Source organism: Nomascus leucogenys, chromosome 8 (genome assembly GCF_006542625.1).
Source record: "Nomascus leucogenys isolate Asia chromosome 8, Asia_NLE_v1, whole genome shotgun sequence".
Classification (NCBI taxonomy): domain Eukaryota; kingdom Metazoa; phylum Chordata; class Mammalia; order Primates; family Hylobatidae; genus Nomascus; species Nomascus leucogenys.
Window position 1 is genome coordinate 98,588,399 of NC_044388.1, and position 72,089 is coordinate 98,660,487.

Consider the following 72,089-nt stretch of genomic DNA (forward strand, 5'->3'; position numbering starts at 1 on the left):
TTACCTACGTAACAAACCTGCACATGTATCCTGGAACTTATGTGCACATCTTGCACAAGTATCCTGGAACTTAAAATAAGACAAAATTAAGAAAAGAAAAGTCACTAATCAAAGAAACAACTACTACCCACAATAAGCAGCAATAATAAACCCTGGAAATGGAGGAGAATTTGATTTCTAGAGTTAGCACATTATAATATGAAAAATACTCAATTTTAAACAAAAATTATGAGGTGTGCAAAAAAAGTTCTCAAATAAGAAACTATGGCTCACTCATGGGAAAAAAATCAATAGGAATTGTCCTGAAAGAAGCCCAGATACTGGACTTACTAGTGAAAGATTTTAAATCAACTTTAAAAAATATGGGCAAAGAACTAAGGAAATCATCGACAAAGAACTGGAGGAAACTAGGAGAACAATGTATTACTAAACAGAATACTAATAAAGGGATGGGAATTAGAAAAAGACACCAAATAGAAATTTTATATTATAGGTAAATGGTACATTTTTTGTTCTCGACTTATTAGTCTAATGCAACTTCTAACATCTACCCCTTTAAAAAGAATTGTAAAATCACAAAATACTCTATTAAACCCTCTCCTATAATTTGTTTTGTTGTTTTCATACATTTTTAATTTTACTTATACTTAAGACTGCACAATACATAACTATAATTGTGCAGTCAGCATTCATTTTTTGCTATCTTTAATATTTTTGTTTTTCTTCATATTTTTTTAGATCTCCTTGTTTCTGCTGGGACATTTTCCCCTTTGTCTGATGAAATTTCTTTAATATTTGTTTTAGGATAGATGTGTTGAATAGATGTCTTCATTTGTCTTTGTTTGGAAGGATATTTTCAGTGCTTTTAGTGTCCACAATTTGTAGTTATAGTTTTTATTCTCTTAAAATGTTATTCCCTTGTCTTTTGGATTCATGTTGAAACGTGTCAGTTGTCAGGAATGAATGTTTGAAAGCAATTTGTTTTTCTTTTAAATACTTTAATGATTTTTCTTTGTCTTTGGTTTTTACTAGTTGAATTGTGGTGTGCTAAAGTCTAGTTTTCTGTATATTTATTTTGATAGGTTCAAAAAGTTTTTTATGGGGTGTATTAGTTCTCACAGTGCTAATAAGACATACCTAAGACTGGGTAATTTATAAAGAAAAAGAGGTTTGATGGACTCAGAGTTCCACATGGCTGGGGAGGCTTTACAATCGTGGTGGAAGGCAAAGGAGAAGCAAAGGCATGTCGTACATGGCAGCAGGCAAGAGAGCATGTGCAGGGGAATTGCCCATTGTAAAACCACCAGATCTCATGAGACTTATTCACTATCCCGAGAACCACTGGGTCCCACCCATGACATGTAGGAATTATGGGAGCTACAATTCAAAATGAGATTTGGGTGGGTACACAGCCAAACCATATCATGGGGGGTGTTGCTTTTGTCAGTTTTTGGAAAACTGTCAGCCATTGTCTCATGAAATGTTACTCCTAAACTGTTTTTTTTCTTTTCTCTTTCTGAACTTCAATTACATATATTTTCTATCTTTTGATTTCTTTAAGTTGGACTGCATCTTTCTCTGGTGCCTCGCTGATTGGCTTAATATTTGATCTTCTGAATTCTTTTTCTGGCACTTCAGAGATTTCATCTTGGTTTGGATCCATTGCTGATGAGCTAGTGTGATCTTTTGGGGGTGTTAAAGAACCTTGTTTTGTTATATTGCCAGGACTGTTTTTCTGGTTCCTTCTCATTTGGGTGGACTATGTCAGAGGGAAGTTTGGAACTCAAGGGCTGCTGTTCAGATTCCTTTGTCCCACAAGGGTGCTCCCTTGATGTGGTGCTCTCTCCTTTCCCCCTGAGATAGAGCCTCCTGAGAGCCAAACTGCAGTGACTTGTTTCTCTTCTCAATCTAGCCACCCAGTGGAGCTACTGGGCTCTGGGCTGGTACGGAGGTGTGTCTGCAAAGAGTCCTGTGATGTGATGCCTCTTCAGGTCTCTCAGCCATGGATACCAGCACCTGCTCCAATGGAGGTGGCAGGGGAGTGAAGTGGACTCTGTGAGGGTCGTTTCTTGTATTTTTGTTAAGCGTGCTGGTTTTGTGTTAGCACTTCAGCTATATCAGCACATCAGCACATCAGTATAGGGAAGATTAGGCAGTGGGTGGGGCCATAGGGCTCTCAAGGGATTATGTCCTTTGTCTTTGACTACCAGGTCAGCTAGAGAAAGACCATCAGGTAGGGGCAGGGTTAGGCATGTCTGAGCTCAGGCTCTCCTTTGGTGAGGCTTGCTGTGGCTGCTGTGGGGGCTGGGAGTATGGTTCCCAGGCCAATGGAGTTATGTTCCCAGGGAGATTATGGTTGCTCCTGCTGTGTCACACAGGTCGCTAGGGAAGTGGGGGAAAGCTGGCAGTCACAGGTCTCACCCAGATCCCATGCAGCCCACAGCCTGAAAGGCTGGTCTCACTCCCAAGGTGGTCCCCCGCCCCCACCACCTGCCAGCAGCAGCGAGTTTATTTCTAGGTAGCCGGTGAGCAGGGCTGAGAATTGTCTGCAGGCTCCAAGCCTCTCAGCTGAGAAAGCAAGCAAACTCACAGTTCCTCAGTTGTCCCACGGAGCCTGCAGCAGCAATCCACCTCCCTCAAAGGGTCTGTGGATTCTCTGAGCTTTCCTGGTATGTTCTTGTGGTGTTTCTTAGAGCAAAAGTTCATGGTGTGTGTCTACACATGCCACTCTGTCCGTCCTAGTGGGGGCTGCAAGTTAGTTTTGCCTCCTATCCGCCATTTTCCCTCTATTGGAAGTACTCTTGAAGTGAGAGTACGTTTGGAAAAGATTGGTGACTCTTGGAACCAGGTGAGGAACTGGGTAGGTAACCACAATTGAGCCCTTGGCAATCTAAGCTTCCATGGATCATCTTTCTTCTGCCCAGGTAAATCATCTCTCAGATTGCGTTCCCTCCCTTTGGTAGCAGCTCTCTGTTGACTTATTCAGGATCTGATTGAGTTAAGATGCCTTGCATCCTTTTTGAGACTATATAAGACCTTTTGTCTTTTTTGGAAAGTTATTTCTATTAGAAAGACAGTTTGTCTTTCTGGTCCTGGTAAGTGCACTTTTGGTTTCGGTTTTGTTCTGACTTGTTTGTATATGCTTATACTTTCATTTCTTGCTTGATTCTTTTCTTCCTCTATTTCTAAACATCTTTTGAAAGAAAAATTTACTTTCTCAAAAGGTAGGCACGAGTTGGCCGTTTAAAAGCCATTAGGGCAATGGCCATCATTGTATGAGGGATGTTAGTATCCGAAGAAAAAAAAATCTCTTGTATCAGGATAAACTAGTGCACAAACAGCCAAGTTACCACTAGGGGGCCTGCCAGTCTCAAGAAAAATTTTGCACGTCTAGGGAAAACTTGGTCATGGGAGAGGCAATGAGAGTGCAGATTACTTGCCAAGTAAAACAAAAATCCGGTGCCAAGCACACTGTAAAACAAAACACCAGTCCAAACGCCTATCATTCCCTGACAGGGCTCTGCTCATAGGGCTTTTCTTCTGCTCTCAAGAGATTAATAAGCAGAATGGGATCCCAAAATTCTAAAGCACGTAATTATAATCCTCCTGGGACCCCTGCTGGCTCTATGTTTAAAAAATTATGGTCCTCTCTCTTGTGTACAATTTTAAATCAATAACTATAGCACACCACACCAAAACTAATTTGGATCCTCAGTGGTCATACTGGGGGGCATTTGAGCTCCCCAAACTTGTTTCGTTAGAACAAAATTAGAAGACTGTGGTCCTAATATTAAACAATCTGAATGGGAGACATACTTTAATTGGTATCTTGAAGCTTCTAAGTACATTCAGGATTCTACAATTGCCTCCTTATGAGATACTATGTCAAAATTAATTGAGACAAACAAATAGTTAAGGAAGGACAAGGCTTGAGGATCCCAGACTTGTTCCTCGTTGGAGGAGACCTCCTCTTCTCTTTCCCGTGTTCCTCCTCTCTATTTCTTCTTTTCCTCAGCTCCCACTACCCCTGAACCTGGTCCTGTTAAAACCTGTCCCTTTAAAGTTAAATTCACTGATCATTCCTCTAAATCCTAAATTTCTTTTGTTCCTTGGAGCAAGGCTGAACTTTGAGCCATTGCCACAGAATTCCCAAAGGTCATGGAGACCTTTCCAATTTACTGATAAAATTAACACAGTATTATAATTCCGACTTATCATCCAGGTTTTTCTCACCTATGCCAGTTGGTTCATATACTTTTTGTGAAGGCCAGGCCCAATATTGAACGGCCCAGGCTCCTTGATGTGACCCTGAGAGGGCTTTAGGCAAAAACACCCCCAAAGACTATGACAGAGCCTGAAGCATAGTGAGCAAGCAAGCAAACAAACAAACAAAAACAACAAAACTTCATGAGGCTATTCTTGAGGCTTTTCCTGAAACCTCAGATGAATAAAATCCAAGACTGTACCCAAGAACCTAATGAACCAGATTACAGTTGGCTCCAGGTTGTATTTGTAGAAAATTCTGGATTACCTATGGATGCCAAATCTACTCAAGTAGGCTATAATTCTAAGTTTGCTAATGGCCTTTCTCAAGAACTTTCTCAGCTTGTCAAAAGAGCACACATGGAATGGAAAACTATGTCCACATCTGATTTGGTTAATCTGGCAAATCAGCTTGCCTGCACCCCTGAGGACAGTACTAAAAAGAAAACCACTAACATTCTTAATCTTCAATTACAGCAAACTGAAGCTCCCAGACATAACACTAGGCAGAGACTCCCTGGGCTGTGCCAGCGTTCCAGATGGCTGGAAGAGAGATTGCTGCAAGAGAAAGGGGGAATTTCATTCTCAACTCCCCCATCTCCTCTCCCATCTCAGATCACTTTCAGTGAAGGGGCTCCAAGGACTTATGGGGGTTTTCCCACTTCTCCCACTTAATTTTCTGAGTGAAATGATCCTTCAAATTAGGAGTGGTTTTTTTTGTTTGTTTGTTTTTTGAGACAGAGTTTCACTCTTATCTTCCAGGCTGGAGTGCAGTGGCGTGATCTCGGCTCACTGCAACCTCTGCCTCCCAGGTTTAAGCGATTCTCCTGGCTCAGCCTCCTGAGTAGCTGGGATTACAGATGCTTGCCACCACGCCCAGCTAATTTTTGTATTTTTAGTGGAGATGGGGTTTCACTATTTTGGCCAGGCTGGTCTCAAACTCCTGACCTCATGTGATCTACCTGCCTCAGCCTCCCAAAGTGCTGGGATTATAGGCATGAGCCTGTAATAAATAGCACCTGGCCTATGTTCTCATGGTAGTGAGTAAGTCTCATGAGATCTGATGGTTTTATCAGGGGTTTCTGCTTTTGCGTCTTCCTCATTTTCTCTTGCCACCACCATGTAAGAAGTGCCTTTCATCTCCCACCATGATTCTGAGGCCTCCCCAGTCATGGGGAACTGTAAGTATAATTAAACTTCTTTTTCTTCCCAGTCTTGGGTATGTGTTTATCAGCTGCATGAAAATGGACTAATACAGTAAATTGGTACTGGAAGTGGGGCACTGCTGAAAAGATACCTGAAAATGTGGAAGCAACTTTAGAACTGGGTAACAGGCAGAAGTTAGAACAGTTTGGAGGGCTCATAAGAAGACAGGAAAATGTGGGAAAGTTTGGAACTCCCTAGAGGCTTGTTGAATGGCTTTGACAAACATATTGTTAATGATATGGACGATGAAATCCAGGCTGAGGTGGTCTCAGATGGAGATGAGTAACTTTTTGGGAACTGGAGCAAAGGTGACTCTTGTTATATTTTCGCAAAGAGACTGGCAGCATTTTGCCTCTGCCCTAGAGATTTGTGGAACTTTGAACTTAAGAGAGATGATTTAGGGTATCTGGCAGAAGAAATTTTTAAGCAGCAAAGTACTGAAGAGGTGACTTGGGTGCTTTTAAAGGCATTCAGTTTTAAAAAGGAAGCAGAGCATAAAAGTTTGGAAAAATTTGCAGCTGGACAATGGATAGAAAAGAAAATCTTATTTTCTGAGGAGAAATTCAAGCCGGCTGCAGATATTTGCATAAGTAATGAGGAGCTGAACGTTAATCTCCAAGACAATGGGGGAAGTGTCTCCAGGCATGTCAGAGACCTTTGCGGCAGCCTCTGTCATAACAGACCTGGAGGTCTAGGAGGGAAAAATGGTTTTGTGGGCAGGACCCAGGGTCCCCATGCTGTGTGCAGTATAGGGACTTGGTGCCCTGTGTCCCAGCCACTCCCACTGTAGCTGAAAGGGGCCAACGTAGAGCTCAGGCCATGGCTTCAGATGGTGCAAGCTTCAAACCTTGGCAGCTTCCATGTAGTGTTGAGCCTGTGGGTGCACAGAAGTCAAGAATTGAGGTTAAGAACCTCTGCCTGGATTTCAGATGTGTAGAAATGCATGGATGCCCAGGCAGAAGTTTGCTGCAGGGGTGGGGCTCTCATGGAGAACCTTTGCTAGGGCAGGGTGCAAGGGAAATGTGGGGTTGGAGCCCCCACACAGAGTCCCTACTGGTGCACTGTTGTTGAATGGCTTTGACATTGGCCTAGTGGAGCTGTGAGAAGAGGGCCACTGTCCTCCAGACCTCAGAATTGTAGAGCTACCCACAGTTTTCACCAGGTGCCTGGAAAAGCCATGGACACTCAATGCCAGCCCGTGAAAGCGGCCAGGAGGGAGGCTGTACCCTGCAAAGCCACATGGGTGGAGCTGCCCAGGACTATGGGAACCCACCTCTTGCATCAGCGTGACCTGGATGCGAGACCTGGAGTCAAAGGAGATCACCTTGCAGCTTTAAGATTTGACTGCCCCGCTTGATTTCAGACTTGCATGGGGCCTGTAGCCCCTTTGTTTTGGCCAATTTCTCCCATTTGGAATGGCTATATCTACCCAATACTCGTACCCCCATTGTATCTAGGAAGTAACTAGCTTGCTTTTGATTTTACAGGCTCATAGGAGGAAGGGACTTGCCTTGTCTCAGATGACACTTTGGACTTCTGGGTTAATGCTGAAAAGAGTTAAACTTTGGGGGACTGTTGGGAAGGCGTGATTGGTTTTGAAATGTGAGGACATGAGATTTGGAGGGGCCAGGGGTGGAATGATATGGTTTGGCTTTGTGTCGCCACCCAAATCTCAACTTGAATTGTATCTCCAATAATTCCCATGTGTTGTGGGAGGGACCCAGTGGGAAATAATTTGAATCACGGGGGTGGTTCCCCCGATACTGTTCTCGTGGTAGTGAATAAGTCTCACGAAATCTAATGGTTTTATAAGGGTTTTCTGTTTTTTCATTTTCCTCATCTTCTTTTGCTGCTGCCATATAAGAAGTGCCTTTTGCCTCCCACTGTGATTCTGAGGCCCCCTCAGCCATGTGGAATTGTAAGTCCAATTAAGCCTCTTTTTCTTCCCAGTCTCAGGCATGTCTTTATCAGCAGCGTGATAATGGACTAATACAGTAAACCTTTGGAGTTGTTCGTAGTTTTGGTATGGTTTGGAAGTGAAGAGGTTTCCTCACTTCCAGTGGAGACAAAATAAAGAATGGCCCTTATGTGCAAGAATTATTAGATGCTATACAGTTACCTGATGCCCTAACCATGATCAAAGTCTCGGCCATTCAAAATTAGACAGTATGGAATCTAGGGAAAATCACTTTGCTGATAACGCAGCAAAGAATGCTGTCCTTAAAAGATCCTATTGATCAAATTTCTATCATGGCCCAGCTAGAAAGTTCCCCCAAATAATTCTGAAACAATTACTAAAGAAGCACAGAATTGGGCACCTGGGGCCAAAAAAATAAACTGGAGAATAGTGGATGCTGATTCACTGGTAAAGATATACTTTGGTTTGGGCCAAATAAACAGACCTGTCCTGCTAGACTCCATGAAATTTCCATTGTTTACTACTGTACATAACTTAAGCCACTGGACTACATAAAATATGATTACTTCTATAAAACAATACTGGTCAGGTACCATCAACAAAGCAGCCAAAAATACTTATTTTACCCTGCCCTACATTCCCTAAATCCAATCCTGGGAACGTAGGGTGCATAACCCTGGACATTTTAACCTCCCTAATGGGCCATTCAAAGTTGAATTTTAGACAGCTCCCTCCCTTGCATGGATACAAATATGTGTTAGTCTTGATCTGCATGTTCTCCCACTGGATTGAAGCATTCCCCTGAAGATGAGCCACCACATTAGCAGTAAAGTCCTATTAGAAAAGATAATCCATACCAGGGCCATCTGTCTTGAGCTCCCAGCAACTGAGGAACTAATTTTATAGGACAATGTGGGCCATCTGGCCAATCTTACAGCACTTTAATTGTGCTTATCATCTCCAGCCCTCTGGACTAGTTGAAATGCACCAATAGTACTCTTAAGACCCAACTGGCAAATTTTGTAGAAACCTTATACTTGCCGTGGCCAAAAGCCCTGCCTATAGTGCTTCAGAGCTAAAAGGCCTCCCTTTGGAATACAGAAGATCTCACCACTCGCAATTATTACTGGGCACCCCATGCATTTGGCCCCAACCTCAAAGACCCAAAGTTCATGAAAGGTGAAATGCTTCAGTATTATAAAGGTATAATCAAGGCTATGGATAAAAAGTATGCTCTGGTAGAACGATCTTTCCACAGTGCATTCCCAGGAGAGGAAGACCTAAAACACCATAATCTACAATCAGGAGATTTTGTCTATTTGAAAAGACATTTAAAAAAAGACTCCCTCCAACCTCACTGAGTGGCCCATTTCCAGTCCTGTTAACCAACCTTTGTGCTGCCGAGCTTAAAGGAATTGATCCTTGGATATATGTATCTTATCTAAGGAAAACATCAGCTCCTGAGTGGACCTGCACTCCTGTCAGTGAATTAATACTAAAAATTTCTAAGAATTGAACTTAGTTTATAAAATTAAAAATTTCTAAGATTTGAAGCAGGTGGCATCTGTTTCTCCCAAGATGTTTGGATGACTTCTGTATACCCTTTCCTTATTTCTAATTCTTACTTTATCTTATCCATTTTTTTTCCCTGGAAGACGATATTCCTGTCCACATTTCCCGTCTGTTGGTACAGGGGAAAACTTACTGATTGTTGGATCTGTCATAAAAAATCCTGACCTGTTCATGACTCTAGTGATCTTTTAGTACAATCTGTAACAAATTTTGCTAACATCTCAGCTCCAACCCCCTGTACAAAGTGTATCATGGGACCATCCTATAAGGTTAAGCTTTCTCATTTGCCTTCTGCTCCTGTCCCCTGTCTCATCTACTCAAAACAATGAACTTCTAGTTGGGCCCTAGAGATGTGCAATGGATCATCTCTCTTAAAGTATTCCTTGGGTCTCTTTACCATATGTAAGAAAACTTGCTGGGACTGATTTTAAGAGGAAGGGCCATTAGCAGTTTATAGTAATGTAACTGACCCCTGGTTTAATCTTGCCATATACAGAAAATTTACAGATGGAAGAATTCTTTGTTTTCCTATCAGATATATTTACTTTTGTGGGTGGGATATGTCAATATGGGCCTCCAGATATTTAGACACTTGGACAACAGGAGGCTAATGTGTGTTGGGATGTTTTGTTTCTCTGTTGTCAATGCATAATAGATCTGAAACTGGTCACGGGACTAGTCATTGGACTAGTCCCCTCTTACTATATCAACGGGTTAAACATGAGTTACCAGGTGGGCATGGGACTCTGGATTGCTTCCTTTGTCAGATCTTTTGTATAATGGTATGATAGAGCCACTAATGAAGAAATGGCAAAAGATTTATTTGCTACCCCGGAATTTTTGCAGACTTCACTGCAAAATTCAATAGCATTCATTGGCTTCTCTTGCCACAGTAGTGTTGACAGAATTGCTCTTGATTATCTATTAGCTGAGCAAGGTGGTATCTATGTGATTGCTAATACTGCATGTTGTACCCAGGTTAACTCTTCCAGATAAGTTGAAACTCAGTTACATAAACTAAAAGAACAAGTCTATCTGGCTACAAGTCCCACCCATTTCTCTGGGGTCATTTTATCTATTTAGTTGGTTGCCTTTGTTGCATGGCTCAAAAGCATCATGCAAACTGGGCTGGTCATATTGCAGCTGTTTTTGCTCTGTATTTTCCTTTTTAAACTGTATACCTGTTTTTTTTTTGCTCTGTATTTCCTTTTGCTCTGTATTTTCCTTTTTAAACTGTATACCTGTTGTCTGTTAAATCTTTGCAGAAATACAACTCCTGACAAAATAATGTTGGCCCAGCAATTTGAGATGATAGTCAATGCCTATGGAACAGATAAAATTAAATTTAATGATGAAATCCAGATGAGATAAGCCTAAGAGCTTCTCCTTCTGGCCTCCTTCTTGCTCAAATGTGGCTAAAAGGGTTTTGAGACTGACTTCCAGCTGTTTATCACTTCCGCCTGATGTGGGATGAGGTCAACTAACTACAACAGGTCTATCTCAGCACCAAAGGACAATTCAAACCTGGCTACAGGCTAGTTGATCAATGTTATTTTTAGAGAAAAATCGTTATCAAAAGAGGGAAATGTGAAAGTTGCAGGCATCAGGATGAAATAACTTTTGTCACACCCAGACAAAACAGGGCTGGGAAGGCATGAAGGAGAGGGGGCTCATGCTTACATGTCTGAGATAAGAACTATTTCCAAGAACTTTCTAAGAACTCCAGAAGACATCTCTTTGTATCTTTCACTCATCTGCTTTGCACAGCTTGCAGGTTTCACACATATACATATGCTTCTATGACAAGGTTTATCACTAGACATTCTTTAGGACTGCAGTAATTCAGATAACATGCTCTCAATGGCCATTTGCACAGTAACAGCATCTCTACCAATGAACTGATGACAACTTTAGCTTTGAGCCTCTGGAGCCAGTGGACTCCATGTCTAAGCAGCTGACACGAACCTCTTCCTTCTTGCCAATGAGAGCTTCCCTTTACCCCGCCCTCACCGGTTGCACTGGTGGCTTGTCATTTTGTGCACCCTGAGTTATAATCCTCATTTCTCATTCCTGAATAAAGTCAACATATTTGGACATTTCTCTAATGCTTTTTTTTTTTTTTTCCTAGGTAAACACTTAGCAGGACAACAGGCGGACAAGGAGCAGCCTGGGCTACACCCTCCTCCATCCAGCTTGGCAGGGAAGGTTGGGACAGGGCCTGGCCAGGAGATACGGGCTGGAGGGCGAGACCAGGGGCAGAGTTAGGCATGGGGACGGCACCACGGTGGGGCCTTCCGGGCTTACTGCCCACTACCAGGTACTGGGATCCCCAGTTATTTTATGACCTCACCATGAAAAGAAGTGAAAACATTCCCTAAACATAATTTCATCTTTGTCTTTATCTCTCTCCCGCCACATTTCTTCTTTTCTATTGCTCTTTCTCTCACAAAAGCAGGGGATATATATCAAACTTGCTAAATGGTTCTATTGAAGCTTCTTCCATTAAGCTTGAGATAAGGAGAAAAACACCCCTCTCCCTGTTAGGAGGATTTGGGGTTCACTATGCAGCTTTCTCTGAAAGAAAACTCTTTACAAGACACTCTCTTACCTCCAGCTCTCAGCTCTTTTTAGATCCACATTAGATTGAGAGGCTCAAGTGTTACGATATTGGTTATTATTATTGAGTATTTCCTATCGATGTCTTCATTTTGTGTGTCACAATTGACTTTAATATCTGTTGTCTCCCAGGTCTTGCTGCCTCAGTTGAAACTTCCAGTTTAACATCCTGACATACACTACTCCCTCTTCCTGTGATCATCAGAACAAGATAAAACCTTATGTGTCTGGATAGTTCCCATCTGTTAAGATTCAGGTAAAGAAACGCCTTATTTGGGAAGTTGTTTATATCCTCTTCCATCAGACTGAGCTAATTATTCCTCTTCAAACCCACACAGTGTTCCATGTAAACTATTACAGTCTTTGCTACACTGAGTCACTCTGGAATCAGATGCCAAGATTCAAGTCTTCCTTTCATGAACTATATGATCTTGGGGTATTCTTCCCCTTTTAGAGCCTGAGTTTTTTAAACTTACCTTTTGGAGTTTTTGTCAGGATTAAATTAGATGACTTTAAGGTATATTAAGTTCTTAGATCAGTCCCTGAGAGAACTGAGGTGACATTTATTTTGTCACTGAACATCTGTATGTGGTTTGGGGAGAAAGGAAGTGTGGGCTATATTCTGGAAGGACAAGAAAGCAGTGTGTTAAAATTATTATGTAAGGAGTGAGAAATGTCATATGTTTTTCTTAAAATTTCTGAAAGGGCTTCAGCTTCCTGAATATCTGGTGCCTGGGCGAAACAGGAGCCATATCTTCACAAAAGTGGAAAATTCCTAAGGAATAGAGGTGTGAAGGGCCAGACACATTTTATAACAAATTTAAAATTTGGGAAAGGTCAGCCCCGACGGCTTCCTTTTCATACCAGCCAAAGTGACATAACATGCTCAGAATATTTTCCAATTCCATTACCCAAGGAAAGAGCAAACAAAGTCCTATACGACATATCCTATTTTACTATTCCCTCAAACAGATGCCAGAATAATATCAGGAAAGCATTTCAGAGTGACAGCTGTGGAAGAAAGACAAGTGAACTATATTTTCAATAATTTGTATTTCTGTATTATTGAGGAAAAATATTACATGGGATGTTTTAAAAGAAAGGTAAGTATCAGTTAGAATAATGGTTTTTTACTCAAGAATTTTTTTTTTTTTTTTTTTGAGACGGAGTCTTGCTCTTTCACCCAGGCTGGAGTGCAGTGGCACGATCTTGGCTCACTGCAACCTCCGCCTCCTGGGTTCAAGTGATTCGTCTGCCTCAGTCTCCCGAGTAGCTGGGACTACAAGCATGCGCCACCATGCCCGGCTAATTTTTTTGTATTTTTAGTAGAGACGGGGTTTTGCCATGTTGGCCAGGCTGGTCTCGAACTCCTGATCTCAGGTGATCCGTCTGCCTTGGCCTCCCAAAGTGCTGAGATTACAGGCTTGAGCCACTGCGCCTGACCTACTCAAGAGTTTTCTTAGGGCTCCTTTAATGTCTTTATTTCTCAGGCTGTAAATGAATGGGTTCAACATGGGAGTGACTACTGTGTATATCACTGAAGCAATTATGTTCTTGTCATTGGTGTTGCTGGATGGGGGAAGAAAATAGAGACCAATAATTGTCCCATAATAGATAGTCACCACTGAGAGGTGGGATCCACAAGTGGACAAGGCTTTGCATATGCCCTTGGTAGAGGGAATCTGGAGGATGGTGACCCCAATGTGACCATAAGAAACCAGGATGCACAAGAATGGAAGCATAATGGCTGTCAATCCTGCTGTAAAGATTGCTAACCGATTGAGGGAGGTATCTCAGCAGGACAACTTGAGCAGGGTACCAAGGTCACAGAAGAAGTGAGGGATGATGTGGTCAGCACAGAAGGAAAGCTGGGCCAGGAGGAGGGTATGCAAAAGAGCACACGCACAAGCGATGACCCAGGACCCAGCCACCAGCATGACACACTGGCTCTGACTCATGATGGTGGCATAATGTAGAGGGTGACAGATGGCCACATACCTGTCATATGCCATTGAAGTGATAAGGAAACTGTCTAAGTCAGCAAAAAATATGAAAAAATATGTCTGTGAAATGCACCCCTTATAAAAGATGGCTAGGTTCTGGGTCTGCATGTTCATCAGCATCTTAGGGACAGTGACAGATGAAAAGGAGATGTCAGTGAGGGCCAAGTGACTGAGGAAGAAGTACATGGGGGTGTGAAGGTGAGAGTCCAGCCGGATGAGCAGGATGATGAGCAGGTTCCCCAGCACTGTGGTCAGGTACATGCCCAGGAATAGGGCAAAGAACATGGCCTGCTGCTCTGGCCGGATGGGGAGGCCCAGGAGGAGGAACTCGGACACGCTGCTCTGGTTCTCAGGGCTCATGTTTATATCAGCTGGAGGGCACTAGGGAAATTTGAAGGAAAAAAATGGTATGTCTTGGAATAAGAAATGATAACTGTGGCATAGTATAATAGAGATGTTCTTTTGACTTAGGGAATGTCTTCATATTTTCTTACATTTGCCACATATTTTGCTGCAAATGTGCTGAAAAAGAAATGTAAGTTTAGTCGATATAGCTACTTTCTTTCTGAATCTGGTCTCTGTAAATGAGAGTACTAAAACCTGTTTGCTAAATGTTTTTTAATACACTGTTCCAATAGCTGTTGTATTGTAAGTGATTCAGTAGCCTTCAATGTATGAGCTGGGTGGTACTGTTATTATTTCTACTCTTTAGATGTGAAAGCTAAGGCAGACAGTCTTATAGTCACAGCAATAGGAAGAGGAGAAGCTGGGATTTGGACCCAAGTATCTTGACCCCATAGTTTCTTCTGTGGAAACAAAGCAATTATTTGACATTGGAAATCTCATTGCCTTATTTTGTGTGTAATGACCTGTTTAATTCTGTATACCCTGCTTGTCTACACAATGCATGATTATTTCTAATTTATTCATTGTTTATAGATCCCTAATCTTTTTTTAAGACATAACACTTTATTTTTTGAAAAACCTCTTCCATGTAAACAATGACTCCAAAAGACAACAAAACAAGTTATTTTGAGTGATTTTTCAAAGGACATGCCCACACATTTTATCATGATATATATGTACTATTCTAGAAGGTGGGGAGGGTGGTACTGTTGAAAGTCCAGGTAAATAAATATTAATACAAAGTAAGCAACAAGATAGAAAATCCTTCTTATGGTTTCAGATCCATATATTAATTGCTCTGATCTTTTTTTGTTTGTTTGTTTGAGACAGAGTCTCGCTCTGTTGCCCAGGCTGGAGTGCAGTGGCGAGATCTTGGCTCACTGTAACCTCCGCCTCCCGGGTTCAAGCGACTCTCCTAGCTAATTTTTTATTTTTAGTAGAGACGGAGTTTCACCATGTTGGTCAAGCTGGTCTTGAACTCCTGACCTCATGATCCACCCGCCTCAGCCTCCCAGAGTGCTGGGATTACAGGTGTGAGCCACTGCACCCAGCCTAATTACTCTGATCTTTTTAAAGTTTAAGCGTAAGATAAGTGTAAGATATTTAATTCTATGTTTGAATATCAATGTGTAGCATGAAAACATATATGTATTCCTCCAGGCTCAACCACACATGTGACAATGTCTCCTGGGGACCCAGCGGTGAATTCCTCTCACATATGTCTAAGGAGCATTGGCTAAGTGAGATTTCACATTCAGTGGATTTCAGCCATCTCATCAATTTCTCCATGCCACTGAAATCTCATTGTTCCACTCAGAATTTGTCTTGTCCCCAGGATGGCTTTCAAAGCATTTTACTGACTGTGTCAAGCCAGAGTAAGTAAAATGCTGATGAGCTTGGATTTCTTCCTCCAGTCTCTCAGCCTTTCTGTTTTATTGTTTGGTATCTCATTTCTATATGACATCAGATACCATATTAGAAATTCCTGCTTGATCTTGAGATGTATCAAAGGTACTGACTGATGAGGCCTTAAACACAACTTAAATTCAGTCTTTAATCACCACTTTTAAAACATTTAATAGTGTAATTAGGAAAAATTCATAAAGACTTGGAAACTTCACATCATAATAAATTCAGATATTAGCGAGGCTGTCAGATGCTGTTACTCTATTCTAAATACCAGTACCAGAAGGACGAGACAATTTCTCAACATATCTGGAAATAATACTTCAGGTTAAGATATGAGCTGGATGTCTTATTTTGGTCTGTTCTTTTTCATGTTTCCATGTTCCTTTCTCTTTTTCTTGAAAGATTAGACCTAGAATCTACCATAACCAACTAATGCATACTCTGTATAAATTTGTTGATCAAATAAAATGTTAGATCTATTTAAATTTATCATAACAGCTTTATTAAAAAACTTTTACTGGGCTTAGTTCAAGAACCAGCTTTTGCTCTAACAATCCTGGGGCCCCATGTTATTTAGTTGCCCCATGGCCTCACATTCAAAGAAATACAGTCTTAAAGCTAAAAGTAATTTTAACAGGAATTCTATTTTTTCAGCATCTCTGAAATAGCTTATAAGCGATTTGTTTTTCAACTCACTTCAATATTTATCAAAGTACTCTTTTTTTTATAAAAAGAGAAGGCAGGGATTCACTATATCACGGCTTGTTACAAATAATAAATATTTGCAAGTGATTAAAACAAACAATAAATATTTGCAAGGATAAACCAATAAAATAATGAAGAAAAATATAGAGCTTAGAAATAGACATGTTTATAATGAAGACCATGAGATTGACAAAAGTGCATTATAAATCAGTGATAAAGTAGTAAAAAGGAAGAACTGTTCAATAAATGGTGCTGAGGAAGTCGGCTATCAATAAAGGAAAAATAATACTATATCCCTACCTCACATCATTAGAAAACTTTATAGATTATGTTTATGGCCTTAGGGTAAAGCATATTTCTTTCTAACTTGTATTTTATGTTCAAGGGTACAAGTGCAGGTTTGTTGCATAGGTAAACTTGTGTCATGGGGGTTTGTTGTACAGATTATTTCATCATCCAGGTATTTTTTGGTTTTGGCTGTTGAATCCTTTTGAAGGATCTAAAAACAAATTTTATTAGAAAGAAAATGTATTTGCTTCTTTTTTATTATTATACTTTAAGTTCTAGGGTATATGTGCACAATGTGCAGGTTTGTTACATATGTATACATCATCACCCAGGTATTAAGCTTAGTACTCATTCGTTATTTTTCCTGATCCTCTCCCTTCTCCCACCATCCACCCTCTAAAAGGCCCTAGTATGGGTTATTGCCCTCTATGTGTCCATGTGTCCTCATCATTTAGCTCCCACTTAAAAGTGAGAACATGCAGTATTTGGTTTTCTTTTCCTGTGTTAGTTTGCTAAGCATAATGGACTTTGGCTCCATCCACGTCCCTGCAAAGGACATGATCTCATTCATTTTTCATGGTAAAGTGCATTTTTGAATCAAGATCCCCAAAGCACACAGGGTAAATGAATCTTCTGTTAAGTTTGATAACATTAAAGTGAAGTTTCATTACGACAGCAACCACCAACACCGCAAAGCCACAGATGGGAGAATATATACTGCCACAAACCAACAAAACACTAGTATTCTGGACACACAGAGAACTCCTATGAATCAATAAAGAAAAGACAGAAGTTCAATAAGGAAAAGACAAGCTCAATTAAAATATGGCAAAAAATACAAGCTAGAAACTCCCAGAAAATGAAGTCCGAATGGCCAATAAACATTTAAGTGTGTGGGGGGGTCCACTTTCAAAGTGATAAAGTAAATAAAAGTTAAAACAATGGTAAGATAGCACTGATGAAATTTTAAAAATATACATGAAGACACCATGAATTGGCAAGTATATGAAGAAAAGGAACTCTCATACATTGCTATTAGATAGTTAAATTGGGAAGGACAGTCTCTTCAATAAATGGTGATGGAAAAACTGGATATGCACATGCAGAACAATGAAGCTAGACCCCTATCCTTTATCATATATAAAAATAAACTATAAGAGGATTAAGGACTTAAATGTAAGATCCAAAACAGTAAAACTATTAGAAGAAAACATAGGGGAAATGCTTCATGACATTAATTTAGACAAGGATTTTTTTGACAAGACCTCAAAAGCACAGGTAACAAAAGCAAAAATAGACAAATAAGATTATATCAAACTAAAAAGCTTCTGCACAGGAAAAGAAACAATCAACCGAGTGAAAAGACAACCTACAGAATGAAAGAAAATATTTTCGAACTGTGTGTCTGACAAGGGGTTAATATCCAGAATATATAAGGAACTAAAACAACCCAATAGCAAAAGCAAACAAACAAAAACAATCAAATTTTAAAATGTGCAAAAGACCTGAATACATATTTCTCAAAAGAAGACATACAAATGGCCAATAGGTATATGGAAAACCACTCATATCACTAATTATTAAGGAAATGCAAATTAAAACCTCCATGAGCTGTGACTTCACCTCAAATAGAATGGTTATTATCAAAAAGACAAAAAAATACCAAATACTGGCCTGGATGTGGAAGAAGGGGAAGACTTATACGTGGTTGGTGGGAATATAAATTATATAGTCATTTTGTAGAACACTATGGAGATTTCTCAAAAAATTAAATAGCACTACCATATGATCCAGCAATCTCACTACTGAGTATATATTCAAAGGAAATACAGTCAGTAACTTGGAGAGATATCTGCATGTTTATTGAAGCACTATTCACAATAGCCAAGATACAGAATCAACATAAATGTCCATCAGTGGATAAATGGATAAAGAAAATGTGTATGTACACAATGGAATACTATTAAGCCATAAAAAGGAATAGAATCCTGTCAGTGTGGCAACATGGATGAACCTGGAGGGCATTACGTTAAGTGAAATAAGTTCTGGCACAGAAAAACAACTACTGCATGATCTCACTCATATGTGGAATCTGAATAAGTTGATCTCATAAAAGCAGAGAGTAGAATAGTGGTTACCAGAGCCTGGGCGGGTAAGCAGGATGAGAGAAGGGAAGAAATTGGTCAACAGCTACAAAGTTACAGTTAGATAGGAGAAATAAGTTCTCATGCACTATTGTACAGTAGGGTCAATATTGTTAACAATATTGTATATTTCAAAAGAGCTAGAAGAGAGGATTTTGAATGTTTTCATCACAAAGAAATGATAAATGAATGAGGTGATGGACATACGACTTATTATGCAATGTATATATGTATCAAAACATCACACTGTGTCCCATCCCATAAATATATACAATTATTGTGTGTCAATTTAGCATAAATAAAAACGTTCATCGATTTAAATCGTTCATCTATTTGAACAGTTTAAATTGGCTTATCTGTTAAATATTTCTCATAAAATTGAAGATTTAACTTCTCTTGATGTATTTCTCCATAGATGCTGTAAAAAATTGCTCACAATTCTCCAGAAGGAAAAAGGCCACATTATTGTTTAGAGCTTTGTTTGTAATACTGAAGAACTGAAACAATTAATTGTTCAATAGTCAAGAACTAGATAAACAGAAGTTAATTTATTTATATAATTCTATCCTGCAATAAAAAAGGAGTAAAGTGTATGCCATATCTGTCTACATAAATGGTTATTTAAAAATTAATTTAGGGTTAACATGCAAACTATGCTCATGTATAATATATCAATTAAAACATGGAACAACACTATATATTATTTATGGGCACATATATGTGGTAAAAATACAAAAACAAGTATAAAAAGTATTAAAAAGGTATTAAAAATTTCTTTGTAGTGGTTAACCCTAGAAAAGGAGAAAGCAAAGGGGATATGTGGGATGCAACTTTGGCTGTGCTGATAACATTCTGTGTTGTTTGTTTTAAAGGTCAGAAACAAATGTGACAGCATGTTGATGTTTGTTAAATCTGAATGATAAGTACATTAGGTCATATGTTTTACTGCTGTTTATTTTTGAACTACTAAGTAATTAAGACATTTCTCTAAATAAAAAATAAATGCTTCTAAGGTCACATTCTCTAAAAAACGTTATCAGTTGAAAAGGATGAGGTAGAGTGTAGAGAATTAGGTTTGTTCATTAGCAGACAGGAGGTCAGACAGGAAAAATCTGTCTCAGGTAAACCCAATTTATAATAAGAGTTATTAGTTTGGTGAATGCACTGTATATCTCAGTAATATATATACCTTAAAAAAGCATGGCTTCATGAAGTAATCAATATTAGGAGCCCATTGTGCCTTCCTCTATTTTTCTCCATCAATTTCCAAGGTTCTCTTATTTCTATGTTTTCCCACCAGCAGTTAAAATAATTTTTACTATTTTTTTGGTTTTTTGGTTTGTTTTTTTGAGACGAAGTCTTGCTCTGTCGCCAGGCTGGAGTGCAGTGGTGCGATCTCAGCTCACTGCAGTTCAAGAGATTCTCCTGCCTCAGCCTCCTAAGTAGCTGGGACAATAGGCACACGCCACCACGCCCAGCTAATTTTTGTATTTTTAGTAGAAACGGGGTTTCACCATGTTGGCCAGGATTGTCTCGATCTCTTGACCTTGTGATCTGCCTGCCTCGGCCTCCCAAAGTGCTGGGATTACAGGTGTGAGCCACTGCGCCTGGCGAATAACTTTTACTATTAAATTTAATGGCACTACTTTGGCCAATCTATATAGCCAATGGGCAGATTATCCTATTGGCCTATGGTAAAGAGGAAATCTCCTCCTCTTAGGCCAGGTAGTCAAATCTAAAGAGGTTCTTAACATAAAGACACTATAATGAAACACAGAATCCATGCTCTGAAAATTCTCTCCCATTTAAAGAAGGGGCAAAAATTTCTGCTGTTCCTTCCTACCTAGTCATCAGCCATCCAACAAGAGAAAAAGAAAAAAAAGTAGAACAAGAAGACCGAGTGCAGGACCAGGTGCGTTGGCTCACACCTGTAATCCTAACACTTTGGGAGGCTGAGGAGGGTGGATTGCTTGAGCTCAGTAGTTCGAGACCAGCCTGGGCAACATGGTGAGACCTTGTGTCTTCCAAAAATACAAAAAAATAGCCAGGAATGGTGGTATGTGCCTGTGGTCCCAGCTACTCAGGAGGCTGAGGTGGGAGGATCACTTGAGCCTGGGAGGTCGAGGCTGCAGTGAGCTGAGATTGTGCCACTGCACTCCATCCTGGGTGATAGAGCGAGACCCTGTCTTAAAACAAACAACAACAACAACAACAACAACAGAGTGCAAAAGCCCCATCATCACTTCTCAACTGGATTCAAAAGGCAACCATGTCCTACTAGTCCTGGTACCTCCTCCCCACCAACTGAGTGACAGGAAGAGTGTAAATATGAGCCAACTTAACCTAGTAGGTGAAAATTCACGCCAAATGATAACTTTCAGTAACTACAGCAAAGTAGCCAACTGGCTCCATGTAATATTGAATTAGAATTTCAGCAGAATTAGAATATTTATGAATGCTTTGCTATTAAGCCCAGAAACAAGTGAAAGCTAGTTTGTTACTTAGTCTTAGAGGCTAAAGGCTTTCCTCACAGACTCCAGCACTTTGGATCCAAACTTGACCCCCAAATCTTCATAGACTGTAGAAAATGAGTGATAGAACCATATCTCTAAGTTTCTCAACATTCTTCAGATTATCTGGGTTAGTTTTGTTTTCCAAGTGAACATGCAATGTGATGTGATTTTCAGAACAACATTGAGCCTTCCTATCCCTACCCGAGACATCACCCTCAATAGCTTGCTGATATCTGAAATTCTTTTAGCAAGAGAAAAAGGGCTTTAAGTTTCCAACTAGAGATTAGGTTTCAAGGTAAGTATTCCTGGGAGAGAGAGCCCTATGGCCAACACTCTCACTCAGATAGAATGGCTGAGAGCAATTTATTTCGGGATCCAGGTTTGGATGGCAGAACAAATGCACTGGCTTCCTCAGACAAAGTGAGAAGACACGGTTGGGGATTACAGGCAGAATGAAAGCAGAGGCTGCAGACGCTGAGAACAAATTTACTATCTTTCCAGTTTGGCTGCAATGACTGCTATAAGGCTGGGCTGTAGAAATAGTTGGATTGTTAGGAAATCTGATATAGTGCTTAATTTGTACCAGGTGATTTTCAAATAATATTCACCTGTTCCCACATAGGCTTTTTTTTTGGAAGTGGAACCATCTGGACTCACTGCAACCTCTGCCTCCCGAGTTCAAGCAATTCTCCTGTCTCAGCCTCCTGAGTAGCTGGGAGTACAGGTGCCCACTACCATGCCAGGCCAAGTTTTGTATTTTTAGTTGAGAGGGGGTTTCACCATGTTGGCCAGGCAGGTCTTGAACTCCCGACGTCAAGTGATCCACCCGCCTCGGCCTCCCAAAGTGCTGGGATTACAGGCATGAACCGCTGTGCCCAGCCAATGTAGGCATTCTGACCCTCACTTTGCAGAGGATAACACTGGGATTCAGTGATGAAACTTGCTCAATGTTATAGCACTAGTATATTGTGAGCCTGGGATTTGATAGCAGGTCCATCTGGCTTCAAAGACTATATTCTTCCCACTCTATTAAAAGCCCTTATTAAATATATCTTCAAATAGGACAATATTTGCTGCCTGAGAGCACTCAAGAATTTCATGAAGTAAATCAGAGAGTTTAAGGATGAATAAAAATCTATAGTTTCAAGATTTGTGCCATGATGGTGATATCAATAACGATGATAATAAAAATTAGAATAGCAATCATTCATTAATCACATATTTATTGTGTGAATAATGTAGGCCAGCTGCTGTGATGCAGTTTATATCATATCGGCCTAACAGGATCACAAAATGGCATTATTCTCATTTAACCAATTGGAAACTAGGGTTTACAGAGTATAAATAATTTGCCTAAAATCCTACATCATGAAAATGATGCGGATGTCATTCAATCCTATGTTTGTCTGATTTCAAACTCATGCTGCTAATCATCATGTCGTATTGCCTGCAGCAGAGCATCGATGGACAAGACATCTGGATATGCACTTCTCATTAAAGAGGTGGAATCTGTAATTTCTCAAAAGGCTTTGCATAGATGTATTGCTTCAGTCTTTAATCAGATGATCAGAAGAGAATAGAGAGTCCAGGAAATCAGTTACTGGATTTACGAAGGCAGCTTCCCAGAAAGTAAATTTCTCGGGGTCCCAGGAAAAAAGCAAATAAGACCCTGGCCAATGTTTTTGGTGGATACCTAGTTTCCATCAATAAGGGAAAGGTTAAGGCAACTATGGTACACATTATTGAAAAGAATATGTAGTCAATGAAACAAATTCATTAAAAGCTTAGGATATAATTTTTAAAGGACATAATAGGAAATTGCATATAGGTATGTTTATAACTATTTATAAAAATGCAGATTATTATTATTTTTTAAACCTTGAGGAATGTGCTCATAGCTGGGATGCAGGCCAGATATTCAGCAAAACTGTGAGACAACATTTTCCTAAAGAGGAAAATACAAACACCAGAGAATAATAATAATGATGTCCACCCTAAATTATTTGATGTGATACAAAAATTATATAAACCACCTGGCACATGTGTACTCATCTGCAAGATTTTGGAGGAGATGATTAACACACACGCGTGCACACACACACACACACACAAACTGCTTAGTGGAGTCTGTAAGCATTGGTCTTACCGAGTTCAGTGATAAATTAAAATATTGTCAGCTCCTTGGTATGAACTAATTATTCATTTTCTCTCCAAAAGTCTTAGAGCTGGAACAGTGAGAAAAGTCATGAGCTCAACCCTGAAGTGGAGAAGAGGCACATTCTTTGTTTTTCACCAGCCACAAGGCTACAGCAAGAGTATCTCCCTTTACCCGCCTGGTTGGGAACCCAGGGGACTGGTGCCGGAAGTCTGTGGTGAGAGACAGTTAGGGGCTAATTACTGTATTTCCCTTAATATTCCCAGTGGAGATGTGCCTTTGCCAGACACTAAAGACAGTCAACTCCTATGGGAATATAAATAAGAACTTTTATTATGCACAGATTTTTTTATTTATAAAGAACTTTCACATCTATAAGATTTTTTAACCATCACAATAATGTTTGATGTAGATAGTATTTTTCCCATTTATTGAGTTTGACGATGTCTCAAAAGTAAATGGTTAAATGAGTATTCAAACATAAACACATTAACTTCAAACCTAAAGCCTGGTTTCATTCTAGGCTTTCTTCCATGTTGCCTCCCTTATATTAGTGAGCTCTATATTTTAAATAATTCTTTTGGGTTTTTTGTTTGTTTTGTTTTTGTTTTATTTTTGTTTTGAGACAGTTCTGTTGCCCAGGCTGGAGTGCAGTGGCATGATCTCAGTTCACTGCAACCTCTGCCTCCCGGGTTCGAGTGATTCTCATGCCTCAGCCTCCCAAGTAACTGGGATTACAGGTGTGTGCCACCACGTCCAGCTAATTTTTTGTATTTTTAGTAGAAATGGGGTTTTGCCATGTTGCCCAGGGTGATCTCAAACTCCTGAGCTCAGGTGATCTGCCCGCCTCAGCCTCCCAAAGTGCCTGGATTATAGGCGTGAGCCACCGCTCCTGGCCTGTACAGACTTCCTGCTTCCCACATTCAATTTGGAACTGGGAGGAGAGGTGTTACTAGTCCCTGAGGAATAAGAACACTTTTCAAGGCCTAGAGATTTATTTTCCTCATGGGAAACACCTGAATACATGCAGGATTTATTTTTGGTTAGTGATGACACATAATAATAGCTGGAACAGACTCAGGACTCAAAAAGTATTCTTTGACCATAAAAATGAGTGTGAGAATCTTCAGAAACCTACTACATTCAGATTGGCAAAAATGTAAAAGAGATGGAGAATTAAGTGGAGGAGATTGCTTTTTTCAATTATTTGTTTCAATAATTTGTGCATTCATTTACTCATTCAGAAGAATATTGTATAAGTATGTGGCAAGAATTTTATGAGGCACTGTAAGTAAAGAAAACACAATTTTCTCTTTTTTTTAAAATTTATTATTATACTCTAAGTTCTGGGGTACATGTGCAGAACGTGCAGGTTTGTTATATGGGTATACACATGTCATAGTGTTTGCTGCACCCATTAACCCATCATCTACATTAGGTATTTCTCTTAATGCTATCCCTCCCCTAACCCCCCCACCCATTGACAGGCCCTGGTGTGTGATGTTCCCCTCTCTGTGTCCATGGGAAAACACAATTTTCTATCCCCAAAGAGCTCCCAGTCCATTAAATGAGATCGACAAAACCGTACACATCAGACACTGTAATGAAGGTAAGAGCCAAGTGCTGTGGGAGCACAAAGGGGGGCATCAAACCCAAATTAAAGGCATCAAGCAAGTGTTCTGTGTGGGAAACTCATGAGGGGAGAAGAAAAGACACACACACCATACCTTTATTCCATATATAAATATATATATATTTACACTCGCCAGACTCTGGAGGATTCACCACCAGACTGGGAAGAAACAGCCTGGGCTCCAGAGTCTGCCACTTGTCCGTGCACAGACAAGGAGAGGTCTCATGAAGCTTCGGCGCCCTCTGGACCCTAGCTCTTTTTGTAAGAAGTTGTTTTGCATGAGGCCCAGTGATGAGGGCCCTTTGTGACTGGGCTCAAGGAACACAAAAAGATCAACTTGTGTTTGCAATTATCTATTGTTTTTCAGTAACTATAGGAATAGATTGAAATAGAGATTTCTCCGAAACAGTGCTGGATGAATGCCTCAAGGGGCTCACATAGCCTGTTCCGGGACTTGGTGACCATTGTTTGTGTCCACGTTCAATTGAGTTCAAATTTAATATTTAACTTTTTCTCCACATTGGGCCTCAATTTGATACTCAATTGTAGGACAATACCCTTACAGATACATGGGGAAGGCACAGTTGATAGATTACAGTTACATGGTAAGCACAGGAGAATTAAAAACACAATTAATAAAAACCACACCCACGATAGCTTTGCAAGGAGAGTAATATTGTGAGAATTGTCAGGGATAGACACATAACATTTAGTATGCAGTAAGGCACAAACCCCTGCCTGGGCTGCGGTAAGCATATCTAATGCCTCTCGATTTTGCAACACAACAGTGCATGGCTGAGCAAATTCATCTGATAACAACATAAGTCCAGTGCTACTATCATTAAGAGCTTTTTCTACATGTAAGCTTAATATTTTAATTTGTTGCTGAAGCAGGATTGTACTGGTGGCAGGGGAGAATACTGTGATAGGGTACCATCATCAGGGAGTCTGGCGCATTCATAACCAGCGATGTTTGTAAGCATCTAGATTACTGGGGAGGGAATATTATCCTGCATGGTGAATGGAATTAATGGCCATCCCCAAATGCATTTCCCCATCCGATGTGGGGTGGTGAGTGTAAATATGTATATATATCACTTTTCCTTTATCCCCTTCCCATTGCAACTTGCTTATTATATCATTTGCTTATTATATCAATTTGCTTGTTATATCTGCATTGCCATTTACGTGGGATAAAGCTTGTTTACCCTTAAAGGTATTATGTGTGTGTCTTTTCTTCTCCCCTCATGCATTTCCCACACAGAATAGCAAAGTAGGCTTGTAGAAAGTTACAAGTAAGCAGAAACCCAAGAAAATCAAAACAAGTAGAAGGTGATGTCAACAACATAGAGGCAGAGCAAGTGAAAGGGAGAGAAACAGAGGAATAGGAAAAGACCTAGAGAAGAGAAAGGATGGCAGATTTAGGAAACAATTATCAGAAAAATTAGAATGGCTGAAATGTACACTTGAACAGGGGAAGAGGTTCAGGATGAGTCCAGAAAAACTAGAAGGAATAAATCATGCAGGACCTTAGAAGCCATATTGAAGAATTTGCATATTACTCGAAAGAAAGAGCCATAGAAGGACTTGATCAGCAGATTGACAATCGTACTAAACACAGTTGGTGTAGTTCAGGAGTGGATAATGAGCATGTGTTTGCAGTGGGCCGAGGACATGTTGGCAGAGCAGGCATGGGGTAGTGGAATGCAAGACCAGAAGCAAAGAGACTCATTAGGAGAAGATGACAGTCATTTAGGTAAGAGAGTATGAAAGTCTGTATAATATAGAGTGTGACCATGATGTTAGAGAGAACTATATTGATTTAAGTCTCCTTAGTCAGAATCGAATGGATATAGTAATTTTGATGTGAGTTGATTTTGATAAGGATGTAGAAAATAAGGAGAACAAAGGAGTTGAAAACCTCTAAATTTATGGCTTGGACAGCTGAGTGTATGGTTGTGCTATTCACTGAAGGCAATATAGAAGAAGAAAAAGATTTGAAAAGTTTTATTGCATAGAGTATGAGGTACCTATAGGTCATCCATGAGACAAATTTAGTAGGCAGGTGGATATATTTTGGATAGAGATAGAAATTCACGGACTGTCAACATAGAGGAGGATGAAATTGCCTAAAAACAAATGAGGTTAGTAAAAGCTGAGGAAAAAGAAGAAGGAGGGGAGATAAAGGGAGGAGAGGAGAGGAAAGGAGAAGGGAGAAAAGCAAGGAAAAGGAAGGGAATAGTTGCTAAGGACAGACCATAGGGAACATTGACAATTAAGATAGTAGCAGAGAAATAAAGTCCCCAAAAGACATCAAATAACAACCAGATTTGGAGAAGGAGAATATAAAAATGTAGAGCCAAGGTTAAGTGCTGAAACCATTCATTGGATTTAGTAATAATGAGGATTTCGGTGACATGACTAGGAGCAATGCGAATAAAAGGTGGGAATGGAATCTAGATTACAGTGGATTGAATAATAAACAAAGTCAGGATGTGCACATGGTGGATGGTTAGATTGATTCAACATTGAAGCTTTGGTGGAAGAGTGGGAAGGAAGGACCTTGTGGTAAAGACAGGCAAATTGGTAAGAGAGCTATAAACCATGCAGTTCATCCTGAAGAGGTAAGAGTGAAGGCAAAAACAAATTTTGTGGAAAAATGAACAGGATCAGAGACTGGATAGATTTATGAGGCCAAATATCCTGTATAATGGGTAGGATAAAAAAGAGAGAAAAAATAATTGAATGTTTAGATTTAACTTTTTTTCTTTTTTAACTTTTATTTTAGATTCAGGGGGTACATGTACAAGTTTGTTACCTGGGCATATTGCATAATGCTGAGGTTTGGAGAATGAATGATTCCATCACCCAGGTACTGAGCATAGTACCTGACAGGTTTTCAACTGTTGTCTCCTCCGTCCCTCCCTTCTCTAATAGTTCCCAGTGTCCATTGTTGCCACATAAGTCCTTGACTACCCAATGTTTAGCTCTCACGTATGAGTGAGAACATGTGGTATTTGGTTTTCTTTTCCTGAGTTAGTTCACTTAGGATAATGACCTCCAGCTGCATCCATGTTCCTGCAAAGGACATGATTTCATTCTTTTTATGGCTTCATAGTATTCCATGGTATATATGTACTACATTTTTTTATTTAGTCCACCATTGATGAATACCTGGGTTGATTCCATGTCTTTGCTATCGTGAATAGTACTGTGATGAATATCCAAGTATATGTGTCATCTTGGTAGAACAACTTGTTTTCCTTTGGATATATACCCAGTAATAGGATTGCTGGGTCAAATGGTAGTTCTGTTTTGAGTTCCTTGAGAAATCTACAAAGTGTTTTCCACAATGGCTGAACTAATTTACATTTCCATTAACAGTGTGTACACATTCCCTTTTCTCCGCAGCCTCACCGACATTTATTGTTTTTGACTTTGTTCCTCTTTACTGATTTGGATGCCCTTTATTTCTTTCTCTTGTCTGATTGCTCTGGCTAGGACTTCTAGTACTATGTTGAATAGAAGTGATGAAAGTGGGCATCCTTGTTTTGTTCCAGTTCTCAGGGGGAATGCTTTCAACTTTTCCCCCTTCAGTATAATGTTGGCTGTGGGCTTGTTGTAGATGGCTTTTATTACCTTAAAGTATGTCCCTTGTACACCAATTTTGCTGAAGGTTTTAATCGTAAAAGGATGCTGGATTTTGTCAAATGCTTTTCCTGTGTCTATTGAGATGATCATGTGAGTTTTGTTTTAAATTCTGTCTACGTGGTGTATTACATTTATTGACTTATGTATGTTAAATCATCCCTGCATCCTGATATGAAACCCACTTGATCATGGTGGATTATCCTTTTGATACGCTGTTGGTTTTGGTTCACTAGTACTTTGTTGAGGATTTTTGCATCTATGTTCATCAGGGATATTGGCCTGTAGTTTTCTTTTTTTGTTATGTCTTTCCCTGGTTTTGGTATTAGGGTGATACTGGCTTCACAGAATGTGTTAGGAAGGATTCCCTCTTTCTCTATTTTTTGGAATAGTGTCAATAGGATTGGCACCAATTCTTATTTGAATGTCTGATAGAGTTCAGCTGTGAATCCATTTGGTTTTGGACTTTTCTTTGTTGGCATTTCAAAAAATTACCATTTCAATCTCACTGCTTGTTATTGGTCTATTCAGAGACTCTATATCTTCCTGGTTTAACCTAGGAGGGATGTATATTTCCAGGAATTTGTTCATCTCCTACGTTTTCTAGTTTATGAGCATAATGGTGTTCATAGTATCCTTGAATGATCTTTTGTATCGCTGTGGTATCGGTTGTAATATCTCCCATTTCATTTCTAATTGAGCTTATTTGGATCTTCTCTCTTCTTTTCTTGGTTAATCTCACTAATGGTCTATTAATTTTATTTATCTTTTCAAATAACCAGCATTTTGCTTTATTTATCTTTTGTATTGTTTTTTGTTTGTTTCATTTAGTTCTGCTTTGATCTTCGTTATTTCTTTTCTTCTGCCAGATGTGGGTTTGGATTGTTCTTGTTTCTCCAGTTCCATGAGGTATGATCTTAGATTGTCTATTTGTGCTCTTTCAGAGTTTTTGATGTAGGCATTTAATGCTGTGAACTCTCCTCTTAGCACTGCTTTTGCTGTATCCCAGAGGTTTTGATAGATCGCATCACTATTATTCAATTCAAAAAAATTTTAAAATTTCATTGTTGACACAACAATCATTCGGGAACAGATTGTTTAATTTCCATTTATTTGCATGATTTTGAGGTTTCCTTTTGGAGCTGATTTCCAATTTTATTCCGCTGTGGTCTGAGAGAGTACTTGCTATAATTTTGATTTTCTTAAATTTACTGAGACTTGTTTTGTGGCTTATCGTATGGTCTGTTGGGAGAATGCTCCATGTGCTGATGAATAGAGTGTATATCCTGAAGTTGTTGGGTAGAATGTTCTATAAATATCTGTTAAGTCAATTTGTTCTGGGGTATAGTTTAAGTCTATTGTTTCTTTGTTGACTTTCTGTCTTGATAACCTGTCTAGTGCTGTCAGTGGAGTGTTAAAGTCCCCCACTATTGTTGTGTTGCCATCTATGTCATTCCTTTAGTCTAGTAGTAATTGTTTTATAAACTTGGGAGCTCCAGTGTTACGTGCATATACATTTAAAATTGTGATATTTTCTTGTTGGACTAATCCTTTTATAATTATATAATGTCCCTCTGTCTTTTTTAACTGCTGTTTCTTTAACATTTGTTTGGTCTGGTATAAGAAAAGCTATTCTTGCTTGTTTTTGGTGTCCATTTGCATGGAATATCTTTTCCACCCCTTTACCTGAAGTGTATGTGAGTCCTTATGTGTTAGGCGAGTCTCCTGAAGAGAGCAGAAACTTGGCTGGTGAGTTTTTATCCACTATGCCATTCTCTATCTTTTAAGTAGGGCATTTAGGCCATTTATATTCAATGTTAATATTGAGATATGAGGCACTATTCTATTCATCATGCTATTTGTTGCTGAATACCTTGTTTTATTTTCATTGTGTTATTGTTACATAGGTCCTGTGAGATTTATCCTTTAAGTAGATTCTATTTTGGTGTATTCTAAGGATTTGTTTCAAGATTTAGAGCTCCTTTTAGCAGATCTTGTATTACTGACTTGGTAGTGGTGAATTTCACTCATCATTTGTTTGCCTGGAAAAGACTGTATCTTTCTTTCATTTATGAAGCCTAGTTTTGCTGGATACAAAATTCTTGGCTGATAATTGTTTTGTTTAAGGAGGCTAAAAATAGGACCCTAATCCCTTCTAGTTTGTAGGGTTTCTGTTGAGAAATCTGCTGTTAATCTGATAGGTTTTCCTTTATAGGTTACCTGATGATGTTGCCTCACAGCTCTTAAGATTTTTTCCTTCATCTTGACTTTATATAACCTGAAGACTATGTGCCTAGGTGATGATCTTTTTACAATCAGTTTCCCAGGTATTCTTTGAAGTTCTTGTATTTGGATGTCTAGATCTCTACCAAAGCTGGGGAAGTTTTCCTTGGTTATTCCCTCAGATATGTTTTCCACAATTTTAGATTTCTCTTCTTCCTTGGGAGCACCGATTATTCTTAGGTTTGGACATTTAACATAGTCCTTTCTTAGAGGCTTTGTTCATTTTTGAAAAATTATTTTTCCTTGTCTTAGACCAGTTAATTCAAAAGCCTTGTCTTTGAGCTCTGAAGTTCTTTCTTCTGCTTGTTTGATTCTATTGTTGAGACTTTCCAGTGTAATTTGCATTTCTCTGTGTGTGTCCTTGATTTCCAGAAGTTGTTTTTTTTTTTAAATGTATGCCATCTATTTCACTAGAAGAATTTTCCTTTCATATCCATATCATGTTTTTGATTTCTTTAAGTTGCACTTCACCATTCTCTGGTGCCTCCTTGATTAGCTTAATAATCGAACTCCTGAATTCTTTTTCTGGCAATTCAGAGATTTCATCTTGGTTTGGATCCATTGCTGGTGAGCTGGTATGATCTTTTGGGTGTGTTAAAGAACCTTATTTTGTTGTATTACCAGCATTTTTTTCGGGTTCCTTCTCATTTGGGTATACTATGTCAGAAGGAAGATCTGGGATTCAAGGGCTGCTGTTCAGATTCCTTTGTCCTACCGGGTGCTCCCTTGATGTGGTGCTCTCCCCCTTCCCCTAGGAATGGGGCCTCCTGAAAGCCAAACTGTAGTGATTGTTTTTGCTCTTCTAGGTTTAGCCATGCAGTGGAGCTACTGGGCCCTGGGATGGTACTGGGGAGTATCTACAAAGAGTACTGTGATGTGATCTGTCTTCAAGTCTTGCAGCATGGGTACCAGCACCTGCTGCGGTGGAGGTAGCAGGGAATGAAGTTGATTGTGTGAGGGTCCTTGGTTGTGTTTTTATTTAGTGTGCTGGTTTTGTGTTGGTTGAACTCCAGCAAGTAGGCGGTGCTTTCAAGAGCACAGCAGCTGCGGTCCTATGGGGAGGATGCAAACTTGCTCTAGGGACACCTAGTTAAGTATTCAGGTTTCTCAGGTGGGCAGGGCCAAAGAGCTACCAAGAGGTTATGACCTTTGTCTTCAGCAACCAGGGTGGATAGAGAAAGACCACCAGGTGGGGGCAGGATAGACGTGTCTGAGCTTAGACTCTCCTAGGGTGGGGCTTGCTGCAGCTTCTGTGGGGGTTGGTGGGTGGTTCTCAGGCCAATGGAGTTATATTCCCAGGAGCATTTGGCTGCTTCTGCTATGTCATACAGGTACGAATCCCAAATATCTGAGACAGATCTCAGTTAATTTAGAACATTTATTTTGCCAAGGTTGAGGACAGGTGCCTGAGACACAGCCTCAGGTGGTTCTGATGACACGTGCCCAAGGTGGTCAGAGCACAGTTTGGTTTTACACATTTTAGGGAGACATGAGACATCAATTAACATATGTAAGATGAACATTGGTTTGGTCTGGAAAGGTGGGACAACTCAAAGTGGGGAGGGGGCTTCCAGGTCATAGTAGATAAGAGACAAATGGTTGCATTTTTTGAGATTCTTATTAGCCTCTCCAAAGGAGGCAATGAGGCATGCATTTATCTCAGTAAGCAGAGGGATGACTTTGAATAAAATGGTAGGCAGGTTTGCCCTAAGCAGTTTCCAGCTTGACTTTTCCCTTTAGCTTAGTGATTTTGGGGCCACAAGATTTATTTTCCTTTCATACAGGTCACCAGAGAAGAGGGGGAAAGCCAGCAGGTAAGAAAGACTCACCCTGCTCCCACGCAGCATGCATCCTAAAGGCCAGTCTTACTCACACCGTGTCTCCTTCCCCCTCTACACCCCGACAGCACTGAGTCTATTTCCAAGCAGCAGGTGACCAGGGCTAAAAACTTGCCCAGATCACAAGCCTTCCTGTTGAGAAAGCAAGTAGACTCACAGTTTTTCAGCATCTCAGGGAGCCTGCAGCAGTGATCCAGTTCCTTCAAAGAGTCTGTGGATTCTCTTGACTTTCCTGGTATATTCCTACAATAGTTCTTGGAACAAAATTTCAGGATGTGAGTCTCCACGCGCTTCTCTGTCCATCAGAGGGGGAGCTGCAAGTTAGTCCTGTCTCCTATCTACCATCTTCCTCCTGATATTGGCCTATTCAGTGTTTCAATTTCTTCCTGATTCAATCTTGGGAGATTGCATATTTTCAGGAATTTGTCTATTTCCTCTAGATTTTCTAGTTTGTGTGTGTAGAGGTATTCATAATAGTCCCTGAGGATCTTTTGTATTTATATGGGATTAGTTATAATGTCACCTTTGTCATTTTTTATTGTGCTTATTTGGATCTTTTCTTTTTTTTGTTAATCTAGCTAGTGGCCGATTGATATTTTTTATTCTTTCAAAGAACCAACTTTTGGTTTCATTTATTATTTGTATGCATTTTTGGGTCTCAGTTTCATTCAGTTTTGCTCTGATTTTACTTATTTGTTTTCTTCTGCCATCTTTAGGGTTAGTTTTTTCTTTTTCTAGTTCCTCTAAGTGTAATGTTAGGTCATTAATTTGATATCTTTCTAACTTTTTGAGGTCGGCATTTAGCGCTATAAACTTTCCTCTTAATACTGCTTTTGCTGCAGTGTTTGTGGCATTCCAGAGATTTTGGTATGTTGTGTCTCTATTTTCATTTATTTCAAAGAATTTTTTGATTTCTGCCTTGATTTCATTGTTTACCAAAAAGTTATTCAGGAGCAAATAATTTGACTCTCATGTAATTGTGTGGCTTTGAGAAATCTTCTTGGTATTAATTTCTATTTTTATTCCATGATGGTCTGAGCATATGATTGGCATGATTTTGGTTTTTTTTTTTAATTATTGAGATGTGCTTTACAGCCAAGCATGTGGTTAATCTTGGAGTAGGTTCTATGTACAAATGAGAAGAATGTATATTCTGTGGTTGATGTATACCTCTCTAGCAATATTAGAAAAGTTTTCTTGAATTATTCCCTCAAATATATTTTCCAGGTTGTTTGTTTGTTTTTTTCCTTCTTCCTCAAGGATGCCAATAATCCATAGGTTTGGTCACTTTACATAATCCCAAGGACTTTGCTCATTAAAACAAATTTTTAAAAATTATTTTTTCTTCATTTTTATTAGACTAGGTTTGTTCAAAAAACCGATGTTCAAGCTCTAAAATCTTTATTCTGCTTGGTCCAGTCTATTGATAAAGCTTTCACTTATGTTTTGAAATTCCTTAAGTGAGTTTTTCAATTCCAGAAACTGATTGATTTCTTTCTAAGAGGTTTATCTCTTCTTTCATTTCCTGGATAGCTATAGAAGATTTTTTGTGTTGATTTTCAACCTTGCCTTGAATCTCATTAAACTTTTTTGAAATCCATCTTTGAATATTTTATCTGTCATTTCTGAGATTCCATTTTGGCTAGGGACCTCTGCTGGAGATCTAGTGCAATCCTTTGGTGGTGTCACCACATTCAGATTTTTCGTGGTGCCAGAATTCTTGCGTTGGTTCCTTTTCATCTGGAGATGCTGGCACTTCTAATTTTTGTGATTATCTTTGTGCAGATAGTATTTTTTCTTTTTCTTTCTTTCCCTATAATGTTATTATTTATTATTTCCCTTTTCTCCTCTCCCAGTGGGGTGTAACTGTAGAGAATATGGTGGGTAGGGCATTGTGTCATGGCCACGTGCTTCTTTTGGCAGGTTTTATATTGGGCTGTGCAGTTCATCCCACAAGCCTATAGATGGCACTATAGGTAACAGCTGGCTGCAGCCAACAAGGTTGGGTCTGTACTTAATCCTTGTTTACGGGCAGAAGCTCCCTCTTGCCTCAGGCAATGATCTGATTTGAGGAATGCACAGTAGTCTGAGCTCCCTGTCCAGGCCTGTGGGTTGAGCCATGAAGGGCAGAGCTGGACTGGGCAGGTTTACCTGCGGGTCCCTTGATGGCAGACATAAGAACCAATGCCAGTGGAGAATCCAGTGGGTGGCCACCAGGATCCCAGAGGTGTGCCTAGGTGTGGAGCAGGGAAACCTCCTTAGTTCCAAGTTCTCTGCATGGGGACAGGGGGCTGCCTAAGCTTTTAATCCAGGAGAGTAAGGGCTCAGATCCCTGGAGATTTGCCTGGCATGAAGCAGAGGGGAGCCCCCTAAACCAAGATCTCTGCACAGGAGGGATGTGGCATCTCAGGCTGCTGAACCAGGCAAACAGGTGCTTTGAATGCCTGGAGATCTGCCTGGGCATGGATCAGAGAGAGGCCCTGTGCACCAAGATCTCTGCACAGGAGGGGTGGAGGCAACTCAGGTTGCTGGATGAAGCAAGCAGGTGCTCTGACTGCCTGGAGATCTGTCTAAGCATGTAGCAGTGGGGTCTCCCTGCACCAGGATCTCTGCACAGGAAGAATAGGGTGGGTCAGGCTGCTGATCCAGGTGAACAGGTGCTCTGAATGCCTGAAGATCTGCCTGGCTGTGGAGAAGGGAAGAGCCTCGCTGCACCAAGATCTATGTCCAGGAAGGGTTGGGCAGCTCATGCTGCTAGTCTGGACAAACGGACTCCAAATGCCTTGATTTCTGGCTGGAAGTGGAGCAGAGAGGGCCCTGCTGCACCACAATCTCAGGGGGGCAGGGTGGGGCACCCATCAATGGCACACATAGATCAGTTTCAGGGCACCAAGCTGGGCTTGGCTGCAAGTGTTGCTGCCCAGGAGAAGCCGCAGCTGTAGCAGCTCTCCTCCCACTGCAGGCTTGCAATAGGAGCACAATTATAGCACCTACTGCTGAGACACTTTCCATAGTTCCGGCTGTGGAGATCATTACTGTGTTCCAGAGCAGGTGCTCCAATTTCTGGCCTGAGACTAAAATGCTTGCACAGCCACACTGCCAAAGAATAGCTGACTTTGTACACACTTGGATTAAAAATGGCATCCTGCTCTCAGTCCTGGGTCTGGGAAAATGTCTGCAGTTTTTTTGGTGTGTTTTCCGCACAGTATCCCCAAGCTTCTCCCCAAGTTAACTCCAGGGCTTGAGAGAAGCAAAATTGTCTCTCTCAGCCTGGGTTGCTCAGATCTCCAGTGGATAAGTGAGTCACAGAGGGAGGCTCTCTGCCTCTCTCACGTACTGGAGCTTTACTCACTTTTAGCAGCTGGATGCAGTCACAGGGTCCATTTTCCAGCATTCTCCCGTGTGGGATCTGGGGTGTCCTTCATGATTCCGGTGGATTCTCATTTTCCTTCTTGAATTAAAGTGCACAGAGTTGATCTCTGTGTACTATCTTGCCATTTCCAAGTGGCTATGGCACTAGTTTTAATATTTTTTAGGTAAAGCAATTTCCAATTTCATGATATGGCCATGAGAAAAGATGACTAAAGTGCAAGAGAGGTCAAGGTCGTTGAAGATGAGATCAAAGACTAAAGCTGTTATGGTGGTGAATGATTCACTTAAGCAAATGTTGAAGGCACTCAAGTTGATAGCTAATTTGTAGGGGAGAAATCAACTGTGATCTGGGTGCCACCATTTGTAACAAAATAGGAGTCAGTGAAGTTTGATCATTGATGGTATAGGCTTTGACTTTTGAAAGTTTCTACATATTTGCTCAATACTGAAAAAAACTTTATGCAGAAATATGTCTAATTACAGCATAATTTTAAGAGATAAGAATTAGTTACAGACTAGTTTCCATCAATAAGGGAAAGGTTAAGGGAATTATGATACATATTCATTGGAAGTAATATTACATAGTCATTAAAATGAGGTTTATGAAAAACATAATTTTTGAAAGAACACAATAAAAATTATATATAGGCAGGTTTACAGTTATTTGCAAAAGGCAGATTATTATTTTTAAAAACCTGCACTGCTCCAAAATGTTAATAAAAGCTGTATTTTGCTATTGGGATTAGAGGCATTTATGTATTTTAAAAATATTTTTCTGCCATAACATTTATATAATCATGCATTTCTTTTATAAGTAATAAGGACATTGGACAGTTTTGTGAACCGTTGTTGAATTTCATGAGAAAGACTATGGTCCAGGAAGAAAGTTTGTCCAAGGGTTGACAAAATTCAAGAAGAAGACAGCTGCCCCTGTAGATACTACTGCTGTGTCTTCTTGGTCTTTGTGCTGATTGCTCTTCTCCCAGTCACCATCACCACAGGCGTTAAGCATCCTCACAAAGGACCCTGAGAATCAAGGCACAAAACCTTCAATGGACAAGTTTCTGAAGCCTCAGGGAACAGTTCCTCTCCTCAAAATAACCTTCAGCCAACAAGCACATGCTTATTCCTACTATAAAACAGTTTATATCTTACTGCTATATGAGGCCTCAGCCCTTCTTAATATGTGCCGAGAGAAAAGAAAGTAAGATTTTTTTTTTATCATTCATTGCTGAGTTTTTAGACTTTAGTATTGGGAACATAGAGATCCACTTAAAAATGTTTACTGAGTTACAGAGAATGTAAGAACATTGTTTCCTGACAAATAGCCAATAATAAAAAATTATTATTAAGTTACAGAAGTTTAGTTTGTATTGCTCCAGAAGTCAACTCTAAACCAAGAATTAAGGGCAAGTAGTTTATTTGAGAATCAAAGGAAACAGCAATAGGAGAGTGGAAAAATAAGACAGGGAAAAGTGAGGAGTAAAGGAGGTCAACAAAATTATCACCTGGTAACTGAAGCTGATCCCACTGAGAAAACACTAGACTCCAACACACCTCAGATTTTTCCACCCTACAGGTGAGTGAGCTGGGGGATTCATGTACCAACTCCTGTCTGTTTGTAGCTGAGGACTGATGGATATGGTAGTGGTGGATAGACAGAACAAATTCTCCAGCACTTCTAGCTTGCTATCTGTGTAAACAAACTGGGCTCCAGTGGCCAGAGAAAACCCTTAAGAAAGGAAATAAAAATTCTGATAGTTTTGAAGCTCTGGACAGAATGCACTGAAGCAGTAAGGTAAACAGTTATGAGTGGGGAGTTCTCAGAGTCTGTGACATTCATGTCCTGCATTGTTCAGATCCATTCATGTCTTATTACAGATTCTTCCAGATGGTAGCCAACCTAATTTTGTTTAAAAAAAAATCACCAGAGAATTAGATGGGTGTAATGCAATTTATACTGCTTCAGTTGGTCTCAAGGCTGCAACTTAAATTCACCATCTCACTTCTCCACCATCCATCCTAGATTCCCCTTTGTTCATTAGAACACGTACCTTGTTCCAGGATGCTTGTCTGGAAGGATCACGCAGACCTTCATCTCTGAGGACAGGTCATGGTTGCTGCAAGAGCAGCCAATGGGCATGAAAACACCAAAAAGTGTTCAGTGAATCCCCAGAATTCCAGACGTTTCTCTGCCTTCATTATGTAGCAGAACCTTCTCATGATAAGTTGATAAGTAGGGTCAAGTAACCTGCCAACATAGTACTTTTTTTTTTTTTTCTGCAGGTCTACTAACAGGAAGAATTCAAATGATTAAGCAGTAACCATATCTTTAGGCTTAGTGGAATCTTTACTGTGTTTCCTGGTAGGATTATCCAGGATCTGGAATTCCAGTTCAGCAGAGCAAAAAGTTCAAGATACCAGAAGCATAAATGCCTCCAAGGCAGTCATCAGGAAGTATGGTAAGAGGGGCCACTCCTTCTAACTTTCAGTTCCTAGTCTAAATGCATTCTTCTTATGGAGGACCTAATATCTTATAATGGTCATTGGTTCAAAGAACATATTGCATCTTGAAGAATAGTATTCCATCCCTCCAGGAGATTATCTACAGGTGGTTGTCTTAGTTGATTTTCTGAGGACATTCCAATATTCAATCAAACAAATTTAAGTGATGTGGTATAGGATAGGAGCAAAGAGCTTTATAGCTGTATGTGCATTGTACCACCCCCTTCACCATGTGGGATGATGTCATGTGGGATATGATGATAAATGAGATCTTGAATAGTGGTAGTGGCTGAGGCATGGGGGAGGGAAAGGAAAATCCAAAACAAGAGTATCTGTAAATTCCAGTAAAGAAGAATCATTGCACTCAGGTCTGAAAGGTGTTGAATGTAATTAACTTGTCCCAGTAACCATTTAGTCCCCCAGAAGAATAACAACATATTGAGGGCTCAGCATCTGTCTGAGCTGCTATTAGGTTAAACATTCAGCAGTGGCAGTAGCTAGATCATCCATGGTGAGAGGAAGTCCATGCTGTTGGACTCATGCATAGCCTCTACCTCCACTGCCATAGGAACTTTACTGATGGATCCATTGTACACCATATTGGTGAAGGATAGAATGTGGTTAACCACCACTGGATAAATAATTATATTAATCTTTTTGTTCAGCGTCTTCTCTGAAGTGGATGCTCTCTGGTAGGCATTGACATAAGATATAAAAACCCATGTACTTTGTGTCCAGTCTCATAGGTTCATCCACTTTATTTTTCAAAAATACTCTATCTCTGAACTTCCACTCTTACTCCCTCCAGGCCCCTGACAAACAGCTAAGTCATTCACCAGCACCAAAGAATCCGTGCATATCTTTACCTCAGGCCATTTACGTAAGATATGACCAGGTATACTGCACAAGAACTTTTTGAGCAGGGAGTATTTCCCTTGATCACAGTTGTTTAGAGCCACCCTGATCAGGTCTGAACTGGAACAGAAGTCAATTTTCAGCTCCCACAAACATATATGGCCAATCCGTCTATGAACCAAGCCCAGGACTTTTTTTCTCTTTTTCAGTTAGTTGTATGGAAATCCTCATGAGGCCATAGGTAAGGGCTGAGGGACAGACTTCAATGCAACGTAGTTAGGTGATCTGGGGGTCCAGGCTACCTGTTTCTGAAGTTTACTTTTGCTCTCCAGACTTACTAAGGCCCCATGCCATATTTGCTGCTGTGTCTATCTGACCTTACAACTTTTTGTGCCTGACAATTCTCAGGTTCTGTCACTGGATGTCCCATGGTTAGGCACTCTGCTCTGCTAAAGCCCAGTAGCTCCCTAGCAGTTCCTGGCTCCAGAAACACTGCTTTGCAACTCTTCTATTGGAGTTTACCAGAGGCTCCATATAACGCCACTATCTGCCACGGATACCTCTACCACCATGAGTTCTGCCCATTCAGGTTATCCAATAGCATGGTCCCTTGTACTGCAGTCTGAACCAGCTGCAGATTCTTATCTTGTTCTAGAGCTTACTTAAAGCTGGAAGTTTATCAAGTCATTTGATAAATTGGTCAGAGAAGTATTACAAATGTGGTGTGTGCTGTTTTCAAAATATGAAGAGGCCTACCAAATGCTGTGCTTTTTTCTTAGTCATAAGAGGTGTGAGATGTAATAACTTGTCCTTTGCTTTCCAGTGAGAATCATGTTTTTCACCAGTCCTACTTTAAGTCCCCTTGTGACCACATACATGTCATTTCTCTGTCTGTAATGTGTCAGACTTTAGTCCAAGGTGTCCCCATCTGATCTATTGTATTTCAATCTGTCCAAACCCACCACAGGTACCTTTGTCTTTGCCTTACAGTCTACCCTGTCTATACGGCTTGCTTTCATAGCTTCCTGTATCTGGCATCTGAGCTCCCTGCATCCTGTATCTGACTGTGTCTATTCAATCTGCCCACTTGCCGTACAATGGAGTTGCCCTTCCCAGTGCACCAAGTGTCTGGTGTGTCCTTCCCAGAGCATCCAGTTCCTACAGCTAAACTATCTTACAGCCCACTTTGAGTTTGCTACGCTGCTACTGGCCAATATTCTTTTAACTGTCTTCCCTGGGTTTTGCCTAGAATGCTGTTGGACTTCAATGATACTGAGTTGACAGAGTCTCCAAGTCCTTCTGCTCCAAGTTATATAAAGTTGTGGTAGTAAATACAGGGTCATCACACCTAGAAAGAAGCTGCCCACATATAAGCTCTCTCAGTCTGTTATCTGTTGTTATAACTGAATACCTGAGACTAAGTAATTTATAAAGAAAAAGAATTTATTTCTTGCAATTCTGGAGACTAAGTCTAAGGTCAAGAGGCTGCATCCTGTGAGGACCTTCTTGCTGATGAGGACTCTGCAGAGTCCTGAGGCAGTTCAGGGCATCACATAGTAAGGGGGCTGAGTATGTTAGCTCAGATTTCTCTTTCTTTTCTTACAAAGCTACCAGTCCCGCTGTCATGATAACCTATTAATCAATTAACCCATTAATCTATGAATGGATAAATCCATTTGTAAGGGCAGAGCCCTCAAGACTTAATCACCTCTTAAAGGGCCCACCTCTCAACACTGACACATTGGGGATTAAGTTTTAACATGAGTTTTGAAGGGGACAGACATTCAAACATAGCATAAACTTTGCTGTATCTATAATGTCTTAGACCTAGATAAGAAAAAGGCCAAAATAAATCCTCAAGCATTATTATCTCAAGCTATAAATACTTCTTTATTTGTCCTATATCCCTATATATCTCACCCCTAAGAATCACGATTGGCATGATAAATGACCATTTTCCTCAAAAGATCAATTTCAGAGAACCTGAAGCTTTTCAATTTTGAGTCATTTTTTCTAGATTTTGTGTGTCAACTTGTTTTTTTTCTATTTGCAAGTTTGTTTTCTTTTGTTTTTGTTCATTTAGTTTTCTTTCCCTTCTCTTCCTTCTCTCCTTGTTTCATTTCTTCCTTGAAAACTATTTTTATTTGATATAACCATACCTAAGTTTGTCAGTGAAACAATAAAACCTCAAAAAAGATGATGATCTCTGCCTCTTTCGCCTTTTGTATTTCCTCATGTTCACTAGAGGGAAGAAACACAAGTCACTTCCTTTGGGCTACCTGGTGAGTAGGACTCAGTAAGATCCCTTTGAGTGGGATATGGTTCTACCTAAATTCCCAGAGCCCAGCAGTCATATGGATTTCTATTTAAACATGGTTGGAGTCAGTATTTTTTTTAACCTCCCTAGGATTTATCCAAAGTGTGATTAAGCCTGGAAAAACAGAGGGTAGAGCAGAAGAGAGACTGAGGGTACTTTGAGATCTTTTCTTTGTGTACTCACCCTCTAATGTTCCCAGGACAAATATCCTCCCACAGAATACCTTTCCCAGTGGAATCAAGGGGAAAATTGGACAATTAATTCATGTTTTATGGATATCTTTAACTGGAGATTACCAGTTCAATCTCCTACTCCCTAGAGTTTTCTCCTTAGTTAGTTAAGCTCTTCGATTCACAGCTCTGGGGCTGTAAACAGGAATGTGTTTGCACTTGTAGCTTTTATTCTTGATGTCTCAGAAATGTCTAGGATCTTGGAAGCTGGTTTTTAGATCCCATAATGAGAACCTTAGGACACACTTATCCATCAAACATTGGATCATAAATGCAGGGAAGGTAAGCACTGGGGATGGAATGGGTATTTTTTCCCTCTCAGCAATAGATGAGTTTATAAGTGGATATAGATGAGGAAGAAACAGAAGGCAGCAGTTGGCATGGGGAGAAGAGATAGAATGTAAAAAGACACACACAAAGAGATAGAGGAAGAGAGAGAAGGAAGGAACAGAGAGATATTGAGTGGCAGACGTAGACAGGATGAGAGAAAAGGGCAAAAGGAGAAAAAGATGAACGAAGAGAGAGACTGACATACTGGAGGAATATTTTTCTGCCTTGGATCCTGACATAGAAAACCAGATCTGAACAGCACAGAATCCAAGCATTCCAAAGTTGTTTTGGTGTTTAAATCAGGAATTTTGGGAAGGCCTCCTACACTTTCAAAATGTGTCCTTCATTGGCTATAAAAATTATTCAACTGCCAACATTTGGGATAATTTTTCTTTGATGACAAGCATATTCCTCTCTGTTCAGTCAGGACAACACGAATATGGTGCCTTATCTGTGGTAGGTTTCAAGGGTCTGGTTGTTTAATGAATGCATGTGCCTTATAAGGACAAACGTCTCTCCAAAGGAGTCACTTGTTTAGTTCCTGATGTTTGCTTGTGTCAGAACTGTCAGATAAGTCATGACCTTTGAAGCAATCAGAGGGCACCTGAAGATGAAAAGAAGAATGGAGTTAAAAAGGGTCATTAAAGGGGAAATACTTAGGAGGCTGGGATTAGGGTAAACAAAGTCATCTCTTTATATCTTGCTGAACACTCAGTTATCCTCTTGCCATTGGCTTTGAGTCTTGGTAGGCTGCTGAGGGGCTGGCACTTGGCTGCCTTATAAATTATCCAGCTTATCCCCAAAATACAGTCTACACCAAGGCATTGCATTCAGCTGCTGGGCATCAGAATATAAGCTACTTATGCGAGAACAAGCCTCTCTCCTGAATTTCCCTTTTGTTTTCCCTCCCTGGTAAGTAGTGCCTGTTTCTCACTTGTCTGAATGAGAACTCCAGCGGTAGAATGATCATTTTCCCCCCGTGCTCATATGTGTTCCATGTTTATGCTCTTGGTTTGCCAGCAGTTTGTATACTCAATTCCACAACTTTGTCTAAGGAATCCACACCCGGAGTCCAGCAAAGGAATTGATATGGATAATTTTCTCCTGCGTGTAAAAGGACATAAATTCCTCTGGCTCCTCTCTGGGTAGATTTGCATTTTGTCTTTAATTGTAGCAGGAGGGAAACCAACATTTGCTGAGCACTATGCAAGCAAAGGTACTAGGGGTTTCAAATATGTCATCTCATTTCATCTTACAATAACCTTATGGGGTATCATTGCATCCTGTTTAAAGATCTTCATCTTTCTGAGATTCGCAAGAGTTAAGAGACCTGCCATGGACAAAAATGCCACAATCAAAGTTTTATGATGACCAAGCCTATCTTATTCCAAAATCTGTGGCTTTTTCTCTAGTCTCACATTGCCTTCAAAGTGGGGGTAGAGGGCAGAGAGGGAGGGAGGGAGAGTGAGGGGGGGAGAGAGAGAGAGAGAGGGGAGAGAGAGAGAGAGAGAGAGAAAGGAGAAGAAGGAGAAGGAGAAGAAGGAGAAGGGGAAGAAGAAGAAGGAGGAGAAGGAGGAGGAGGAGGAGGATGAGGAGAAGGAGAAGATTAGGAAAAGGAAGATGCTTGAGCCTAGCACACTTTGAACACTGTGTTTACTGACCTCAATATGTATGTTAGGGTGGGGGTGTCTTTAAGGAGTTAGGATGAGGTCTATATAGCTAGATTTAAAAACTGAAAGATTTGAAACCTGCCACTGACTTGTCTTCTGCTGAATTTTTGCTCTAGGCCAGAAGCCTATTGGATGGATAAGAGCCCTCTCTAACTCTCTGCCTTTTCTTATTAAAGGAAATTTTATTAAAGGAATATTCCTTATTAAAGGAATATTGAAATTTTGTAGGAGAGGGATGGCATAGAGTCTCATTTATGATTAGTGACAAATGCTTCCAATGAGATAGCAGCCTTGTTTCCCTACTGGTTAGGTAAGGATTAGCTCTACTGAGTGATTGCTTTGTTTTGTTGGATGCAAGATGGAAGTTGGGGAAGGACACATGGATTTTGTTGCGTTCTGGTCCCTAGATAACCAGAATATTTGGATATACCTGAAGTCTTTCCAATGCTGATGTATCAGTTTTCTATTACTGCTTTAACAAATTACCACAAGCTTAGTAGTTTAGAAAAACCTCACAAATGTTATTATATCACAGTTCTGGAGGTCGGAAGTCTAAAATGGGTCTCACTGGGTTAAAACTGAAGAGGTTGGCATTTCTTCCAGAGGTTCTAGAGCATAATCTTGTTTTCTTGCTTTTTTCTAGCTTGTAGAGGCCACTTGCATTCCTTAGCTCATGGCCCCTTCCTTCATCCTCTGAGCCAACAACATAACATCTTTGAATACCTCTCTGATTCTAACTCTTCTACGTCTTCTTCCACATTTAAGGGACTCATTATCACATTGGGCCAACCCAGATAATCCAGGATAAGCTCCCCATTTTAAAATCAGCTGATTAGCAACCTTAATTCCATCTACAACCTTAATCTCCCATTGAAATGCACCATAACAGATTTACAGGTTCTGGAGATCAGGATGTGGACACCTTTGGGGGTTCTTATTCTGCTTACCACAGCTGACCAGCAGGTGTTGTGTTTTAAGATGACAGGAGTATCCAAGAGGGAGCTGAAAACTTGGGGTACACCTAAAATCTCACTTCTTTTGCCATCTTTTGATAACAGCCTTCATAGTTTGTTATGGGATGAGTGTTATTGCCTAGGGAGGAAAGGGAGACTGGATTGGAAAAGAACTAGAAAATGTAACTTTGAATATAATTTAAGATAATGTCACTTAAACTGCTTTGTGTTAACAGTAGACAATAAAGCATAAGTAAATTTGCCTAAAATATTTTCTCATAGCCAGTCTGGTCTTTACTTTCTCAACATGCCAGGGAATCACAAGAGATCCACATCCACCAAGGGGAAGAAGTCTAAATGACATTAAATTGAAATGTGCCTTCCAGCAAGATTAGAACGGAGAAGTCAGCAAGGGTGAAGGGGAAAGGGAGGGCAAGAAAGAAATTGGAAATGTAGGAGAGATGCAGGTTTTGCAGGGCCTTTAAGCCATATTAAGATTGTTACACTCTAATCTTAAAGGTCAATGGGAATCCTTTGAGAATTTTTAGACAGGGAAGTCATGTTGAAAGGTAGTTTTAAAAAAGATCTTCAAGATTGCAGTAGAGAAAATGAATTGATATAATCCAGAATGTCTTAGGAACCCTCTACGTAATGGAAACAAATAAAAATGTATGCATAGTGATAACTGTTCTAATGAGAACACATGGACACAGGGAGGGGAACAACACACACTGGGGCCTGTCGGGGTGCGGGAGGAAGAGCGTCAGGATAAATAGCTAATGCATGTGGGGCTTAATACCTCGGTGATGGGTTAACAGATGCAGCAAACCACCATGGCACACGTTTACCTATGTAACAAACCTGCACATCCTGCACATGTACCCCAGAACTTAAATTAAATAAAAAAAAATGTTCTTTGAAGAACAGTAATTTGAGGAATACTATTCTTTACATGCTTTTATTTGAAAAGGCCACCTCTCATCTGAAATTTAACAATGGCTGGGTGAAGTCAAATCTTCTAATGGTTGCTGTGCTGTGACTCATGGCTTGGAATACTCACCACATTAACTTTTGGGGGCAGTAATTTGGCTGAAACACCTTTCTCCACAGCCTAGTCCTCAGTCCCACAGGTGCAAGATTTCTGTTTTGTTATCGAACCAAGAAATGCTGACTCTCAGTAACATTTGCCTCAATACTTTTTTCTAGTTTTCTTACATAACATATAAGGAAAAATATGAGAAGCAGGTTAAATTTTGCACCTTCTGAAATAAAACATATATATATATATACACACACACATATATATATATATATACACATACATATATATACATATATATATATACACACACACATATATACAATGCATTGTATATTTTTTCTGATGCTCTTCCTCCCCCGGCACCCCCAATAGGCCCAGTGTGTGTTGTTCTTCTCCCTGTGTCTATGTTAAAACGTACATCTTTTAATATGACTGCTAAAAATGATAATTTCAGAGTCTTTAATATTCTCAAGCATTCTTCATCTCCGTCAGAGGGCAAAGGAGTATGAGCCCTGAGAACTAGAGCAGCGTGTCCGAGTTCCTCCTCCTGGGTCTCCCCATCCGGCCAGAGCAGCAGGCCGCGTTCTTCGCCCTGTTCCTGGGCATGCACCTGACCACGGTGCTGGGGAACCTGCTCATCATCCTGCTTATCCGGCTGGAGTCTTGCCTCCACACCCCCATGTACTTCTTCCTCAGCCACTTGGCTCTCACTGACATCTCCTTTTCATCTGTCACTGTCCCTAAGATGCTGATGGACATGCAGACTAAGTACAGATCGATCCTCTATGAGGAATGCATTTCTCAGATGTATTTTTTTATATTTTTTACTGACCTGGGCAGCTTCCTTATTACATCAATGGCATATGACCGATATGTTGCCATATGTCACCCTCTCCACTACACTGTCATCATGAGGGAAGAGCTCTGTGTCTTCTTAGTGGCTGTATCTTGGATTCTGTCTTGTGCCAGCTCCCTCTCTCACACCCTTCTCCTGACCCGGCTGTCTTTCTGTGCTGCAAACACCATCCCCCACATCTTCTGTGACCTTGCTGCCCTGCTCAAGCTGTCCTGCTCAGATATCTTCCTCAATGAGCTGGTCAGGTTCACAGTTGGGGTGGTGGTCATTACCCTGCCATTCATGTGTATCCTGGTATCATATGGCTACGTTGGGGCCACCATCCTGAGGGTCCCTTCAACCAAAGGGATCCACAAAGCGTTCACATGTGGCTCCCATCTTTCTGTGGTGTCTCTCTATTATGGGTCAATATTTGGCCAGTACCTTTTCCCGACCGCAAGCAGTTCCATTGACAAGGATGTCATTGTGGCTGTCATGTACACAGTGGTCACACCCATGTTGAACCCCTTTATCTACAGCTTTAGGAACAGGGACATGAAAGAGGCCCTTGAGAAACTCTTCAGTAGAGCAACAGTTTTTTTTTGGTGACATCTGACTTTTTTAAAAATTATAATTTCATTTTGGTTTATTTCCTATATTTGATTTTCCATTTGAATATTATCTCAAAACCTTTTATGTCCTGAAGCTCTAAGACAAATGTTAACATGTTGAATGTAATTGGTAAATATTTGTTGACCAGAATTCCATTCTCTTATTAATAATGCTATTCTTTATAAATAGTTTTTGATCAGTGAATGCTAAATTAATTTTATTATTTATTTCTGCAACTTGGAGAAGGGACATAATAATACAATAATATGCAGTTTTCTTATCCCTCATTTGAGGAGATGTTTGGAGACATATATATTTTTGGCCCATAATCCCAGGCTTTAACACAACATAGAATTGAAAGAGTTAGCTGTATTATTTTACTGTTCTCTATAATGTAGACTGAGTGGGATCATTAGTGAAGTAGTGCTTCATACCAGTCTCCTTGGAAATATAACCAAATTCAAGTGCTAACTCTTGGAAAGCATCATTTTCCTAAAAGTGCCACTCCAGATTCAGCACTGACTGTCTTTCATGAAGGATAGTCCTGTCTTCCAAATGAAGAATGAAAAGTAATGCTTCTCAAATGTTAGGGTACATGAGAATTTCTGGAAAGATTGTCAAAACTCAGATTCCTTTGATCTACTACTACAAATTATGATTTAGTAGAATTTTGGGTCAGGTCTAAGAATTTGCATTCCTAACAAGCTGCCACATGAAACGATGCTGTAGAATGTTCACTAAATTTTGGAAGTTGTGGGACACACATTTATAACACCTCACCTGAATTCTGGTAGTAGATGGAATGAAACAAGAGACACCTTAAGTTATTTCAGTAATAGAGAAATCAGTGATTCATGTTGATATTTTTGGATTAACTCTAGCTGTGGTAAATTCCTCTCCCCAATCTCTAAATTATCTCATTTGTATATAATATAGAAATACCCAGCTACTCCATATCATGGTTTGTATCATCACGCCAACCTATATATGTAATGAAAATGAAGCCAAACTTTGGAAAAAAAATTACATCCGGTGTCCATCTGTGACTTCTTGTTTCCATTAAGCCTCGTGGAATTTCAGTGTGCCGTGTAACTTTTCTAATGTCACTCAAAATGCTCTGATTTTCCTTGAAAGATTGGGGTAGGTTCATGTGATCTATAATAACTCTAACAATATATTTTCATATTTCTGAACTAACTGAAGCAATTATTTCACACATGATGCACATTAAATTGTATATTGGTTAGAAAACACTAGATGATTTCAGAAAAACTATAACTCCACAAAAGGACACGAGTTCTTGGCAGAATATTGAACAATTTTATATTAAATGGTGTCATTCATTTATAAATGGCTCACTTAGTTTGCCATGTTTTTTGACATATCCCATAAAATAGCATTTGTTGTGGATCCAATCCATATTATTGTTATTTTTACCTCAGTCTTTATATCTGCTCTTTTTGTCACATTGGCTCTATGCAAAATACAATATGTTTACTCAATTTTATACATAAAGATAAGGCTAATTACTATGTAAGCAGTAACTGGGATGGCATTGGTGGTGGCTTAAACTGGAGTCTGAGATGCGAGGATAGAAATACTTGTGCATTTTGAAGGAGTTTGATATTTGATCTATGTGTGGAATATCACAGTAGCAACTTCCCTGTTATTCAGCTAATTTCATTCTATAACATTTCACCTAGGCTTGAGTGGGTGAAAACAATCTGGCATTGTTGCCTGTGTTTCCACAGAGTTCAACCTGAACTTCCATTGTTCATGTATTTTCACAAGCATTTTTTTTTTAAATTTTACTTTAAGTTCTGGGATACATGTGCTGAATGTGCAGGTTTGTTGCATAGGTATACATGTACTATGGTGGTTTGCTGCACGTGTCAACCTGTCATTTGGTTTTAAGCCCCGCATGTATTAGGTATTTGTCCTAATGCTGTCCCTCCCCTTGCTCCCCACCCCCCAACAGGCCCCAGTGTGTGATGTTCCTCTCCCTGGATCCATGTGCTCTCATCATTCAACTCCCACTTATGATTCACAAGCATTTTCACAGCTGTTTCTCCTCTTTTCAAAAGGGCAAGCCGCAGACACTAAGGAATTAAGACAATGCAGCACATTAAAATGATGCTTTTGAAGATATTAAAGTAGCCTTGATCAGACAGCTCAAAAAGACGATTTTAAGGCATTTCATAGTCTTTAATAAAATTTCACAGTGAATAAAGTAAAAAATCTTAAGTAGATATGTATGTATAGATGTGCATAGACATAGAAATGCAAACACAGTGACAATAAATTATCACAGAAAATGAAAGCTATAAAGTACTATAAAATAAATCCCATTATGTAAACAGACATGTTTACGAATAAGTCATTTTATTTTTCATTTAATTATTATTTTTAAATTTTGACTTTTGTTTGACATTCGTGGGGTGTATGTCCAGGTTTGTTACATGGGTATATTGCATGATGCTGAGGTTTGGGCTACAAATGATACCATCACCCAGATACTGAGCGTGGTACCCAACAGTTGGTTTTTCAACCTTTCTCTAGTAGTCTTCAGTGTCTATTGCTCCCATCTTTATGTCCACGTGTACCTAATGTTTAGCTCCCACTTATAAGTGAGAACATACAGTGTTTGGTTTTCTGTTTCTGTGTTAATTTGCTTAGGATAATGGCCTCCAGTTGCATCCATGTTGCTGCAAAGGACATGATTTCATTCTTTTTGATGGCTTCATAGTATTCCATGGTATACTACATTTTCTTTATCCAGTGCACCACTGATAAACACCTAAGCTGATTCCATGTCTTTGCTATTGTGAATAGTGAAAATGCCTTCTTAGAAGGATAAAAAATGAATCATGAAAGGGTGAGATACTTTGACTTTCTCCTTTGTTTTTATGTTTATGTTATTTGTATTTCCATCATAAAGAGGAATTAGTTTTATAAGCAGCAAACCAAAAAAGAATTTTCATTTGAGAGAAAAATCTCTATAGACATCTCAACCTAACACCTAACCAGGGGAAACCAGAATCTGGCAGGGGAGGTCTTTTGCCATCTCTTTTTGGACTTAAATTCACAGGGCCTGACACTCTTCCTAAGGACAGAGATTCCTTGCAGTCTGCCCTTAGAGCCACTTGCCTCAGAATATCTGGCCCTAGATCTCATGAATGAACATCTCTGGAGGTGGAGCTGGGATCTGATCTTTAACAAGCTCCCCAGGTAATTTTGATGAACATCAAAGTTTAGAGACCACTGCCTGAGGGCATCTGTCCTGGGGAGAGTAGGAGGAAAACTGAGCAAGTAATGTGTATTTAATGCAGGTCTCTTAACTGTGAGCTTGGTGCCCTGTCCCCTTAGGTACTCTCCCTGGTGGGTAGAATAGACTTGTTACCTCTCCATTTCTGAAGCCTGTAAATTGAGAAGAGTAAGCTCCAGGTTCATGACTTTTTTTCTCTGATGTCAGTGAGGTTTAGGACCACAGAATTCAGAGACTAACTCTGGTCCCCTGGTCTCCTAGAAAGAAGCTGAGAAACCAGTCATACTCCCAGGAATGACTTGAGCATAAAGTTCAGATTAGGACTGGGTATCCTTCTCCAGGAGCAGGGGTGTGTGTGTGTGTGTGTGTGTGTATACGGGTGCTCAGCATTTCTCTGTGCTCTTCTGGAGTCATTTTTTATTCCCAGTTCCTAAAGACAGGGATGCAACAATCACCACTGGCCAATGACTCTCATGTCTTTAACCCCAGGTTCTGGGGAGATGAGGGATAGGGCCAGCTGGCTACATAAATTGGTGGGCATATCCTCAAAATCCAAGCTAGGGGTCTCATCTCATCATTCATGTTCTAGATATTAGAATTTGGGCTTATTTACTGCATGCAGTGTTAGAGAGCCCTCTCTAATATTTCTTTCCAAAGTCCCTGATCATTTCCTTCCCTTTAGACAGCACAGCTACTTTCTGAAAGTATGTTTGAAGGACATGTTTAGCTAGAGAGCTTTGGGTCCTTTCTTCTTTTGTGTAGCATCCACACTGCATCTTCTTATTAGAATCTGCTTGATAATTTCCTGCCTGTAATCCGCAGTGTATTCTTAAACCTTCATCAGAGGCAGCAAACTTTGAGCCCAGGCAACATCTACTACCCCAATAATTTTTGCCTGGTTTGCACTGAATATAAGACACTGAGTTTGTTCCCTAGAGGTCTTTGCACTTTATTTTAATGGAAACAATGTCATCTCATATATGACACCTTCTATGGATGAGGTGTTTTTATAGACCTTACCTTATTTAATTTTTACTGTAATTCAGGGATTATGTTCACAATTCTAGAGAGGAAAAGCTGAGGCTCCTAAGATGTGCACTACCTTGCCCAAAGACATACAACTTTGATTTGAATCCCTTCTGTCTGACTTCAAAACCTGTGCTTTGTCTTCTACTATAATACACAACCTCACTGTAAAGGAAATATCAGTTATCAGCAAGCAGTAGTTGAGGTTTTAGTGATCAGGAGGCTGAATGTGGTGGAGTGGAGTCCATACATGGTCTTTACATAGAATTTATGCAGATAGAAATAGGCATGGCTGAATTGGATTCAGGGGACTTTATCAAAATCCTAAATCCCGTGGATTAAATAGATTTACAAATTCAGGAAGGAGTCATCTAATTGATATAGCATGAGAGAAACCAGAAGAGAATGGAGAAGGAGAGGGAGAAGTCCAGAATAGTGAGATATCTGGGCCATCATTCTCTAGGGTGTGGTTGGATGCTGCCTTTCTGCCCAACTTCATTATTGCTGTTTCTGGCCTTTGCCTGCATCTGGTCACAGTCTCATGATGAAGTGGCCTTGTGGCGCCTGAACTCTGCCAGTATCCGCCTGTTGAAAGGAGTGGGCAATCTGGAGGGAGAAATAAAGGAGACTCAGGAAATGGCAGGTGAGAAACTAATATAAATTGGTTCAGATTGTATGCAGTCATTCTTCACAAATGTTTTCTTATTAATATTCACAATATTCTCATGACTTAGGCTCATAGTCTCATCTCCAGATTAGAGATGAGAAAACTGAAGCTCAGGCCAACTGGATCACTTCCCCAGAACTCACAAATATGAAGTGATGTTGCCAGGACTTGAATCTAGGGCTAATTGCAATGCTTTTGTCAGTACAGCATACTACCCTCAGACACTGGGCTCTATCCTTAAGGTCACAGCCCCAAGGAGCCCCAAAATGCTGGAGTGAACAGGTATAGACAGGGAACCTGGGCCCGGCATTCTTGCCCATCTTCTCTACGGGTCCATTCAGAACTCTGTTATGTTGGCTGCTTTTTGGTAAATTTCAAAGGAAGGATGGTATTCCCATATGAAATAGGAGTATGCTCAACTTACCAGCTTAAATAAGCAAATAATTTTAAGCCTATCCTTAACCTGTATAAAGCTCTTCTGAATGTTTCTCCCAATTAACAACTGTTATAATGAAATCCTCACATTTTCTATTTACTTAATATATGTTGGTATACATATTAGGCATTTGGCATTGATATTTGACTTAAAGGGAACTTTTCAGTTAAGATACAGTGGGATTATAAACTTGTTCCTACTTGCCTTGCAGGATTTGGTAACTTAGGTTTAGAATATCTCTTTTGAGGTTGTTGTTTTTTTATGTTCTGGAGTACATGTACAGGATGTGCAGGTTTGTTACACAGGTAAACGTGTGCTATGGTGGTTTGCTACACCTATCAACCCCATCACCTAGGTATTAAGCCCGGCATGCGTTAGGTCTTTTTCCTGGTTCTTTCACCCCCTCAACTTCCCTCAACAGGTCCCAGTGTGTATTGTTCTCCTCCCTGTGTTCTCATTGTTCAGCTCCCACTTATAAGTGAGAACATGTGGTGTTTGGTTTTCTGTTCCTGCATTAGTTTGCTGAGGATGGCTTTCAGCTCCATCCATGTCTGTGCAAAGGACATCATCTCATTCCTTTTTCTGTATGTTCCTTGCAGCGCTATTCACAATAGCAAAGACATGGAATCAACTCAAATGCCCATCAATGATAGACTGGATAAAGAAAATGGGTGTACATATATGCCATGGCTTTAGAATATTTTAGTGGGTAGATAGCGGTTGTGGAGGAAGCTGGCATGTTTTTCTCATTCCTGATTTTAATGGAAATGCTTTAAAATATCACCATTAGGTATGGTGTTTGCGGTATTATTTAGTATAGTGAGTGTCTTAGTCGGTTGGGCTGCTATAGCTAGGTGACTTTAAACAGCAGACATTTATTTCTGGAGCCTGGGAAGCCCCAGATCAAGGAACCAGCAGATTCGCTTTCTGGTGCGGGTCCACTTTCTGGTTAGCAGATGGCTGCCTTCCTGCTGTGTCCTCACATGGCAATGCCTGAGACAAGTTATCGTTCTTGTGTTTCTTCTTATAAGGGCACCAATTCCATTCATGAGGCACTACCCTCATGACCTAATTACCTCCCTAAGCTCTCACCTTTAAATATTTTGTGTAAGATTTACTTTTTTATGGCAGTGATATTGTAATAAATGGACATGTTTTTTTTCTCATCAACGTTATACATAATGAAAACTTTGGCTGTTTGATCCAATTTCCTTTGGATATATGTTATTGAAACTTCATCCCGATATGTTGGTTATTAATGGATTTTGAAGTCAAATTTTTAAAAGTTCAATATGTTACAACTTGAAGGCTCACGACTAGCCCGATGATTGTTTTTTTAAAAGTACAGAAACAATAGAAATTGAAAAGATGTTATCTTACTATCCATCTGCTAAGACAGTGTGAAACTTTCTCTTTACTGACTAGACATGACTGGTCTTCTGTTCTATTTCAAACTCTCTACTCTGTTGGCAGATTATCTCATTTTGTGTGATAAAAACCATCTACTTTAAATGATTTTTTGTAGGGACATAGCAATGTAGACAGACATTGGCATATTCATCAGTAGAAAGGATCTTATTCTTATCTGCCTGCTGTAAATCAACATTTGTTTGTTTCTGCTTTGTCCTCTATTCCCAGCAGAGAGAAGACTATCAGCATGAAGGGTGAGAACCAGAGCAGCGTGTCTGAGTTCCTCCTCCTGGGCCTCCCCATCTGGCCAGAGCAGCAGGCTGTGTTCTTCGCCATGTTCCTGGGCATGTACCTGACCACGGTGCTGGGGAACCTGCTCATCATCCTGCTTATCCGGCTGGACTCTTGCCTCCACACCCCCATGTACTTCTTCCTCAGCCACTTGGCTCTCACTGACATCTCCTTTTCATCTGTCACTGTCCCAAAGATGTTAATAAGCATGCAAACTCAGGATCAATCCATTCCTTATGCAGGGTGTGTAGCTCAGATGTATTTTTTCATATTTTTCACTGTTCTGGACAATTTCCTTCTCACCTCAATGGCATACGATCGGTACATGGCCATCTGTCACCCCCTCCGCTACACCACTATCATGAAAGAGGAACTGTGTACCTTCTTAGTAGCTGTGTCCTGGGTACTCTCCTGTACCAATGCCCTGTCTCACACTCTTCTCCTGGCCCAGCTGTCCTTTTGTGCTGACAACACCATCCCCCATTTCTTCTGTGACCTTGCTGCCCTACTCAAGCTCTCATGCTCAGATATCTCCCTCAATGAGCTGGTCATTTTCACAGTGGGACTGGCAGTCATTACTCTACCACTAATATGCATCTTGATCTCTTATGGTCACATTGGGGTCACTGTCCTGAAGGCTCCATCTTCCAAGGGGATCTTCAAAGCCTTGTCCACCTGTGGTTCCCACCTCTCTGTGGTGTCTCTGTATTATGGCACAATTATTGGACTGTATTTTCTCCCCTCATCCAGCGCTTCCAGTGACAAGGACATAATTGCCTCTGTGATGTACACAGTGGTCACCCCATTGCTGAATCCCTTCATTTATAGCCTAAGGAACAGAGACATAAAGGGAGCCCTGAAGAGACTCTTCAACAGGGCAACAGTCTTATCTCAATGACATTTACTCTTCTTTATAACAGACATATGTATTGACCTATCTCCAGATGATAGATCCTTAATCCTGATCCCAGCAAGGGATAAGTGCTCAGTAACTCTCTGATGACTTGAACTGCATTCTGTTACAGTTATTCTCCCTTTTCCTCTTTAGTGTAAATTGTGAATTCTGAGTTTATATAATTGGTTGTTTATCTTGCCTATTAGATTCAGAAATTACATAGTTAACAGAACTTAAATCTTTCCTTTTATTACCTGGAAATTTATTTGTTCTTAGGAATTGTTTAAATATGTTGACTAACAGGCTTTCCTTGCCATAGAAAGGTTGAAGGATTAGGTATTTGTAAAGGTGTTTTCCTTTCTTTCTTCCAATTCCATTCCTGTCTCACATTTTTTGTTGGTGTTGATGGTGGTGGGTCAGGAGAAGAAACTATGCAGTACCCTTTACAGATCCAAAAAGCTATTCACCGTCCTAAGTTCAGCTGCTCCACTTCAGGACTTGAGGTTCCTCCTTGATTTTAGGAACACTGACCGCTCTTCTAGACTACAGTAACTTTCATTCAACAGTTCATGTTTAGACCTTCTGTCTATGAAGCTTTCTGACTACACATGTGAGTTTCAATCATGACACAGACTCACTCCAGGTAACGAATAAGAAGAACAAAAAAGTCTTCACAATCAGGAGCCTTCTGTTGCCCTCACTGAATTTGATCCCTTTCCTATTCAGTCTCTTTGTTGTCTTTCTTATTGAAAAGTGTTCTACTCAGCTTAGTGACCCCTGGTTTGTATTAGTTGCCTGAGTAATCATTTTCTTCTATCTTCTATGTTCTTCGCCATCCAGTGAAGGGGCACATAGGTCTCTTTTTTCATTCCTCTACTTAGTTAAAGATAAACAGAATTATAAATGCTTCTGAGAATCAGCATCCTGTAGCAGCCAGAGGAGAATATTTGGAAAGATAGATCTCATTTGTAATGTCTATATACCAGAGTGGTGGCTGTGTTGCCTCAGACAATTCACCTAACTCTTCTGAACCTTAATTTCTTCTTCTGTATTGGTATTAAAAGTTCTAAAACACCTAATATATTTTTTATTTGAAGTAAAAGCAATAATAAATTGTGCTTAACACTACAGCTGACCAACAATAATGAATGTTAATTTTCTCTACCTTCTCCATCAGAGATGAGTTTTGAAGCAGAACTTGTGCAGACACTCCTGAATTATGGTGACCATGGGCAGCTTGGCATGTTGCTTATATTCCCAATTCAAAAGCAATAACCTGCCCTAAGACACAGCAACACATCTGTTCTGGCTTGAGCTAGAACCAAATAACTAAGGGAGAATGATTGAGTGAGCTGATGTGTGGGTAGGTAAGGAAAGACAGATCAGAAAAATACTTTACTCTTCACTTGTTTTATATTGACTCAAAGAGTGACCCTTCATCGGGGGCTTATGTAGCTGCCTTTTGGCATCCCAAATTCCTTTGTAGAACAACAAAGAGTGCCACCCCCACTCCTTGCTGCAAGCACAGAATCACTTTGTTCATAGGCTTAGCCCTGACCTTTTCCAGAGCCAAAACCTGAACAAGGATAGAATCTTTATTGTTGGTCTAGATAAAGCATGCCTTGGTAGCCTCAGCACACTCATGAACTGCTGTACACTGTCATCCCTGCTATGGTGATGTGATCTGTAGAACTGGGTGACTGGTTCAGTTTCCCTGCCGGCACCCCAGTTCTGTTGTTCAGATCCCTGAAGATCTGCCTAGTCTTGTCAGGCCCATCCTTCAGAGAGGCCAACATTGTCACTTACGTTTTTAGCCACAGGCTGGTGACACTTCTCTGAATGACTTTTCCTCAAGAAATGGCAAGCTTGGTTGTCTGTTGGGAAGTGTTTCATCACTATCTGTCCTACTAGTCCACCTCATCTCCCAGATCAGTTTGTCTTGGTTTTGGACAGCCCAAAGCACACTGGGGTGCACCGTATTGATTTGAATACGCAAATAGAACTGGACATCAATCACTGTGGAAGTGTGCACTTTATTTGAGTGCATTTCCCTCTAGCCATGCCAGGGCTAAGATTCATGACCTTTTCCAGTGAAGCACCTCATTGAGTTTAGAACAAAGCTTGCTGCATTTTTGAAATCCATGAATGTGTGATTTGTTCACAAGTTAACAAATAGTTCTGAAAATTGGCAATTATTGACGTTTCAAGTGACCAGTGTACGTCCTTCTCAAAAGTTAACATGAATTCTTTCACAGTGTGACAATAGAACAACCTTCCTCAGAGGGAAGGAATCAAAATATCCTAGAACCAGGAGCTCCAGCACTTGATTTTAGCACATATATAACACACAATTCTGACATGGAAATTTTAAGAGTAAACAAAAATTATTTTATTTTCTCACAGATGGAAAGTGGAAGGGGAATTTGCTAAAGAATTAAGTTCACTTAGCTTTTGAAGGAAAAAATAAACCCATCAATGTTGTGCTGATTATTATCTTTGAATCCAAGAACTGTGTGCATGTGTGTGTGTGTGTGTGTGTGTGTGTGTGTGTGTAACTCACATATACATACAATTTAATTTGTATGTAATTAAGGACCAATGTTGGAATTAATACTAAAAATAGTAAAACATTCTTTATTTTATAGATTGTGCTCCTCAGCAGCCATTCAGCAAGTTACCTGTCAGTGCCAGGCAGTGCGACTATTCTTGATCAAACAGAACTGGATAAAGAGAAAGCCTCCAGGCAAAAGAAGCGCATATTCTGATAGTGTAGCAACAGGTAAACTAAGAAATATGCATGAGTACCAAAAGTGCCTTAATGTAATAACACCACGAATAGTTGTGCTTATTTTGCATGGCTACTCTGTGTCAGGCATTGTATTAAAAGCTGTACCTGTATTATCTCATTTAATCCTCATAATAATTATATATATATATATATATATATATATACTGTTATTACCTATATTTTACAGCTGGGGAAATTGAGGCTTAGAGACGATGAAATACTTACATGGTAGTAACAGAAAGGAGTATAGTTAATGCTGCCTGGATATCAGCAAAAGCTTTACAGGGGAAGTAATTCTTTGGTAGGGGGTTGAAGGATGCTCAGGATTGATACATAATGGAACAAATGAGTCTAGTTAGAGTGGACAGAGTGGGCCATGGCACTGAAATTACATGGTATGTTCAGGGAAATGTAAGAAAAATGATGTTGCTATACATAGGTGTGGTGAGTCAAGGGAGCATCAAGAGGTGAGTCTAGACAGGGAGACAAAGACTATATTGTGAGGGGGGTAGGTTGTCCTGTTAAGAGGTTTACACATTGCCTGGCAAGTGACAGGCATCATTGGCTAGGGGTGGGGTGGAATTGGGATTAGTCTCAGGGAAGGTTATGTTTGTGTTTTCAAAAGATTATTCGGGTAACCAACGTGTGAGATGGTTTGGCAATGGACTGGAGTGCCTTGAGTCAAGAAGCTTAATTAGAAGTTCATTGTACATTCAGGTAACAGATAATGTCTGCCTGGATGAAGACAATGGCATAAAGATAGAGAAGAGAATACTCTTAAAGGTAGACTAGACGGTATTGGTAATTGATGGGAATTAGGTGATAGAATGAGGGATTGCTCTTGATTTATGGTTCTTTGGACTGATATTTAATGACAAAATGGAAGACTAGGCACCTTAAATAATTTTGATTAGGTTTTACAGTCTTAAGGAAGTGAGGAAACAAATTGACGACCATTTGCTTCTTAAAAATGGGTTCTGAGCAAGAGGAAAGCAAAATCCCTAAATAGGCAAGGGACACCGGGAAGCTTTCTATTATGCCACCTCTCTCCATTACCCCACCTCTGATTCAAAGCACACCGTGCTCACATTACCTGACCAAGGTGCAAAGATTTATACGTAACCTTTATGTCAGCGGGAATTATTTTAATGCTAACATCACATTAATTCTCTTTGACATGGATGACCTTAAAGGAATAGAAATTTGAGCTTAGGTTTTGGGGATGGGCGTAATAAGATAGTCATGTGCCTCATAATGATGTTTTGGTCAACAACAGTCTCCATATGCCACAGTGGTTTCAAGCTCGTAATGGAACTGAATAAATCCTATCACAGAAATACTTACCGTAGTGTTACAATTGCCTACAGTATTTAGTACATTAACAAGCTGTACAGGTTTGTAGCCTGGAAGCATTAGTTTTACCATATAGCTTAGCTGTATACTAGGCCATCCCATCTAGGTTTGTGTAAGTACACTTTATGATGTTTGCATGATGACAAAATTGCCCAGTGAAACATTTCTCAGAACATATCCCCATAGTTAAGTAACGTATGACTGTATATCAAGGGAGGAATAAGTTTGGAACTTTGAATACATTGGTAACTCTTGGCTGGCTGGAATAGAGGAATGTTAGACTGTTGAACAGTGATAGGCAACAGTGTCCCTTGATGAATCTTTGTATGCTCATTGCTGACCTAACTCCTAATGGCCACAGAATTATATTAAGTAAACTGAAGTGGACACCCAGTCACATCTTCTAGTTTGCTTGGGGCCTGTGAGAAAGAACTTAAACCATACCCAAACAGGGTTCAGAAATTTACTGCACTATCAGTGAGTGGATTGAAGGTCCTGAGGATCAGAATGGTGAATGAAACCAGAAGGCTACCTAGAGAAACCACCACAAGTAAAGAACATAAAGTTGATTGGGTGAATCTGAGCAGCAGATTTAGGGTATCAGGGTGGACATAGGTTTTAGATAGAGTGTGAGGCTGTATCTGGTGATCTCACATCTCAGCCTCCCTCATGTCCACTAGCTGTGTCATCAGGGACCTTAGTGCTCTGCTAGGGAACCCTCTTCTGAAAGAGCTGATCATGAGAAGTGGAGGATAGTCCATTGCCAGTTCAAATGCTAGAAGAAAGCTAGAGGTCAATGGCTTGGAGGAGACTGTCAGTGGTCTTTGGTCAGCGGAGCGATAGATGTCAACAGAATGGAAGGAGAGTTGTAGACTAAAGAGATGAGGGCAGGAGGACTCCATGTTTGCAGCCATCTCCAGCTCTGGTTAATGATGATGCCCTGCTCATCCTACTCAAGGACTCTCTGAGGGAAGGAGTTCTAGAGAGAAGAACAAAATTCCAGTTCCAGGTCATCAAATAAATGGAATCCTTGTGTACTAAGATGTGGCATCTAAATGATTCACATTTGTACTTACTAACAGCTGAAGCCTGGAACAGTTTGATTCCATGAGAGATGCTCCATAAGTTTTCATTGAAAAAGTGCAGCAATCATAAAACATTTTAGAATAGGTTGGGTCTGAGAAACAAACTTAAATGAGGAAGGAGTTTAGGTAGCCAGTGGACACCTGGTGATACCAGATGTAAGAAATCAAAACTATATAACCCTTATATTTAAAATAATATTATTAATATTTCTAAGATCCTTGGAGACAGACAGAACCCCATTTACCTTCAAACATCATTTTTTCCATCTCTGCAACTAATTTAAGCTGCTGGTGCCCGTTTTAGATGTGGACGCAAACCTGCAGTCAAATAAGGAGAGAGGATTTCCATGTTCCTCTCATCTAATAGTCACTAAAAGGACGGTGGCATTGCACGTTTCTGACCAGCATGGGGCAGAGGGAGCACAAGGAGCTTTAACTCCCTTCCTAGTGAAACATTAGCCAACCATGGGGTGGGCAACCCACATGGAAACCTAAACATTGAATTTGAACCTTTTGATGGGGATCTCTTTAGCTGTTCTGCAGCACGTGGAATGCAACCTCCATCTTTATTTCTTTTGTCTTAATCCCCACTTAGTGCCACAAACAAAACAAGTACTCCCAAAATTTTAATGATTGACAAATTAATAACCTAGAATGAAAGTGTCATGAAAGCAGGGACTTTGTCTTGCTCAGTGTCATAACCCTAGCACTTACAATAACTTCCAACACACCATAGATAGTAAATATTTATTGAACAAATATATCTCAGAGAAAAGATTTTTTGACTTCTGAGTTGGGGGAGCAATGAAGAAGAATAATAGTAATAATAATAGTTATCCCTTATTGAACACCTACTATTAGTCCCTACTATAATGGATGCATTTCATAGTTTATTTCAGTTAATCCTCCAAGTTACCTTATTAGATAGAAACTGTTATCTCCATTTTATAAATGAGAAAACCAAGGCTCAAAGAGGCTAAGTAACCAGACTACCATCTTATGGCTAGTGTGTGGTAGACCCCAAAATGAAGCCCGTTTGTCTGACTCCAAGCCTATGTCTTTCCATTAAATGTTGCTGTCACCACATCTAAGAGGAAACAATTCTCCTGTGACTGAAGAGCCTCTTTAGGGCCCCCTTCATGTCCTTGTTCTTTAGGCTATAGATAAAGGGGTTCAACATGGGAGTCACTATGGTGTACATTGCAGCTGCTGCAATGTCCTTCTCTTCAGAGGCAATGGAGGGAGGACACAGGTAGGCACTGAAGAGGGTCCCATAGAACACACAAACAACGCAGAGGTGGGAACTGCAGGTGGAAAAGGCCTTGCCCACCCCACTATGGGTTCGGACCCTCAGGATAGCAGGCACAATGTGGATGTAGGAGGTGACAATGCATAAAAAGGGGACGATGAGTACGGTGCCTCCCAAGACAAAAACCATCATCTCATTGATGTGGGTGTCAGAACATGACAGCTTCAGGACAGGAGTGATGCCACAGAAAAAGTGAGCAATTTCCCCAGTCACACAGAAGGACAACCGAGCCATGAGGAACGTGTGAGTCAGGGCAACGATACTGGTGAGGACCCAGCACAATGCAAGCATTAGGGCACAGACTTGGGGGCTCATGACTGTGGAGTAGCAGAGGGGGCGGCAAATGGCCACATAGCGGTCATACGCCATGGCAGCCAGGAAGAAGCTGTCTAGATCACCAAACATCAGAAAGAAATACATTTGCGTGAGGCAACCCGTATAGGAGATGGTGTGATGCCGAGTCTGTATATTCACCAGCATCTTGGTAACTGTGGAGGACGTTAAACCCATGTCAACAAAAGACAGGTTGGCCAAGAAAAAGTACATGGGGGTGTGGAGGTGCAGGTCAGATCCAATGGCCAGGATGATGAGCAGGTTCCCAGTCAAGGTGACAAGATACATACACAAGAAAATTCCGAAGAGGGACTGCTGTTGCTCTGGAGATGACAATATTCCTCGGAGGAAAAATTCAGAAACGCTGGATTGGTTTTCCATGACTCTGCAGCATCTGGAGCTGAGGGAAGACAGTTAGATGCTAGATTTCATCTACAACTGCATGGGCTGACTCCAAAATCTCCCTTTAAGTTCATTATATTCCTAATCCTGACTTTATCTTCATTCTGACCCTGCTTCTTTTCTCTCTTCCTCAGGGTCTCATTTTCCCCCTTTCTCCCCTCTTGCCCACTATTTAATCTTTTACACATAGAGTCGCCTCCCAATAGGGTCAGGGCATATTCTTCCTTGGCATGACCATGATCATGTTAGTTTCATTCTTGCAGTAGGCTGCCTACATGAGTAGACTGAGGTCAGCTAAATTTAACATTCTTTTGGGAGGTAGCCAAAAAACCCACACACAATTCTTAATTTTGACACATCCTCATTCATTTTAGTGTGAACGGCATATGAAGGACTCATGCTGCTTTATTTTTTCATTATTTCTTTTGAAAAAGAAAATACGAAGTCCTGCATTTCTCCCTGCATTTGAGTTTTTGTCATTGGCATCATCATCACCCTGTAGCTAACGCATATTACATGTTAGCCACATATATGACAGGTTCTCTAATAAGTACTTTATGAAGATTGTTTCCTTTAATCCTTAAACAACACTAGGATGCAGAGATTGTTATTCTTACCCTTATATAAAAAAACTGAGTCTAAGGATGTTTAAGTAAATTGTACAAGACCCAGAGCTCATAAATATTTGAGACAGAATGCAAACCCACAGCATTGGTTTCCAGAGACTGCACCATCAGTCAATATAGATAGAAAGTAACTTTCTACGACCACATTTATATTTAATCCCTCAGTATTCTTAGTTTAACATATTTAGTCTCACTTGCCTTTACTATATTTTATATGTGTCTTTTACTGGAGAACAACGAAATTTAAGAACTAGATCGAACCTGAAAGATCACCTGGTCCAGAGATCTCAAGCATTGGTCTGTAGCCCATTTTATCATAATCAAGTGAGATGCTTATTTAAAATCCTGATCCCGGCTGGGGGCAGTGGCTCATGCCTGTAATCCCAGCACTTTGGGAGACTGAGGCAGGTGGATCTACCTGAGGTCAGTAGTTCAAGACCAGCCTGACCAACATGACAAAACTCTGTCTCTATTAAAAATACAAAAATTAGCCGGGCGTGGTGGCACGTGCCTGTAATCCCAGCTACTTGGTAGGCTGAGGCCGGAGAATCACTTGAGCCTGGGAGTTGGAGGTTGCAGTGAGCCGAGATCGTGCCATTGCACTCCAGCCTGGGCAATACAGCAAGACTCCGTCTAAAATAAATAAATAAATAAATAAAGATAAAAATCATAATCCCTACCTCAGACCTGTCAAATTTAAATTTCTAGGATACAATTTAGGTACCTGTATTTAAAAACTAAAACTGAAGCCTTCTCAGGTATTTTGAGGCTCAGTGAGGATTAAGAAAATTTTGCTTGGTCCAACTCCTCCCTTTGATTCAGATAAATAAGCTAAAGTTCAAAAGACTGAAGTGATTGAAAACGTTTACACTATGTCTTGGAGGAAGATATGGTATGAAAACCAGGGTATCAATGCTCTCAGACAGGTGTTTTTAAAAATCAGCTATCTTTTCATTTTTTGAATTATTTTTGTCATTAATATCTTACAGATCTAAATGTGTTTCTTTGTCCTGATTTATATTTAGAGTCTATACCTGAATAAAAAGTTATCTTCAAATTGATAGCTTTACTAAAGCACTGTTCGTATTCTGAAGTGGATAGCAACATCTGAGAACCATTGTATATGTATCTATCCCTGAACCCTACACTGACTGAAGAACATCTCAGGGTTTTACAACTTTTCTGAGGGATCTGAAGGCTACAATCCAAGTTTTCTCCCCTACTTCAGCACTTGATAAGGCACCCTCTGACAGGGCACATTCTAATAGCCATGTCCAGAAGGGTAAGAGATCCTCTTATGATTCAGCTGATTGTTTGTCTCATCAAGAGAAGGGCTACACAGTGACAGACAATGCCATGTTTTCCTGGCATGCAGACTCTGCCTTCAGCAAGCAAGTCCTTTCATTGAGGTTTTCAAAGGGACTGTCAGTTATTTTAGGGAAGAGCAGCATCTTTTTGATCATTTGTGTTGGCATATACTGCCTTGATCAGGCTATTTCCATGGAGGTTCTTTGATCTAGGGCACCAATTGCTTAACGTCAGAAAATTCCCCAAATCCTCAAAAAAGTGTCCAAAGCAGCCTAGCTTTTTACCTTCTGTCATATTTTTTGTCTCTACTCAAGCACCTTGCACCATCTCTTGCCCTATTGTTTGGTTTTTCTCTTTCCCTAGAAGGGTTTGTCATCCCTCATCCTATCTATGGCCTCATAAAAACTCTGTAGATCTTGAGACATCAATGGGGTTCTTCCAGAAACTTGGGGCAGTCCTTCCCTCTGTCATCCCAGGGTGATAAGGTCTCTTTACTTACCTCCACTGCCTCTTCATCTACTGTGTCAGCCAACAGGTAAGAGCTGGCTGGAACATGATGGACAGAGTATTCCAAACGTAGGACATGCCCACCTTTGACTGTCTCAAGTGATTCTGGTTACCACTACCCTGGTAATAGAGAAGAAGGCAAAGCAGATGTCCTTAATTTGAGGGAAGAGCTCAGATTCTTCCTGACAATCTTTGTGATGACATTAACTGAAATGAGGGTACAGGATCAAGAATAATGAATACAAATGGCAAACAGCTGGAAGCAGAAGTCAGGCTGATAAACCAAAATTAAAAATATATTTAAGGGGGCTTAGGGGAGGGATGGAGAGACTAAGATTGTAAATAAGAAATCCATGAGATGAATAAAGGACTGTAAAGCCAAGTTAAGGCCAGATCAATAGGGGAGGCTGGAGCAGTGGCAGTTACATTCATCAGCTGGAACAGAAAAAATCAGAAAGAGGAGTACTTGAGATGACCTGGGACACATTGCACTGTGATCCCACCTAACCAAGATCTCTGGGACTTTTGAAGTTTTTTATGTTTACATTTTGAATCCTGAACCAATAAACTCAGAAACGGAGAGCTGCTGGCTTATCAGGCTACTACCAGGAGGGGGCTGAACGTATTACACTTGGGGCATCTACAGATACAGGGAGTCATGGGACAGAGTTCCCTAGTGCCCTGTTAGAGTTAACTCATAATTGCCCAATTTTCTCTCTGTTTTTCTTAGACCAAATTAGTACAGTGCTGGCTTTATTTAAAAATTGGGAAGCTTTACTTCTTTCTCTTTGAAAAGTGGGGGTGTTAAGATGTTATGGTATTTTTCATGCACGTCTGTGTGAAGAGACCAACAAACAGGCTTTGTGTGAGCAACAAGGCTGTTTATTTCACCTGGGTGCAGGCGGGCTGAGTCCGAAAAGAGAGTCAGCAAAGGGAGATAGGGGTGGGGCCGTTTTATAGGATTTGGGTAGGTAAAGGAAAAAGGGAGGTTGTTCTCTGGCGGGCAGGAATTGGGGGGTCACAAGGTGCTCAGTAGGGGAGCTTTTGAGCCAGGATGAGCCAGGAGAAGGAATTTCACAAGATAATGTCATCAGTGAAGGCAGGAACAGGCCATTTCCACTTCTTTTGTGGTGGAATGTCATCAGTTAAGGCAGGAACTGGCCATCTGGATGTGTACGTGCAGGTCACAGGGGATATGATGGCTTAGCTTGGGCTCAGAGGCCTGACATTCCTGTCTTCTTATATTAATAAGAAAAATAATATGAAATAGTGGTAGAGTGTTGGGACGGTGAAAATTTTTTGGGGGTGGTATGGAGAGATAATGGACGATGTTTCTCAGGGCTGCTTCGAGCGGGATTAGGGGCAGCTTGGGAACCTAGAGTGGGAGAGATTAAGCTGAAGGAAGATTTTGTGGTAAGGGGTGACATTGTGGGGTTGTTAGAAGAAACATTTGTCATTTAGAATTATTGGTGATGGCCTGGACACAGTTTTGTATGAATTGAAAAACTAAATGGAGAAAAACAGGTATTAAAGGACTAAGAATTGGGAGGACCTAGGACATCTAATTAGAAAGCGCCTAAGGAGGTTCAGCATAGCCTTGCCAGCAAAGATTGTTTATTTACCTTAAGAGTTAAGAGTGGCAGTTTGGGGATAACACCAGGAGATATCAGCTGTGATGGCTTGGAGAAACAGTGTAAATTGGCAGTGTAAACAAGAGCAGGGCATGTGTGAGTAGTTGAGAATGGTGAATAGGAGTATGACTAGACAGAAGACAGTAGGGATGGCAAGTTTTTTGGGGCACAGTCCAAGTTGGTCTGGTGTCTGGAATGAGACTGGGGCCTAATAAAAAGGAGCGTCTATACAGCTCAAATGGGCTGTACCTTGTAGCATACGGAGGACAGGCCTGAATTCTGAGAAGGGAAAGTGGTAAAAGTATTGTCCAGTCCTTTTTAAGTTGGTGGCTGAGCTTGGTGAGGTGTGTTTTTAAAAGACCATTAGTCTGTTCTACCTTTCCTGAAGACTGAGGACTGTAAGGGATATAAAGGTTTCACTGAATACTAACAGCCTGAAAAAATGCTTGGCTGATTTGACTAATAAAGGCTGGTCTGCTATCAGACTGTATAGAGGAAGGCCAAACCGAGGAATTATGTCTGACAGAAGGGAAGAAATGACCGTGGTGGCCTTCTTAGACCCTGTAGGAAAGGCCTCTACCTATCCAGTGAAAGTGTCTACCTAGACGAAGAGGTATTTTAGTTTCCTGACTCGGGGCATGTTGAGTAAAGCTAATTTGCCAGTCCTGGGTGGGGGCAAATCCCTGAGCTTGATGTGTAGGGAAGGGAGGGGGCCTGAATAATCCCTGAGGAGTAGTAGAATAGCAGATGCAACACTGAGAAGTTATTTCCTTGAGGATATAGTTCCACGATGGAAAGGAAATGAGAGGTTCTAAGAGGTGGGCTAGTGGTTTGTACTATAGCATAGCCTGCCTTTGCTGGTGTGTGGCAATTAGGCCTGGTGGAACTGCCATCAATAAACCAAGTGTGATCAGGGTGAGAAACAGGGAAGAAGGAAATGTGGGGAAATGGGGTGAATGTCAGGTGGATCAGAGAGATACAGTCATGAGGATCAGGTGTGGTATCAGGAATACTGTGGGAGGCCGGATTGAAGTCCAGGCCAGGAACAATGGTAATTATGGGAGACTCAACAAAGAGTGAGTACAGCTGAAGGAGCCGGGGAGCAGAAAGTATATGCATCAGGTGTGAGGAAGAAAATAGATTTTGGAAATTATGACAGCTGTAGAGGGTGAGTTGAGCATAGTTTGTGATTTTAAGGGCCTCTAAAAGTATTAGGGAGGCAGCAGCCGCTGCATGGAGACATGATGGCCATCCTAAAACAGTAAGGTCAAGTTGTTTGGACAGAAAGGCTACAGGGTGCGGTCCCGGCTCTGGTGTAAGAATTCTGACTGCACTAACCATGCCTAGGAAGGAAAGGAGTTGTTTTGTAAGGGATTGAGTTTTGGGAGATTAGTCGGACACAATCAGCAGGGAGAGCACGTGTGTTTTTATGAGAATTATGCTGAGATAGGTAACAGATGAAGATGAAATTTGGGCTTGACTGAAGTAATGGGGGCTGTCTGTGAAGCCTTGCGGCAGTACAGCCCAGGTAATTTGCTGAGCCTAATGGGTGTCAGGGTCAGTCCAAGTGAAAGCGAAGAGAGGCTGGGATGAAGGGTGCAAAGGAATAATAAAGAAAGTATGTTTGAGATCCAGAACAGAATAATGGGTCGTAGAGGGAGGTATTGAGGATAGGAGAGAATATGGGTTTGGCACCACGGGGTGAATAGGCAAAACAATTTGGTTGATAAGGTGCAGATCCTGAACTAATCTGTAAGTCTTGTCTGGTTGTAGGACAGGTAAAATGGGGGAATTGTAAGGAGAGTTTATAAGCTTTAAAAGGCCATGCTGTAACAGGCAAGTGATAACAGGCTCTACTCCTTTTAAAGCGTGGGATGGGATATTGGCATTGAGCAGGGTAAGAGTGATCCTTGTAGGATCTTAGTGGGATGGTAAGGGGTGCATGATTGGTCACTAAGGAGGGAGTAGAGGTGTCTTATACTTGTGGGTTAAGGTGGGGAGATACAAGGGGAGGATGTGAAGGAGGCTTTGAACTAGGGGAAAAGGCAGCAATGAGGTGTTGCTGTAGCCCAGGAGTAGTCAGGGAAGCAGATAATTTAGTTAAAGTGTCTCGGCCTAATAAGGGAACTGAGCAGGTGGGGATAATTTAAAAAGATGCATAAAAGAATGTTTTCTAAGTTGGCACCAGAGTTGGGGAGTTTTAAGAGGTTTAGAAGCCTGGCTGTCAATAGCCACAACAGTTATGGAGGCAAGGGAAACAGGCCCTTGAAAAGAAAGTAATGTGGAGTGGGTAGGCTCCGTATTGATTAAGAAGGGGACGGACTTACCCTCTACTGTGAGAGTTACCTGAAGCTTGGCGTCCGTGATGGTCTAGGGGCTTCCGAGGCAATCAGGCAGCATCAGTCTTCAGCTGCTAAGCCGAGAAGATCTGGGAAGGAGTCAGAGAGCCTGAGGCCAGAGTTCCAGGGGCTCTGGGAGGGAGTGGCTTCCAGGTGAGTTGAACAGTCCGATTTTCAGTGGGGTCCCGCACAGATGGGACATGGCTTAGGAGGAATCCCGGGCTGCCGGCATTCCTTGGCCTGGTGGCCAGATTTCTGGCACTTGTAGCAAGCTCTGGGGGAGGGGGGGGGGCCTGGAGGAACACCTGGCCACTGTGGTTTAGGTGTTTGGAAGTTCTTGTGTGCTGGAGATGTGGCTGGGGTTTGTGTCACAGTGGAGGCAAGGAATTGTACACCTTGAAGGCAAGGTTAATTAAGTCCTGTTGTGGGGTTTGAGGGCCGGAATTTAATTTTTGGAGTTTTATTTAATGTCAGGAGCCGATTGGGTAATAAAATGTATATTGAGAATAAGACGGCTTTTTGACCTTTTAGGGTCTAGGGCTGGAAAGCATCTCAGTGTTGCAGCCAAACGAGCCATGAACTGGGCTGGATTTTTATATTTGATGAAAAAGAGCCTAAACGCTATCTGATTTGGGATAAAGAAATAGGAGCATTAACCTTGACTATGCCTTTAGCTCCAGCCACCTTTTTAAGAGGATATTGCTGGGCAGGTGGGGGAGGGCTAGTCACGGAATGAAACTGTAAGCCAGACCGGGTGTGAGGAGGGGAGGTGATAAAAGGATTATAGGGTGGAGGAGAGGAGGCTGAGGAAGAATTGGGACCTAGCTCGGCCTGGCGAGGAGGGGAGAGGTCAGATGGGTCTGTAGAAAAGGAAAATTAGAAAGACTCAGTGACGCTTGTGGTTGGGACTGAGGGGACAGGTGGGAGGGAAAGAAGGAAGATTTGGGACAAGTTGCATTGGGAACAGAGACAAGCAAGGGACTGATGTGTAAAAGAAGGCCTGGACATCAGGCACCTCAGACCATTTGCCCATTTTACAACAAGAATTATTTAGATCTTGTAGGATGGAAAAATTGAAAGTGCCATTTTCTGGCTATTTGGAACAACTGTCGAGTTTGTATTGGGGTCAAGTGGCATTATAGAAGAAAATAAGGCATTTAGGTTTTAGGTCAGGTGTGAGTTGAAGAGGTTTTAGGTTTTTAAGAACACGGGCTAAGGGAGAAGAAGGGGGAATGGAGGGCGGAAGCTTGCCCACAGTGAAGGAGGCAAGCCTAGAGAAAAGAGAGAGTAGAGACATGGAGAGAAGGGGTGGGGGGTTCTTGCCCTCCAGAAAAGCAGGAAAGGTGTCGAGGCACAGAAATAAAGGGTCAGGGCGCAGAGATAAGAGGTTGGGGCATGGAAATAAGGGATTGGGGCACAGAGATAAGAGGTCAGGGCATGGAAATAAGGGATTGGGGCACAGAGATAAGAAGTCGGGGTTCCTGCCCCTCCCCCAGAAAAGCAGGACTTGCTGCTAAGGGTGACGGACCAAGGCAGGCATCCCTGCATGGTCTGACACCTCTGAAACCTGGGTGAATAATCAGAGAGGCATCCCTGCAATGATTAAACACCAAGGGAAGGCTGCCTTCCCTAGTCCGTGACTGGTGCTGGAGTTTTGGGTCCACGGATAAAACGTGTCTCCTTTGTCTCTACCAGAAAATGAAAGCAATTGAAATTAAGAGAAGGGAGAAATTGAAGTGTGGCGCCAAGATTGAAAGGAGAAAGAGTTTGAGGGATAGTGAGGGAGGTTGGAGAAGAGAGTAAAAAGAGGCCGCTTACCCGATTTGAAATTAGTGAGATGTTTCTTGGGCTGGTCGGTCTGAGGACCTGAGGTCATAGGTGGATCTTTCTCATGGAGCAAAGAGCAGGAGGACAGGGAATTGATCTCCCAAGGAGGTCCCCTGATTGGACTCATGGCACCAAATTTCATGCACGTCCATGTGAAGAGACCACCAAACAGGCTTTGTGTGGCTGTTTATTTCACCTGGGTGCAGGTGGGCTGAGTCTGAAAAGAGAGTCAGCAAAGGGAGATAGGGTTGGGGCCGTTTTATAGGATTTGGATAGGTAAAGGAAAAAGGGGGGTTGTTGTCTGGCGGGTAGGAGTGGGGGTCTTAAGGTGCTCAGTAGGGGAGCTTTTGAGCCAGGAGAAGGAATTTCACAAGATAATGTCATCAGTGAAGGCAGGAACAGGCCATTTTCACTTCTTTTGTGGTGGAATGTCATCAGTTAAGGCAGGAACTGGCCATCTGAATGTGTATGTGCAGGTCACAGGGGATATAATGGCTTAGCTTGGGCTCAGCGGCCGGACAGTATTAGTATTGATTTGTAACCACAGTCTGTGGCAAAAATGAACTTTCTGTGTAAATGCATCTCCTTGCTGCCCCTTTGCAACAAGGTTCCTGGTACTAACTTCCTGTAAAAACAAAACAAACAAAAAACTCACAAGCTGCCAATATCCACCTTTACAAACAGTTTAATGGCATATGACATATCTTTAAGGAATTCTTATGCTTCTGGGTAATGATGTTATACTAAACTCGTGCATCTAATTTCACTCCCTCCATAAACTCTACTAAAATGACATAAAACCCAAAGGACAGAGAAGAGAGGCAAACAAATAATAACACAAAGTTTGGAAACTGGAAACCAGATGGATGTGCCAGTGATGACCAACACTGCCCTCAGCTTGACCAAACTTTAGATAGATATTTTCCTGACTATAGGCCCCTGGCTTCCCTTTTCTTTACATGTGCATTCGAGAACTGACAATTGTAATTTTTTTCTGGGCTCTCTTGAGACGTAAATGTTCTCCCAGACTCTTGATAGTTTTACAGCCCAGGAATATCTTTCTCAAGGACCTGGGAGCTATTCCTTGGAAATGTAATCAAGAAAGATAGATAGGTTCCAGTTTCATTCTTCTGCATATGGATAGCCAGTTTTGCCAGCACCATTTATTGAATAGGGTATCCTTTCCCCATTTATTTTTGTTGACTTTGTCAAAGATCAGTTGGTTGTAAGTATGTGGCTTTATTTCTGGGTTCTCTATTCTGTTCCACTG

General features: G+C 40.7%; 4 protein-coding genes across 4 annotated transcripts; 2 read left to right on the top strand and 2 right to left on the bottom strand.

The window, feature by feature from the left end:
• Nucleotides 1–11,704: 11,704 nt before the first annotated feature.
• On the top strand, nucleotides 11,705–49,681 carry LOC100586147 (olfactory receptor 1J2). Its single transcript, XM_030816467.1, has 3 exons — nucleotides 11,705–11,831; nucleotides 38,342–38,434; nucleotides 46,367–49,681. Exon 3 carries the CDS (start codon nucleotides 46,479–46,481, stop codon nucleotides 47,316–47,318), a length of 840 nt encoding a protein of 279 aa, XP_030672327.1. The 5' UTR covers nucleotides 11,705–11,831; nucleotides 38,342–38,434; nucleotides 46,367–46,478; the 3' UTR covers nucleotides 47,319–49,681.
• On the bottom strand, nucleotides 12,979–13,938 carry LOC105740207 (olfactory receptor 1J1; the record flags this gene model as incomplete). Its single annotated transcript, XM_030816466.1, is given in 1 exon segment — nucleotides 12,979–13,938. A coding segment is annotated over 1 exon segment (960 nt), but the record flags the coding sequence as incomplete, so codon positions are not given.
• Nucleotides 49,682–54,372: 4,691 nt separating the features above from the next.
• On the top strand, nucleotides 54,373–55,314 carry LOC105740233 (olfactory receptor 1J4). Its single transcript, XM_012508856.1, has one exon. It carries the CDS (start codon nucleotides 54,373–54,375, stop codon nucleotides 55,312–55,314), a length of 942 nt encoding a protein of 313 aa, XP_012364310.1.
• Nucleotides 55,315–61,624: 6,310 nt separating this feature from the next.
• Nucleotides 61,625–62,560, bottom strand: LOC100592647 (olfactory receptor 1N1). Its single transcript, XM_030816468.1, has one exon. The coding sequence runs from the start codon at nucleotides 62,558–62,560 to the stop codon at nucleotides 61,625–61,627; it is 936 nt and encodes a 311-aa protein (XP_030672328.1).
• Between the last annotated feature and the right edge of the window lie 9,529 nt (nucleotides 62,561–72,089).

Excerpts from the sequence above, each read along its gene's own strand:
- LOC100586147 (XM_030816467.1), top strand. The coding sequence starts at position 46,479 with ATGCACCTGACCACGGTGCTGGGGAACCTGCTCATCATCCTGCTTATC.
- LOC100592647 (XM_030816468.1), bottom strand. The coding sequence starts at position 62,560 with ATGGAAAACCAATCCAGCGTTTCTGAATTTTTCCTCCGAGGAATATTG.
- LOC105740233 (XM_012508856.1), top strand. The coding sequence starts at position 54,373 with ATGAAGGGTGAGAACCAGAGCAGCGTGTCTGAGTTCCTCCTCCTGGGC.